Source organism: Rattus norvegicus, chromosome 9, assembly GCF_036323735.1.
Source record: "Rattus norvegicus strain BN/NHsdMcwi chromosome 9, GRCr8, whole genome shotgun sequence".
In the NCBI taxonomy this organism is placed as follows: domain Eukaryota; kingdom Metazoa; phylum Chordata; class Mammalia; order Rodentia; family Muridae; genus Rattus; species Rattus norvegicus.
The window spans coordinates 2156383-2225585 of record NC_086027.1 but is presented as its reverse complement, the minus strand read 5'-3'; the positions used below and the strand labels follow the sequence as shown (position 1 = coordinate 2225585).

Here is a 69203-nt window from a genome sequence, read left to right as displayed (position 1 = left end):
GGCTTGTTAGAGCTAGGGCTTAGAAGGATGAATAGAGTTTCAAAATCCAAGAGTCTCTTCCTCTCTTCCTTCCTTCTGTCTCTCCACTCCTTTCCCAATCCTTCCTTCCTTCCTTCCCTTCTGAGACATGGTCTCTCTAGTAAGCCTGGGCTCTCCTGAAACTTGCTATGTAAACCAAGCTGGCTCAGTAACTTCTGCCATCCTCCTGCCTCTACCTCCAGAATGCTGGGACTCCGGGCACACTCCACTCTTTCAGCATCAGAGTAAGGAAACAGGAGCTGGGATTTTAACACCTGAGTGGGAGCTGAGGCTCTCTGAGGGACTCACGTCGAATATCTGCGGCATCTGTGAGAAGTAGAAGTGAGCCTGGTCCCGGTTGAAGCGCTGCAGCTGGGCCGCGTATTCGTTCTTGCTCTCTTCTGCCATGTGGTTCCGAAGGTGGGCTTGCTGCTTGGCCTGAGCAGCGGGATAGCAGAGTGGAGATCATGGTCAGGTGGCCTCACCACACTCGGATGGCACAAGCCTGTCACGAACTGCACCCTATACACACCTTCTCCACATCCGCCTTGGTGGCATTAATGTCCTGGTCCAGCCGCTCTGCGGTGTGAGCCGCTTTCTCAGCCTCGCGACAGTCTCGTTCAAACTTTCGCTTACTCTACGCACGAGACGAAAAGTGGAGTGAAGGATCTGCCTTCCCCCAGTAGCAGAGTGAGCTGTGCATCAGCCACTGTGTGGGTTGCACACACCAGTTATCCCGACAACAGGAGGATTAGTACTTCAAAGCCAACTTGGACCACCATTTGAGACTTAGTCTCAAAAAAACAAAACAGAACGAAAGGACAGCTCAGCAGGTAAAGGTACTTGTCAAGAAAGACCAGCTGCCTGAGTTCAATCCCCAGAAACTCCTCAAAGGTGGAAAGAGAAAACTGTCTCCAAAATTGTCTTTCATGGTGTGTAAATGCCGCCCCTACACACACACACACACACACACAAGTTCAAGGCCAGGCCAGCCTGGGTTACTCCAGACCCCACCTCAAAATAAAAGGTGTAGGCACAGTAGGTGTGCTGAGTACCCCACAGGGAGAGGGGGCCCTGGTCACATAACATGAGTGGCTCTAGGATAAGCAGCCACCCATCCCCAGCTCTTCTGGGCCTGAGCTAACAGCTGCCACCATACACACTCACATTCTCCAGCTGTTTGAAGCCATTTTCCAGCTGCTGCTGGGCCCGACGGCCTTCTTGGAAGTGCTGTGCAAACAAACGGGAGACCTTAGTGAGGTTCCAACAGGATCCTCAGCAAGCATGGGTAGGAGGGGCGTCTCACCATCTTCCTCTCTTGCTTCATCTCCTGTGAATACTTAGCCAGCTCCAGACACACTCGGATGCCAAGGCTCTCGGCCACCAGCTCTCGTTGGCCTGCAAAATCATTGACCTCCTGGAGAAGCTGGACAAATGACTGTTGCTGGCTAAACCTGGCAGAAGGAGACAAGCAGAGTTGGACCTGTGAACCCGGCCTGGCACAGTGACACAGGCCTGTCATCCCAGGGCAGGGCAGAGGAGTCAAGAGTTTAAGGCCAGACCTGTCTACACAGTGAGTTTGAGGTCTGCCTTTGCTACTTGAGACCCTGGAAAGAAAGTGGGGGCTGGCGGGGGGGGGGGGGTAGAATGGAGGGAGGGAGAGAAAGACAGAGGAAGGAGAAAGAAAAAGGAAAAAGTGGAATGAAGTCTTGAGATACATTTATTCCCAAGTCTGTGTTCCTAACTTCCAGACCTTAATTCAGAAGCATTTTGTAAATCAAATTTTTGGCGGCTCAATGTTTATAATGTCTTTACTGTTGTTGTTTGAGGCAGGATCTCACTCTGTAGCTCTGGCCAGCCCTTAGCTGGCCTGTCTCTGCCTCCTGAGTGCTGGAATTAAAGTTGTGAGCCATCAATCTCAGCCTTTCCAACATCTTCTGTGGCTGGTGGCAGAGTATAGAATCAAATGTTTGTTTAGGTTTTGGAGCAGGGTCCAGCTACATAGCTCAGGCTAGCCCTTGCTCTTCCTGCCTCAGATTCCTGACTGCAGAGATCACAGACCTAAGCCACTATGACTACCTCCCTCATCAAATTTTACAGTCATGAAGACAGTAATCCCTCAGTAGCCATGGCAACCACTTCTAGGGTAGAGGGTAGCAAGATAAAGGATGCTCAAGCCCTTCTACACGACAGCAGGATTTGTGTTCCAGAAAAGAATGGCTTTGTTTTAAGTGGGTAGATCTATCCCAGCACCCTGGAGGCTGGGGCAGGGAGATCTGGCAGAGTGAGTCTGAGGCCAGCTTGGACTACCTGAGACCACACTCATCACACACACACTCACGTACACAAGCACACGCACGTTTTTCAATCCTCGGAAACCCTGGAGAGTCACTCACATCAAGTCACCAGTGGAGCCAGATATACAAACAAACTGCTATATTAACTTCTGGAGCTTTTTGGAATGAAACTTTTATATATGCATTTATTCAAAATACAGTCTCACTAAGTTGCCCAAGCTGTCCCAGAATTCACCTTTTAGGTTTTAAAGGGAAGGGTTTAGAATGAAGTTTAAAGTTTCTAGAAATAACTACAGATTGGCTACCAGTTTCTTTGTTTAGAATTTTGAGACAGGGTAGCATGTAGCCTAGGCTACCCTCAAACTAACTACATAGTTGAGGCTAGCCTTGAATCAGCCCAAGGGTGCTTGGATGACAGGCATGCACCAACATGCCAAGCTTTGGCCACTGCTTTTAGACACACAAACCCAGTTCTTTGAGTGAGTGAGAGAGAGAGAGAGAGAGAGAGAGAGAGAGAGAGAGAGAGAGAAGTTCTGCCATCAGATACATTTTACAGATGAGAACAAAAGCAATCAGTCACTGACATAGTCCAGCTCTTGGGCTAAGAGACCAGTCCTGGCTAGAGGGAGTAACAGGACACCCAACTTCATCATAAAGATAAAAACTAGGGTCAGCAACATGGTTTAACAGGTAAAGGTGCCTGTGGCTAAACATGATGACCAGAGTTTGATCCCTGGGCTCAACACAGTGACAGGCAAGAAATGACTCCTCCAAACTGTCCTCTGACTTCCACAAGTGCTCTGCGGCCTAAGTGGGTGCATCTCGCTCTCCAAAATAGATAAATAGTAAGTTAAAAGCCCCCAAATAACTCTGCTATGGTATGTGGGGGAAAATAGAAGCTGAGAATTTACAAACCAAAACCGGCTCTCCCGCTGGAACTGAGTAAATTCCACCGTAGGTCAGTCAGCCAGACGCCCAGGGGGAGGTAGGACTAGAGGTATGAGGTGAGGTGGCCTCTGGGAAAGTGGGAGAGACCCATGCCTCCCCGCCCCCACTCCCTGCCCCCACGGAGTCTTATCCCATTCTTACTTGATTTCGGGGTCATCTTTGGCAGGTCTCTTGGGAAGATACTTTTTCACCAGACTCCTAAGGACAGAGGCAGGATGGCTGAGAAAGTAGCCCTCGGGAGGGTTTCCTGCGGAGTCCCAGAGCAGAGAGCACCCACCCTCGCGCTCACCTGAGTTGCTTCGCATAAGACTGCTCCACCTCGACGCGTTCTTTCACGAACTTCACGTATTTGTCCAACAGATCCAGCCCCCACTGTGTGTGGCGTTCCAGCACCTCAAACTGATCCTGATTGTAGGAGTGCGATTGGGGAACGTTAGGGTCACCTGGGTAGGGGGCACCGAAGTCCCAGCGACCCGGAACACCAGAGGTGTGGTGGAGTGGACAATCACGGGGCTTAGCGGTTCCAGCAAGGGCTGGCTGGCTTCCCCCAGGCGCCGCCCAGGCGAAGCGCAGGGGGAGGCAGGAAGCTGGCGGGAACCCCCATCTCCTCCTCCTCCAGGGAAGGGCCAAGACAACAGGGCCAGGGCTCCAAAACGGACAGCGGGGTCTCTCCAAGTTGGGGTGGCCAGCAAGAGTATGAAGAAGCTAAACCACTCCAGCTCCTCCCATCCTCTAATCCCCTCCAAATTCCGAAAAATCAAGAGGGCTTGGCACAGAAGGGATGAGTTTGTGCAGCTCAAAGTACGTGGAAGCAGGATTGGGGGACCTCTACGGCCAAATCTTCCCATTCGCCAAGATCCCCCGGGATCCTTCGTTGACTGACTCAGTTTCCCCCACTTCTGTGATGCCTCCCTCCACTATAGAGGCTCACCCCTACAACATCCGAAGATTCCGCCTCCAGAAAGAGGAGGGGTCAATAGTCCGACAAGGATTCAGGGAAACTTCTAGGGCTTCCTGGGTGAGGTTAAGAGGCGGGTAAGGGATGGCTCCGCCCAGCGCCCGGGGCCGAGTCCTGCAGCCCCCTTCCCCTCCCCCTCAGCGTTCCAATTGTAAGCGGGGAAGGAACCTGGTAAGGCCCCACGTGGGACAGAAGGTGACCAAAGGGTCCCCTCCCCCTTCCAGCAGGACAGGAGGGCGACGGGCAGAGACCCAGGGGCCGTAAGATTAGCCTCCAAGCCAGGCCAGGGCGCTCAAAATAGGTGACCTCGCCCAGCTGTCCCCCTTCCCTGGCCTGGTCCAGGGACTTCTTCTGATGGTTTTACTCTCAACTCTGTGCCTCAGTTTCCCTCTGCCGGTCCTGGGCAAAGTATCCCTAGGACCCTCCTGAAAGTCCCAAAAGAACTTTTGAGAGAATGCAGAGGGCAGAGGGTAGGGACCCAAGGGATCAGCCGCAAGGAAAAGCGCGGAGTCCGGGCTAAGATACTTCGGGGACAAAGAGCGGAGAAGCCAGGACCCCAGCAAGGGAGAACCGTGGGAGCTGGGTAAAAAGGACTCACCCACAACTCGGTACCCCAATCCATGCTGCTCTTGCCGCCGAAGACGCCACCGCCTCCTGCCCCGGGTCTCCGCCGCCCTCCACCGGAGACTCAGCCCCAGGGCAGTGTGCCCAGCCTCGCCCCGCCCCGCCACCAGGCCACGCCCACCAGCCTAGACTACCATGCCCCTTCGAGCCTTACCACGCCTCCGCTCCGCGGAGACCCTAGCTGGGCGCGCCGGGGCAAAGCCCAAACGATGCTCCGCCCCCTATTAAAGGGCCAGGAGCCTCCTTAAAGGACATCTCGATTTATTTTCCAAGTTTGTACCCCATATTACTCTCCTCTGCCATCCCAAACTATTCATCCTTTCCTTCAACCTCGTATTTTTTATAGAGGGTCAAAATATCCAAGCAGTCTCTCCCGCTTGGCAGGGAAAGTCCCACCCCATGGCAGGGAAAAATCTGTGGTTGGTCATTAGGCTCTTGCGGGGACCTACTCGGCTCCAGAAATCTCCATTTCGTCCCACTAATAGTCTGTTTCCCTCCGGCCACAGAGATGGGATGACTTCGATCTAGCCCAGAACGCACCTTCAGCCAAGGCCAGGTCCATTAACATACCCCCCACCGCATCCTGACTTCTCTTCTCGCCAGAGCCTCTGAGAAACAGAGGACAGGTTGTCCTTCGGACACCGTTCTGGGATACGCGCGCGCGCGGACACACACACACACACACACACACACACACACAGAGAGAGAGAGAGAGAGAGAGAGAGAGAGAGAGAGAGAGAGAGAGAGAGAGAGAGAGAGATGCGTACGTGCACAGCACCTCGCACTAGCACTTTGCGTTTCCCAGCCTCACTCAGTAAGGCCCAATCAGTACTGCCCCCAGAGATACCCAGGTTTCTCCAGTTCCCACACCCCGCCCCTTGTCCCCTTTAGACTCTGGAACCCTTGGGCTTAGGAGTTTCGGTCCTCCCAATCATAAAAGTCCTTTCACACCTTGCAAATTCCCCTGAGGCTCCCGGATAAAAGGGAAGAGACCCCGGTGGCTCCCACCCCCACTCTTCCCGGCTGTAGGTGCTTTCTCCGCCGCAGCAGAAGTGTCAAAACGCCCTTGTGCTGCAGCTGGAAGAGCGGTCTAGACTTCTAAGGAAAGACGCCCTGGAGTCCCGCCCTGGAACTGAGACTCTGATAGGTCTTGGCCCCACCTGCTGGTGGTTTGTGGGCTAAGCTTGAGATGTAAAGTGGGGAAGAGGGATGGTGGAGGAGGTTGGAGAAGGCCTCAGCGACCCAGTGGCGAAAAAGGTTATCAGACTGGGGTGGGAAGCTTCGTACCAGGGCGGGCAATCTAATTAAGAGTCGAAAACTACAGCTGGGGTCCAGTAATTAGGACTTTTCCAAATCTGAGGGCTCAGTACGAATTGAGGAGCCAGTGTGTAAAATGGTGTCAGGGAGCCTAGATTCAGAACAGGAAGAAGTCAGTGTTTCAGGTTGAAGTAGAGATTCAGCTGCTGCAAGGAGGCTTAGCCTGGGACCGAGTATGCAGGTGGGACCTACAATGGCATTCAGCCTAGGATTAGAAGGCAGCCTAGGGTGAAGAATTTTAGGCTTCCCGGTGGCCCAGCGAAGTTGAAATAAGGAAAGTTCGCCGACACCTATGGTTGCTAAAACTTCTGGCCAGGAGCTAGGTACCGGGAAGTGAGGGGTGGGAGAGGAAATGCGTCCTTGGGAGTACTGGGAAGTGTAGTTTATGCATGCTTCGTTGCACGGATCTGCTCCCTCTACATTCTGGGTAATGTAGTCTTAGACCGTTAAGAGTTGCTGAAGGAATTCCGCTTTAAGGGACGGATATGGGTTCCTGGATCATTGGTTAGTCGTCCTGTTCATCAAACTACATCCGGCACAATCTGTTTAGCGATTGGAGAGCCATGAAAGTAGGGCTGAAAAAGATAAGCACGCCCATTTGAGAGGTCTTCTGACAATCAAAAGGATTTCAGTTGCTAATTGGGTAACTTGACTACATCGTACGACTATTGGCTGAAAAGTGGGCGGGCCTTATAAGGCGTCAGCGGCTGTGTTCGGGGGCAGTCGCAGCCCCAGAGATGGCAGTGAGCGAGAGGAGGGGGCTCAGCGGCGAGAGCCCAGCGCAGTGTCGATGGGAATACTTGTCGCTGCTGGTGCTGATGCTGAGCGGCTGCTCAGGCCGTATCCACCGGCTGACTCTCACAGTGAGCCCCGCAGGCTTGGCCTCGCTGTCTCCCCCCCCCTTAGCTCCGCCGGTGAATGGAGCAGCCGCACCTCCCACTGCAGGCTGCTAGTGGTCTCGTCCTGGGGTCCCCCCGCCGGGTTCTGGTAATGGGTTGGCCTGGTTTAGGGGGGGCGGGGCTTCATCTCCCAGGACCCCTGACTCCTGGCGAATTTAATTTCAGGGGGACCCTCGGTAACAACCATAGGACTTTCTGAGAGGAGGGGGTACCTGGTAGGATCTTCCTGGAATTCACTTTGTGGAGTGGTGGAAGACTACTTTGAAAATTTAGCCCAGATAGAATCGAAAACTTTTCCAGGAAGTCGAAGCTGTTCACACCAGCATGTGAAGCCCACTCTCAGGGCAGTGCACATCAATATGGGGTCTGCCATGGGTTTGCCAGGATTTCACCCCCTGGACACTCAAACTCACCCTGTAACTGCCTGGGACTGAAGTAGGAAAATGTTACCAGCACCAATACACAGTACCCAGGAATGCTTTCTCACGTGCTCCTGTCCTGAATACAAATGTATAGAAACACGCAGTGGGGCTGGACTTGGTGGAGAGAGTGCCCTTACTGCCACTGCCTCTTTGGTTTCCTGCAGGGGGAGAAGCGAGCTGACATCCAACTGAACAGCTTTGGATTCTACACCAATGGTTCCCTGGAAGTAGAGCTGAGCTTACTGCGACTCAGCCTCCAGGAGACAGAAGACAAGTTTCCAAAGGTGAGGGGGTTCATGGGAGAGCTCAGTGCACAAGTTCTGAAATTCCATCCTAGCTCTGTCCCTCACCAATGTGATCTGTGGCAAGTCCCAGAGCCTCCTTGAGCCTCAGTTTCCCCACCTGTCACTTAAGAATGAATACGGCTGTGAGGCCCAAATTGAACCTCTTCTGAGACCCCTTAAATGAGACTCACGGAGGTAGTGATGGATGCAAAAGCAAGAGGAACTTTATTGTTCTAACGTGCTGGGGTCGCCCCACTTTGGGAGCAGACTAACGGGATTATGTACTTTTCAAACCAGCAGGGCAGAATTCAAACAATTGGGGCAGAATTTGAACAATGGTAACTAGGCACGGAACTATGTACTACGGATGGAGAGAGGCAACCTTCAAACCGACTCAGTGTACCATTTTGGGACTTTCCAAGGAAGGGGGGGGCGTGGGGAGTCTCAGGTGGCTTTGTCTAACAGTTTGGCTTGCAGCAGTTCCAGAAACTAAACTAGCTTTTTTTTTTTTTTTACTTCCTGGAAGGGAGGGGTCCTGTGCTTGGAGGTTTGTGGTGGAATTTTCCTACTGCCTTAGATGGACCCCAACTCCGGCTCTTTCACAGTATCTCATGCAGTCTGGGTTTGGGGGTACAGATCTTAGTGTCCCGGCTGGCTGAGGCAGGAGGATCAGAAGTTAGCCAGCCAGTATGTATATGTATATATGTGTGTGTGTATGTGTGTGTGTGCGTGCATGCATGTGCGTGTGTGTGTGTGTGTGTGTGTGTATGTATATATATACATATTGCATTTTAATCATACTCGCTTCTCCCCCTAACTCCACCAAGATCCATTCCTACCTTCCCAAACTCCTCCCAGTTCATGTTATTCTTTTTAAAGACATGGCCTCACTATGTAGCCCCAGATAGCCAGGAACTCTGTGTAGACCAGGCTGGCTACAAACTCGGAGATCTGCCAGCCTTTTTCCCAAGTGCTGGGATCCAAGGCCTGTGCTCTTTGTTTTCATCTGGGGCCACAACCCTCCCTCCCTTCCTCCCTCCTTCAGCATCCATCAGCTGTCCTCAGCTCCTCAGCTAGGTGTTGGGTCTGAGCACCCCTCTTCGCCCCATGCTGCAGTATGGACTGACTCTATCCTGTGTGGGCAACTGCAGCTGCAGAGAGTTCATAAGCAGCAATCTGCTGTGTTCAGAAGACACTGTTTCCCACTGGCCCTCCTCAGCCTCCGACTTACAGTCTTTCCTCTTCCTCCTCCTCCTCCTTCTCCTGAGCCTTGGATGAAGAGCTGTGATATAAATGACCCATGGGTAGTGGCCTTGTTTTTTTAGTTTGTTTGTTTGTTGTTTGTTTTGGCCAGGAGGTAATGTTCAGGACAGGATCTTAGAACTCACTATGTAAACCAGAGGCCTTGAACACAGAGATCCACCAGCCAGGTGCTGGGATTAAAAGGCATGCACTCCTGGGCCTAGCAAGCAGCCTCATTCTGACAGTTTGATTTAAGACAGGATCTCATATAGTTATCCTCAATATCAAGCCCCTTCTGCCTCAAGCCCATAGTCTTTAAAGTTGCACGTGTGCTCTGTTCTGTCCAGCACCATCAACGTTTTCTATGAGTAAAACCCATCAAGAAGTGCATCCCGGGCTGGAGAGATGGCTCAGTGGTTAAGAGCTCCGACTGCTCTTCCAGAGGTCCTGAGTTCAATTCCCAGCAACCACATGGTGGCTCACAACCCTCTGTAATGGGATCCGATGCCCTCTTCTGGTGTCTGAAGACAGCTACAGTGTTCTTATATATAATAAATAAATAAATTAAAAAAAAAAAAAAAAGAAGTGCATCCCACATGAGCATTGTGGGCAAGGATGGGGCAGGTCACTGAGAAGTCACCACACAGTGGGTGCTCAGTTCCTGTGAATGGAGCCAGTAGCACTGCTACATGCTGAGGCAGTAAAAGACAGCTGCAAGTTTGTACACGCAGTCTCAGCCTGGGCAATATGGTGACTACCTTACCAACAGGGATCCCTGACTGGTCCCTGTCTCAAAGCAGAGCAGAGAACTAGGCTATGTTTCTTCTGGGGCACAGGATAGTTTGGGAGCCTTTTCTCTTTCTCTTTCCTGTCAGGTGGGATTCAGCTTGAGCCGAGTTCGGTCCGGCAGTGTTCGCTCCTACTCGGTGAGTGGAGAACATCAGAGGGGACGAGGGAGAACAGGTGTGGTGTTGGGGACCCTGTCTTCTCCATGTTAGGACTGCAGGGAAAGGCCATGGGGTGGACAGGGAAGCACACTGAACAAGGCTAAACCCATGGGCGGTTGTAACCCAGGCCCCCTCTGTCCACTCCCCAGAGCCGGAATTCCCATGAATGCCCTCTGGAGAGAAACAGCAGCAACTTCCTGGTCCTGTTCCTCATCAATATCAAGGACCTGCAGTGAGTTGGGGTGGGGCGGGGGACACCCAAAGCCCTAGGGAGGAAGCCAGTCACTTACTGCATGGTACATCCTGGGTTTGTCTCGTGTGTGTGGTGTGTGTGTGGGGGGGGTGTGTGTGTGTGGTGTGTGTGTGTGGGGTGTGTGTGTGGGGTGTGTGTGTGGGTGTGTGTGTGTGTGGTGTGTGGGGGGGGGTGTGTGTGGTGTGTGTGTGTATGTGTGGTGTGTGGGGGGGTGTGGGGGGGTGTGTGTATGTGTGTGTGTTGTATGTGCATGTGTGTGTGGTGTGTTTGTGTGTTGTGTGTGTATGTGTGGTGTGGGGGGGGTGTAGGGGGGTGTGTGTTGTGTGTGTATTGTGTGTGGTGTGTGTGTATGTGTGTGTGTTGTATGTGCATGTGTGTGTGGTGTGGGGGGGGTGTACATGCATGCTGCTGGAAATTGAACTCACTGCCTTACAAATTGTAGGCAAGTACTACACTCCAACCACATCACTGGGGGAAGGGGGGGAGCAGGGAACCCCCATCCCTGAGCCACACTCCCAGCTCCTCACTTGGGGATTCAGGGTAGAGGCTCCACCCCTGAGAAACCCCAGTCCTCTTTGTACTTTTAAGACAGGAACTCAGTACTTTTTACCAGTTTGGACCTTGATGCACTCTATAGCCCAGGCTGACATTGAACTTGGCAGTTTTCCTGCCTCAGTCTCCCAGGAATCCTGACTCACAGGCCTTCTCTCTATAGACCAGGCCATGTGGTCTTTTAATTTTGTGCTTAAATGGCCCATCCCAGTGAACTGATAGTTGCTATTACAGGTAGCCATGGGTGTGTCAGCTACTGTGACAGGCAATGGCCAGGTGCTGAGATTGGTGACCAGCGGCTCAGAGAGATGTACCAACCCCATAAGACATCCATACACGTTCTCTACCTGACCGTACACTTGACCCTCCCCCTTCCCGATTCCTCCCCTCACCCCAGGGTCCAAGTCCGAAAATATGGGGAACAGAAGTTGTTCATCTCCCCTGGCCTCCTCCCTGAAGCTCCCTCCCAGTCAGGGCCCCCGAAGCCAGACCCAACAGGCACCCCCAAGGACAACCATGGTAAGTCCAGGCGGCCCACAGAGCTGTGCCAAAGACCAGCTTTAACACTACTGGGTAAATTAAACCAAGGCAGGCAGCAAGGATTGGGGCATCAGTGATTAGGGTCAGTGCAGACGACTTCTGGCAGTTTAAGTCCTGCTGATAGCAGCAGGGAATTAAGAAACTTAGCTACTTGAGTTCTGTACTCTTTGGCTCACAGCCTCTTGCTGACCAGGACAGAGGCTCAAAGTTAGTTAACTCTCAAGAGTCAGAGAAAAGGGAAAAGAAGAAGGCAGGCACACAGACAAACACTGGATGAAGCAGGAAAGGACTACACCAGAACTTAATTCTTGCTTTCAGTTTGTTATAGCTTTTTAGCCATACATCTCTCTAAGTGGAAAGGATTACCTCAGATAGTGTTACACAAAAGGGCAGTGACAGAAGGATGCAGTGAGTTCAAAGCAGTGTTTTCATTCCATAAGCTCATTGTAAGTTCAAAGCAACAGTTTCCCATGGCCTCACTTTATCATGGTGCACACCTGTGGCCTCATCCTTGGACCTGGCCTAGAATGAATGTTTTCCTTGATCACAGATCTGCCCCAAGCCGATTTCTCTTTTTAGTGTAATCATGAAATCCTCGTTATGTAGCCTTCTCCTGGGGGAAGGGGCACATTCTACTCTTAATTCTTCTAACTTTATATCCCTTTCTAATAAAACGACTAAAGCTGTGTCTCCTTAAACTTTCTTCCTAAACTCATTTGAATCAAATCAGGAATTCTCTATAAAGTCTCTATTCATCTAGACAGCATTAATTCATGAAAGTTGATCTTCCTGTTGATCTACAGGAAATTTACCCAGTAGGGTGGGCTGTCACCCAGAAGTAATCACACCAGGCTACAGGCAGTGAGGGTGTCCCGGTGTCCACTCACACCAAGGCGCATGAGTGAGGAGGGTGGCAATGATAGGCCGAGAAGCACACCAGTAGCAGTCCTGGGATGAAGCGTCAGGCTGTGCCTCACCAGAGCCCACCCATCTCAGCCATGTCAGACAGGGGGCCGTCTCCAGGAAGCTCACCTGCCCACTGCAGCTCTTCCTGCCTGGCATCCACCAGAGCTGTCCTGGGCATCCCCCGAATTTTCTGCCCATTTGTCTTTTGACAGTCATTCACCCATCTCCAAAAAAGATGTCTGCAGTCAAGGAAGATCAGGCAAAGCTTACAGTGCCCCAGGTTTCCGGGGATAAAGCTCTCCCAGCGGGACACAGGCACTCATCTGATGGCCAGCCACAAAGCCAGCCACCCACACGGGGGCCCAGTGGGAAGGAGAAGGATCTGGTTTTGGGACTGGGCCACCTCAATGACTCCTACAACTTCAGTGTGAGTGTCTGTCCTCATGTCGCCACCTCCCCTGAGCCAGATCGTGGCTCAGGAACCCTCCAGACTGACGCCCCCTCTCCCCATGACCAGTTCCACATTGTGATCGGCTCCAGGGCTGAGGAAGGCCAGTACAGCCTCAACTTCCACAACTGTTACAACACAATACCAGGCCAGGAGCAGCCGTTCGACCTCACTGTGAGTGTGGGGACAAGTGTAGCACACGCAGCTGAGCAGCTTTGTTTTCATTCTGTGCTTTTGCTTTCTAGGCACACTTTCCTTATCTGGGGGGAAGGGAGGAGCCATCACAGCACATGTGGAGGTCAGAGGACAAGGCTCAGGAGTCAGTTGCCTCTTCCGAGGTGTGGGTCCCAGGGATCAAACTCAGGTGGTCATGTTTGGCAGCAAGCTTCTTTACCCATGGAGCCATCTTGCCAGCCCCTGGATGAACTTCTTTTTTTTTTTTTTTCCTGGAGCTGGGTACCGAACCCAGGGCCTTGCGCTTGCTAGGCAAGCGCTCTACCACTGAGCTAAATCCCCAACCCCCTGGATGAACTTCTTTTTTTTTTTTTTTTTTTTTTTTTGTTCTTTTTTTCGGAGCTGGGGACCGAACCCAGGGCCTTGCGCTTCCTAGGTAAGTGCTCTACCACTGAGCTAAATCCCCAACCCCCTGGATGAACTTCTTTTTTTTTTTTTTTTTTTTTTGTTCTTTTTTTCGGAGCTGGGGACCGAACCCAGGGCCTTGCGCTTCCTAGGTAAGCGCTCTACCACTGAGCTAAATCCCCAACCCCCTGGATGAACTTCTTCTTTTTTTTTTTTTTTTTTTTTTTTTTGTTCTTTTTTTCGGAGCTGGGGACCGAACCCAGGGCCTTGCGCTTCCTAGGTAAGTGCTCTACCACTGAGCTAAATCCCCAGCCCCTGGATGAACTTCTTAAAGTCCTTCATTGCCCTCCTCCGATTGGAAGTATTATGAACATATAGAAATTAGCTAACCAGGTGGTTTTCCTCAGGGTGGAAAACCTGTCCATCTTCATACTGGTTTTTGTTTGTTTTAGTTTGGTTTGGTTTGAGACAGGGCCTCACTTTGTAGCCCTGTCTGGCCCAGAGCTCTCTCTGTGGGCCAGGTTGACCTTGCACTCACAGAGCTCCACCTGCCTCTACCCCCCAGAGTGCTGGGATTAAAGGAGCCACACCCAGTTCACCTTGCTTTTTGCAACAGGGTCTCTGGCTGCCTTGAAGTTCACAGATTCTGCCAGGCTAGCTAGCAAGGGGAGGAATCCTCCTGTCTCTGCTTTCATGTTGAGATTTCAAGCAATGCCACCATGCCTGGCTTTTTTTACCTGGGTTCTGGGGATCTGAACTCTGCCCCCCATACTTAAAGGCAAGCACGTTAGCACCTGAGCTGCTGCCACAGCCACATGTGTTGTCAGATATCAGAGCAACCTAGACGCTTGCTTTACACTCACTTTGAATGTGTGTTTGTGCGGTGCGTGTACAGGTCAGAGGGCAGACATATGTCTCAAGGTGCCACCTGAGGCTGTCCTTGACCTACACAGACAGACCACACGATATGCCCTGAATGGTCCAGTCACAACATGGGTACATGGTATTGAATCACCGTGGGTCACTTTTCTCCTGGTGTCCCCTGGTGTCAGCATCATGAAACACCTCTGTATCCCTGGTGTGCACTGTTTAGATGTTATGAGCCTTCTGGAAATGCGGGAGACGCTATGCAAATACTTGCTTACTCTTTACAGAGACTGGGTCGTCCTTGGGTGTTGGTTCTTCTAGGGTCCCAGTGCCATTCCTCTGGCTTCCAGTGTAAGACTGTGTGCTCATTTGAGAGGTGGGACCAACTGAGGCTCTAGCTAGAAAGTAGGAGAGCTAGAGACTAGAATTTCTGAAACCCAAAGCTAGAGCTCAGGGGCAAGGCCGCCCATCTGCATTATCATCCCCCTTCTCTTACAGGTAATGATCCGAGAGAAGAATCCAGAAGGCTTCCTGTCAGCAGCTGAAATCCCCCTCTTCAAACTCTATCTAATCATGTCCGCCTGCTTCCTGGCTGCCGGCATCTTCTGGGTGTCCGTGCTCTGCAAGAACACGTAAAGCCCCTCTCCACCCTGCCCTCCCTTCTCCTTTCCTCTGAGAGCCTCACATGTTGTCCTCAGTGAATGCTCTCCACCCCATTCTCCCTCTGGCAGGTACAGTGTCTTTAAGATCCACTGGCTCATGGCAGCCCTGGCGTTCACGAAGAGTGTCTCCCTACTCTTCCACAGCGTGAGCACACAGGGCCCGGTGACGACACAAGGGTGGGATGGGACCTCTGTCTGCCTGTGAGCCTTGTCTGCCTCATCTCTCTTCCGCTCAGCCCAGCTCTCGCTGCCCAGCCAGCCTAATGTCTGACCATCCCCACCACCTAACTCGTCTCTTGGGTGGAGGGAACCCACGGTGACTTGACTGTCACCTTCATCTCGCCCTGCCCACAGTCACCTACTTGTTCCATAATTATTCCCTGTGTTCCTAACTGCCTCCCCCATCCTCCTCCCTGACTAACTCCCTCCCCCATCCTCCTCCCTGACTAACTCCCTCCCCCCATCCTCCCCTCCGACTGCTCATACGTCTGCTGGCCTCCAGATCAACTACTACTTCATCAACAGCCAGGGCCACCCCATCGAAGGCCTCGCCGTCATGCATTACATCACTCACCTGTGAGTCACCCTGCTCTGCACACAGGTGGGGAGGCAGGCAGAGAGGGCTGGGTGTCCACCACATCAACCTATCGTCAGACCACCCACCCCCGGTCTCCCAGGCTGAAGGGCGCCCTTCTCTTCATCACCATTGCCCTGATCGGCTCGGGCTGGGCCTTTGTGAAGTATATGCTGTCGGACAAGGAGAAGAAGATTTTTGGGATTGTGATTCCCCTGCAGGTATGGGGCGGGGCTTCCATTGGGGGTCTAGGAGGATACAGGAAGGGAGGCTCTGGAGACATGTAGGGAGAGATTGAGAGAGGAATGCTAGGAACTGCTATAGGCTGGCATGCTCAGGTGGGCTACAGGAAGGGAAGTCTGGTGTGGGGATGACACCACCTGGCACCCCACCATCCCCACAGGTCCTGGCTAATGTAGCATACATTGTCATCGAGTCCCGTGAGGAGGGCGCCAGCGACTATGGACTCTGGAAGGAGATCTTGTTCCTGGTGGATCTCATCTGCTGTGGTGCCATCCTCTTCCCAGTGGTCTGGTGAGGATGGGAACCCGCCCCTCAACCCACCTGAGGCCCTGCACCCTCACCTGGCTGGAGACCTGCCTGCCAGCCCCACCAAGACCCCTACCCTCCCCCAGAAGACTCCTGTACACTGGACGGGGTCAATACTAATTAGTTCCCATATTCCTCCACCCATTCCAGGTCCATCCGGCATCTACAGGACGCATCTGGCACTGACGGGAAGGGTGAGGACCCCTCCTGGTCTTTGTCCCAGCCCTGCTTTCTCTCTGACACTGGTGCCGGGCTCCACTGTTGACCTGGCTGAGCTCATCCCCTGTCCCTCAGTCGTCCAGTCACCCGCACACACACTGCTCTTGCAACTGCATCCTCTTGCTCTGGAACAACTCCCAGGTCCTGTCCCCTTCTCCACTGCCTCCCCCCACCTTATCCCACTCTGTGCCCACCCACAGTGGCAGTGAACCTGGCCAAGCTGAAGCTGTTCCGACATTACTACGTCATGGTAGGAGTCCTGCCTTCCCACCGCCTGAGTCCCTCCCTGCTGGCCTCTGTCCCTGAGCCCCAGCCTTGACCTGCCCTCTGTCCTTGTGCCCCATCCCTGTCCCTTTTCCCCCTGCCAACCCCATGCCCCCAGGTCATCTGCTATATCTACTTTACGCGCATCATCGCCATTCTGCTTCGAGTGGCAGTGCCCTTCCAGTGGCAGTGGCTGTACCAGGTAAGCGAGGTGGGGACCCCAGTAGGGGAGTCCCCAGGAGGGTGTGGGTGGTCAGGAGTGTGGTTGACCAGGAAGCCCCGCCTAAGCCCGTGCTCCGGCCCCCAGCTCTTGGTGGAGAGTTCCACCCTGGCCTTCTTCGTGCTCACCGGCTACAAGTTCCAGCCGGCGGGGGACAACCCATACCTGCAGCTGCCACAGCAGGAGGATGAGGAGGACGTACAGATGGAGCAAGTGTGAGAAAAGCTGCAGGGCGTGGCGGGGCCAAGCATCTTTGGAGCTGCCCCAGAGCACTCCACAGGGCCATAGGGCAGGATTGTGGGTGGCGGAGCCAAAAGGAACTAAAAAGGTAGGGAGGGTATGGGTGGCTCTAATGCTGCTCCAAGTGGTGCTTGGAGATGCCTAGGAGTGGGACAGGGCTGGCTCTGAGGTGGCTGCCGAGGATGAGGGTTAGGATCTAGGTGACCTCATCTAGGGATGTGGATTGGTGGGCAGCTCGGAGGCTGGCTCTGAGGTGGCTGCCGAGGATGAGGGATAGGATCTAGGTGACCTACAGGGATGTGGATTGGTGGGCAGCTCGGAGGGTGGGCAGGTTTGGAGTCACCGTAAGGACAGGATTAGAGTGTTGGTAGGGGAGGATGGGCTGTGGCATCCAAGTCTGTGGAGCCTCAGAGGCAAGCTGGGTCAGGACCAGACAGCTCTGGAGGACAAGACTATGTATTACCCACCTGCTAGGCCCAGGGGTGGGGAGGGGAAGGATGGAATGGGAGTGGGTGGGGCCAAAGCGGCTCCTGGACAGGGTCTGCTCACACTCAGGGGCTAGACCTTGCTTCTGCTGTGTACCCTCTCCCAGGATGACAGACTCTGGGTTCCGGGAAGGCCTGTCCAAAGTTAACAAGACAGCCAGCGGCCGGGAGCTGTTGTGACTTCCCCGTGTTCAGAGATCCGCCTTCAGACCTTCTGCACCTCGCTGCGCTACACTTGTCCCCAAGTGTGCAGGGAGTCCAAGAGGAAGCTGCTCACAGGGCACCAGGGCATGGATCCCAGGGAGCTTTTCAGAGAAGATGCCCTTCTCCCAGCAGCACCACCCTCTCCTCGCCGGGTACCCTTCAGCCTCTTGTACAATAAGGACCAGTCTCCTTTTCATTTCTTACGTCTCCTGACTTTGAGCGTTCTGAGTGTCTAAGGCAGTCTGCATTTATGATCTTGAACCCTGAATTCCAGTCCACATGGTGGCTCTGGAGAGCCTGGGCTTCATAAAACTTTGATTAGTAAACAAATAAAGAGAAGGCAGAATTCTCAGTGAGGGGAGGACCGCCTGCTGAGCTGAAGCTGTGCTGAGCCCTGTGCTGCTGGGGACAGCATGACCAAGTCCGCACTCCCACCCCAACCCTTACGGACCTTTCACGTCACCAGACCCGGCCATTGAAGTCTGGGAGGCCAAAGGAAAGGCGGTGATGGGCCCGTGCCTCCTGAAGAGGGTGCCACCGGGCTGCGGGAATGGTAAAGTGCTTCCCATGTTTGTACCAGGACTGGAGCGCAGTCCTAAAGCCTCCATTAAGATCTGTACATGATGGTAATCCTGGCGCTGGGGAGGTGGAGGAGACAGGTCCCTAGTGCTGGCCACCCAGCCAGCCTAGCCGACTTCATGCGGCCCTGGCTCTTGAGGTGACACCTGAGGAACAGCAGGCAAGGCTGACCTGTGACTCATATCTACAGACATACAATCAGGGTGGGTTAATGAACACCAAGTACTTGAGGCCACCCAGTAAAACTAATGGGTGCCCGGCACAATTCAAGCCCGTAACTCTTAACATTCAGAAAGCTGAGGCAGGAGAGTTAACTAGGTTTTGAGGCTAGCCTGGGCTAGCGAGTGAGATCCTGTCTATGTGGAAATGGACAGACATGGTCATGAGGACCCAGCAGCATCCTCGGCCTGATCCTCTTAGAGACCCCCTTTGAATGAGCTCTTCAAGATGGCTCTCCTTTCTGCCCTCCCCTGAGGATACCCAAGAATGTCTTTTATAGAGTAAGTGCAGAGACATAATGGTGGGGAGGAGTGGGGGAGAGAGGCCCAAGTGAAGGCTTCCACTGTAAGGAAAAGAACCCAGCTGCAGCCCAGATTCACAGATAGCCCAGCCAGCAGAAGCACCACAGGCTAGGGAGGCTACATGAAGAAGGTGGGAGGCAGAGCCAGGCCTGGCTGGGGCAGCAGCAGGCAAAGTCTCAAAATCAGACTCATGAGGCTGTTCCAGGGCCCTGTCAAGAGGAGACTCCAGCCCTCCCTGTGCAGTGTACACGCTGAAGTAGGTGGTGATAAGCCTCCCACTCCAAAGGCAGCAAAGGGGCCCCGAGGGTGAGGGTTAAGGGTTATGGGCCTAGTGTCCTCACAGGACTCACGAGTGGGAAGAGGTGAGCTGGAGTAGAGGGCAGGGGAATGACCTGCATAGCCTTCACACCTCGCCTCTCAGGCTCAGGGTCAGTGAGAGTTTTCTCAAAAAAAAGAAAAACCGGGAGAGCAAGAGGAGGGAAAAGGGGACAGAGAAGTGAGGTGTACGAGAGACACCTACCTGAGTGTTCTGTTTGTCTGGTGCATTTCACGTTCTCTGGGGATCAGGCTGAGGCTGGACTCTACCCTCGCCCTCCCCCTTCTCTGTCAACTAACTGGGTGCAGCAAGCATCCACACAGGGCTCAGGGAAGAAGCTGATGTCACGGGCATGTGGACTGTAGAGGGTCAAGGTCCCTGGGCGTTAATGAGTTACTGGGGAAGAGGGTACAAGATGGACAGGGGTTCCAGGAAAGCGGTGCAGTGCACAGACCTGTCCACGAAGTGGGGAAGCGGAAGATGGGAGCCTGAGCTATTAAGTATGGCGGGAATCCTGTGGAGGAAGTGCTGAGGGGTGCGCAGAGTAGAATCTGCCAATCAGAACTCAGTGCCCACCCCTTCCTCTCTCATCCTCTTCTGAAGCCAGGGCACCTCACTGATAGAAGGGTCTGGCTATGTAGATCAGGCTGGCCTGGAACTCACAGAAGTTTGCCTTCCACTGCCTCTCTGAATGGGTGCACCGTGACACCAGGCATTTCTCATGTTTTAAAGACTGGTTTGTTCAAAGAGCATTTTATTTTACCTTTTTTAATATGCTTAGGCCTTTTTGTACGTCAGGCTGCCCTTATACTCTCAGTACCCAAGGCTGACCTTGAATTCCTGATCCTCCCAGGCACTGCCATATCCAGCCTGCTCCAGCACACCTAGCTCATTTGGAATTGTGAGACAAGGTCTCACTATGAAGCCCAGGCTGGCCTGGAACTTGTAGCAATCCTCCTGCCTCAGTCTCTCAAGAAGAGTGCCAGGCGTGTACCACCTCCTTGCACTACTCTCCAGTGTGTGTGTGTGTGTGTGTGTGTGTGTGTGTGTGTGTGTGTGTGTGTGCGCGCACGCACATGCGTTCATCTGTCTGTGTGTGTGTGTGTGTGTGTGTGTACCCAAAGTTAACGTACAGTGACATACTCACTTTGTACTTCCCTTTGCTTACCAAGGCGACTCACACTGGCTCCCTCTAGTCCAGCAAGCCAGCTTGCCCAGGGCCCAGGGAATCCCTACCTCTGCTGGGGTTATCTATCAGTGGATGCTAAAATGCCCACATCACTAACTTTATACATGGGTGCTACATTTGAACCACTGACCGGGTCTTGATATGTACCCCAGGTTGGTCTCAAATGACAATCTTCCCTCTTCAGCTTGAGCGTTGGAATGACGGGCATGCACCACCCTGCCTGGGATGACTACCTTTTCCTTGTTTGTGTGTGCAGGGGTAATTTTTTCTAGCCAAATACCTTGAATAGATGTATGTAAAAGCACTATAACAGTCTTGAAACCAGAACACTGGACACAGGGCTCCCATTTGCTGGAAATCCCCTCACAATCTCCCTGCCTTGCTGGCTCAGCAGGCCCACTCTCCCCCCCCCACACACACACCCCAAGTTCTAGACACAAGTTCTTGTTCCCCTAGAGGAGAGTCGCTGGGCTCAGGAATTCCCCATCTCTCTTCTTTCTCTCTCTCCCTCCCTCCCAGCGGGCCCTGGACAACTCCTGGCTTCCTGGTTACCTCCCAGCACCTAGCTAGCCCTGCAGTCTGGTGACTTCCAGGACAAGGTCTAGACCCTTGCCACATTCCCAGCCAGCCCAGAAGCAAGGATGAATATTAACCCTCATGTTGAGAATTGATCTTTCTTCCTCCACCACAGAGTTGGCTCCTTTGTAATCAGCCAGCCCTGTCAGTCACAGACCTCCACCCACCAAGATAAACAAGTCTGTGAGAACAAAGAAAAATCCTGTAAGCAGGAAAGAAGCCAAGCGGTAAACCAAGAAGTAGTGAAGAGTGGGGCCGAAAGCTCAGTTGGAGTGGTGGGGTTTGCGGCCAAGCCTAGCAACTTAAATTCCATCTCAGGGACACAGTGGAAGGAGAGAGGGAACACCCACAAGTTGTCTGACCTCCACACATGCATGAGTATATATATAAAAAACAGAAATAAGATGCAATTTTTAAAGTGTGTTAAATACAAATAAATAAGATGCAGTTTTAAGGTATGTTAAATAGACCAAGAAACAGTGTCTGGAGTAGGGCAGAGGGAGAACCAAAACTGGCAAAGGGGAACACTTAGACACCCAGTTTCAGAAGCTGGGCCCCAGTTTTGGAGGCAAACCTGCACCTCCCTCCTCCCCCTTCCTCCTTTCCCCTCCCTTTCTGCCTTCCACAGAAAAGATGTCGAAATCACAACTAAAAGACAAGCCAGGTTTGTTCTAACTCCCAGCCACCCCTGTGCCCCAAGAGGCCAGGAAAAATGAGTGTTTTACAGGAAACCAGAGCAAACTGTCCCCTTAACCCCTTCATGGAAGGTTTCGTGAACACTTGTTCTTGGATTGGGTATCACCACGTTGGTTCAAAGTGTTCCCCCACAGCCATTCCTCTCCCAGTCACAGAGGACAGCGTGGTGACAGTAGGCATCAGGGACATGAGATTCCAGTTACCACCCAAGACTCAAAAGTTCCTAGTCAAGTGGGTGTGGCCACCAGTCAGATCATCACTCCAGAGCTGAAACAGCACAGGTCGGCAGGTTCAAGACCAGGCTGGGCTACAGAAAACAAAAACCTACTGGTGCTCAAGTGGGTATGACAAACCAGCACTCCGGAGCTGGGGCGGGAGGCACTTGCCTAGCATACATGGAGTCCTGGATTACATCCCTAGAACCCCATAAATCAGGTGTGGTTGTGACCACCTGCCATCGACTGCAGCGCTCAGGAGGTGAGGAAGGAGGACTTGGGGTTGATAGTCATCTTTCTTACATGGGGACTTTGAAGCCAGCCAAGGCTATGAAGAGTCAGTCTCATAAAACAGGAAAGCAGACAGACAGAATAGCTGGGCTTGGTGATCACCCCTCTAAACCCAGTCAGCACTTTGGAAGCAAAGGCCAGTGGATCTCTGAGTTCTTGACTGGCCAGGACTACATAGCCCCTATCTCCAAAGGTCAGGAATTCAGCTAGGACAGCCCAATAGCCATCCCAGAGGGGAATTGGCAATTCACTTCTTGGAATGTGCAACCTAGCCAGCAGGTGTATAAATCTGTAGAACCTTCAAAGGGAGAGAGCTGGCAAGATCTAACAAGATTGATTCAGCAACCCCAGGGGACGCCAGCCACCTGTGTTAACACTGTGCTTTGCAGGAAGAAACTCGGGCCCAGGGCTCACCCATGGCAGCTCAGAGAGGAAGCGAACACTGAGTTACTTAGTGACCCCGGAAGTCCATCTGTCATCAACATAAATTGGTTGCTTTCACACAAAGTACCCAGGGAGCAGTTAGCAGCAAGGAGGAGAAAGCTCTCTGAGCATTGATCTGGAACAATCGTTGAGGCAAATCTCTCAGGCAGAAAACAGGATGGCCCTCAGACAGCACTCAGGGAAGCTGGGAGAACAATGCAGAGAGGAGGTTAATGGTTACTGTAAAACCTGTGAGTTGGGCCTAGAGAGTGGCTCAGTGGTTGGGAGCTCTGACTGCTCTTCCACAGGTCCTGAGTTCAATTCCCAGCAACCACATGGTGCCTCACAACCATCTGTAATGGGATCTGATGCCCTCTTCTGGTGTGTCTGAGGACAGCTACAGTGAACTCATATAGATTAAATAAAAAAAAAAAATCTAAAAAAAAAAAAAAAAAAAAAAAAAAAAAAAAAAAACTTGTGAGTTGGCAATGATGGCCCAGAATCAGCCTTTCTAGAAACAGTCTGTGGGGCTGGAGAGATGACTCACTGTTTGCCCATCTAAAGGATTTCTGTTTGATTCCCAACACCTACATGAGGCTCACACAAACACCTGCAATTCTAGTTCCAGGGGATGCAACGTCTTCTTCTGGCCTCTGTAGGCATCAGCATGTACGGGCTGCATAGACATACATACAGGCAAGACACTCCGACACATACTTATAAAGTAAATATTTAAAAAAGAAAAGAAACAGGCTCATGTAGCCCAGGCTGGCCTCTAACTTGCTACATAGCTAAGGCTGACCTTGAACTCTTGATCCTCTTGCCTCCAGCATCTAGAATGAATCCTATGCTACTGATTATGGAAGGACTTCCTCACTGAGCTGTATTCCAAAGCCACTATTTGTACTTTATAAATAGCAAGCCTTGTGAATCATTAGTTGCCTACTACACCACTAGAACTGTACCTTGTAGGTTCAGGACAAGTCCAAGGCAGAACCAAGAGCACTCCATGACTCTCAAAGTCTGCCGTGGTCATTCAGCCACCCTGAGTGACAGGGTAGGTAAGGTTCGCTCATTCTTTTCCCTAGAAAGCAAGCACACCTCCTGGAGGGTGAACTATTAGGCCGCCTTCAAAACTAAAGCTTAACCACCCCACTCCCAAGAAACCCTCCCAGATCCTCTAAAGAACAGGATTCTTCCCCGCTTCAGAACCTGCTCCACATAGCTGGGACTGTGGTGAGGACCTGCCCCACCCCGTCCTCCTCACAGAAAAGGCTTGGACTATAAATGCATAGGCAGGCCTTGGTAATGCCCAGCAACTGGGAGGGCAGAGTCAGGAGGCCTGCTTGAGGGCAGGAGTTCAGAACGGTTCAGCACAGTGGTCTCCGCCTTCCTAAACCCGCCCCTTCCATGCAGTTCCTCGTGCCCTGCTTTTGCTGCTGCTTCACTGCTGTAACTTAGCTACTGTTATGAATGGTAAGGTGCACAGGATATACAGTGCGCAACCCCAAATGTGTCTCGACCCACTGGTTGAGAACCACTGATTTAGCAAGACCTGGGGGGTGGGGAGGACCAGACTGACAGAAGTGCTGGGTTACTGGGACCCAGCTAATTGTGGGAGGAGGTCACTCCAGACTTTAATGGTCTCTGGTGCAACCAAGTACAACAGGGACCAGCCCAGGTTCAGCATCTGGCCTTGACCTCGAGAGAAGCCTGAGCCAGGCAGGTATGCTGAGCCCCAGGAAAGTGGAAATGTGCCTGGGGTTACTCACCCCAAGACTTGTTGCCCCAGGTTTGTGAACAGCTTAGGAAACCACGTTGCGAAATCTGGGGCAGCCCCTGGGGCAGGAACTGGGAAGGGCCAGAGAGGAGAACCACATAAAAAGGCAGTGGCCACAGCCCTGGCTTACCACTGCCCACCCCTACCCCTTACCCCTCACTCCTTCCACCTTTGTCCTTTACCATGGGACCCACGTCAGGGTCCCAGCTACTAGTGCTACTGCTGCTGTTGGCCAGCTCCCTGCTAGCTCTGGGGAGCCCCATGTAAGTAGTTACCTTCTTGGGGTGCAGTTTCTTATAGAATTTAGGAAGCACCTGGGTGAGTGTGGCTTATGTGGGGGGGAGACAGGGATGTTAGGAATTTGTGCTGGGGGCTAAAAGATGGCTCAGTGGGTAAGAAGTACTGCTACGTGATCACAACAACCTTAGTTCAAACTCCTAGCGCCCATGGAAAAGCCAGGAGTGGCCTCAAGAGCCTGTGACCCCACACTGTGGGGCTGGAGACAGGATACTGGAGCTTGCTGGCTGGCAGCTCAGTGGAAGGTGCAGAAAGAGGAGATGTTGGCTCAAGGTGTGTGTGTGTGTGGGGGGGGTTATAGAACAGGGCACCTGACAGCCTCCTGTGGCCTCTACACTGTGTACACACACATGCACACATACAGAGGGGGGGGGGGAGAGAGAGAGAGAGAGAGAGAGAGAGAGAGAGAGAGAGAGAGAATATGTTTGCTTGCTGTTTATACAGTCTTATGTTCATAGAACCCAGGCATTGTAGCATTGGTGTGCCTACTTATGGAAAAGGAGGTCTATAGATTTTAGGGTCTCTGCGGTGTCTTGTGGTTTAGGCAGTGGTAAGTTTGGAGGACTGGAGGGTTGTTGGAGTCTGTAGTCCTTGTGTGGACTATCAAGAGCCAAGCTCAACATTGGGCCTGATTACATGGACCTGTTATTCTGGCTACTCTGGAAGCCCAGGCAGGAATTGTACATATTCCAGCCAAGCCTGGGCTACCTGAACAACTTACCGAGATGCTGTTTCCAAAAAGAAAAGTGAGAAGAGGCTGAGGTGTAGCTTAGTGGTAGAGAGAGCACTTTCTCAGCTCAAGCAAAGTCTTTATGGCTGGTACCCAGTGCTGAAGCCAGGGAAAGCCAGCTTCTGGTGGCTGAGGGAAAGTGGGCTGACGCTTGGTACCTCGGTGCTTCACGTGGGGAGGAACGTGCATCGGGTGTCTGCTCTGGCAGGTGTCCCAGTCAGCACTGAGAACTCTCTGGAACTAGGAAATGGGCTGAAGCCTCAAGCCCTGAGGTGACATCTGCTCCCACATCCCACGGCCAGGTACTCCATCATTACTCCCAATGTCCTGCGGCTGGAGAGTGAAGAGACTTTCATACTAGAGGCCCATGATGCTCAGGGTGATGTCCCAGTCACTGTCACTGTGCAAGACTTCCTAAAGAAGCAAGTGCTGACCAGTGAGAAGACAGTGTTGACAGGAGCCACTGGACATCTGAACAGGGTCTCCATCAAGGTGGGCAAGGAACTAGGGAACTATAGTCAGCCATAGCCCCTTCCAGTCCACCTGGGTCCTCTGTGCTGCCTCCCATATCCTCCTCTGAGCTCCTCCCTTCTGAGTCCCTCCCCTCTGACACCCCCTCCTTTGATCCCCTCTCCCCTGAGTTCCCTTCCCCCAGGCCCTCCCCTTTGAGCCCCTCCCCTCAGATTCCTTCTCCTCTGAGTCCCCCCTCTCTCAGTCCCTCCACTCTGAGTCCCCCCTCTCTGAGACTCTCCTGTCTGAGGAGAGAGAGGATCTCTCTGGGCACCGCTCCCTGCGGAAGACTCCTGACTTCCCCTTGGCTCTTGCATAGATTCCAGCCAGTAAGGAATTCAATGCAGATAAGGGGCACAAGTACGTGACAGTGGTGGCAAACTTCGGGGCAACAGTGGTGGAGAAAGCGGTGCTAGTAAGCTTTCAGAGTGGTTACCTCTTCATCCAGACAGACAAGACCATCTACACCCCAGGCTCCACTGGTAAGGGCTGTAGGAAGTTGCTCACCCCAGGGCTCGAAGGTCCTCCCCGAGCCTTAGGTCTAACAGGACTCTGCTTGTCTCCCCCACACCCTCCAGTTTTCTATCGGATCTTCACTGTGGACAACAACCTATTGCCTGTGGGCAAGACAGTCGTCATCGTCATTGAGGTACAGTTGCCGAGTTTCCCAGAGATGGATACCCTCCTCTCTGAGTCCCCTCCCCTCTGAGGCCCAGTCCACTGAGGTGGTCCATGGACACATGGCTACACAGAGTGATCAGTGCAGAGACCAGGGACCTAGGAAGACCCATAGGTCATACACTGAGGAATCCAACTCCAGGGAAATCCCTGCACTTCAGTCTCCCTATCTGAAGGTTGGGATGAATGAGTAGTAACTCTGTATAGTCCATCCATTCCTCCAGGAGAGGCCGGGCCCCTGTTAGAACCTGAGCGAAGATCTCTCCTTTCTTTCCCTACAACCCTCTATGGCTCCACTTCTTTAGAGTTAAAGTCTTCCTTGCAAGGCACAAGGTCCTGCTCATCCTGTGCAGTTTCCTCCCTGCCTTCCTCCTCCCTCTCTGTCTCTTGCTCCCTCTGCTCCAAACACACACACACCACCCTTCATCTTTTAAATACCCAGGCCTTTGCTGCATGAACTATGTCCTAAACATAAAAGGAAATTCACAGAGAGGTTGAGCTATTTACATGAGAACACAGAACTTATAAGTGGCCCAGTAGGGATTTGAACCTAGGCTGAGTTGCCCAGGTCTGTGTTCTTAACTGCCACCTCAGTGAACATAGATGGGTGGTCGTGCATCTGAAGAGTTGCTTTATCCCATATGCCTTTCTTACAGACCCCGGACGGCGTTCCCATCAAGAGAGACATTCTATCTTCCCACAACCAATATGGCATCTTGCCTTTGTCTTGGAACATTCCAGAACTGGTCAAGTATATCTGGGTCTCCCAAAACGGGACACCCCTGTCCCAGGAGAGGGATTGGGAAGAGGTGCTTGGAGGCCCTGCCACATTCCTCATATTCTTGCAGCATGGGGCAGTGGAAGATCCGAGCCTTCTATGAACATGCACCAAAGCAGACCTTCTCTGCAGAGTTTGAGGTGAAGGAATACGGTAAGTCTTGGGGCACCAACAGGTTGAGGGTGAGGCCGTTGCTCTTATGCTGTCCTGGCAGCCATACCAGGCACCATCATCTTCATACCCCATCCCAGTGCTGCCCAGTTTCGAAGTCCTGGTGGAGCCTACAGAGAAATTTTATTACATCGATGACCCAAAGGGCCTGGAAGTTTCCATCACAGCCAGGTGAGGATGGGGGTGACACATGGGGGGAGGTCTTCAGCCACAGCCAGAGAAGTCTCCAGGATCCCAAGTCTCCTTGTCTCTCAGATTCCTGTATGGGAAGAACGTGGACGGGACAGCTTTCGTGATCTTTGGGGTCCAGGATGAGGATAAGAAGATTTCTCTGGCCCAGTCCCTCACCCGCGTGCTGGTATTGCCCTGCCCCTTGAAGAGCTTGGAAGGCAGCCTCCTTCTGAGACCACCCCCCATAATCATCCCTGAGCCCATCCCATCTCTTAGCCCCTCCCAGCTCCTCACCTTGCTGAGCCAGGCCACCACCCATTCTGACTCCTCCCCTTCCCAGCCTCCCCTCTCTTGGGGATCTTTGCCCGTCCTCATGCTCTCCTATCTTCTGCAGATCGAGGATGGTTCAGGGGAGGCAGTGCTCAGCCGAAAAGTGCTGATGGACGGGGTACGGCCCTCCAGCCCAGAAGCCCTAGTGGGGAAGTCCCTGTACGTCTCTGTCACTGTTATCCTGCACTCAGGTGAGGCCTGCTTTGATGAAGGCGTGGCAAGGCTAGTCTGAGAAAGGAGGCTTGGCCCTGAAGGGCTGCTGGGAAGCCTGCTCTCACTGGAACCATCCGTCTCCTCAGGTAGCGACATGGTAGAGGCAGAGCGCAGTGGGATCCCAATTGTCACTTCCCCGTACCAGATCCACTTCACCAAGACACCCAAATTCTTCAAGCCAGCCATGCCTTTCGACCTCATGGTAAGATCTAGAGCCAGTCCTCACTTCCACCTTCAGCCACTCTGACCACACTGCCTGACCCTTCTCCACCTGACTCCGTCCACAGGTGTTTGTGACCAACCCTGATGGCTCTCCAGCCCGCAGAGTGCCAGTAGTCACTCAGGGATCCGACGCGCAGGCTCTCACCCAGGATGATGGTGTGGCCAAGCTGAGCGTCAACACACCCAACAACCGCCAACCCCTGACTATCACGGTGAGTACCTGGAGCTCCAGCCCTGGTCCTCACAGTCAGGGAAACACGGGGCTCTGCTGGTTTTCATGACACCTTTTGTGGTTCACCCAGAGGATCCCATGCTGTTGTAACAAAGCACCTGACAAAAGCCACTTAAAGCGGGCATGTCTATCATGCCTCACACTGAGGCTACAGGCTGGTAGGCGCAGAAGGAGGAGCACACAGCAGCTATTCGCATTCCATTAGCAGACATGAATGAATCCTGCTCACAGCTCATTTTCTCGTGTTTATCCTGTCCGGTCCACTAGCTCAGGGAGGATGGTACTACCCACACATTTAACCTAATCTAGAAAACTCCTGGCCAGCAGGTCCAGAGCTCCTCACCTGGCTGATTTGAGATGCCATCAAGCTGTCCATCAATATTAACCATCACAGAGCCTGTGTGAGCAGCTCTGGGAACCGCTGTGCCTCTCTCTGGATTCCTCCCCCAGGTCCGCACCAAGAAGGAGGGTATCCCGGACGCGCGGCAGGCCACCAGGACGATGCAGGCCCAGCCCTACAGCACTATGCACAATTCCAACAACTACCTGCACTTGTCAGTGTCTCGGGTGGAGCTCAAGCCTGGGGACAACCTCAATGTCAACTTCCACCTGCGCACGGACGCTGGCCAAGAGGCCAAGATCCGATACTACACCTATCTGGTCCGTGACCACCAGGGGCCTCCGGCACCCCAGGGATTCCTACCCAGCCCTGGGGTATCCTGGACTCATTCTGCCTTGCCCCGCCTGGTTCTTATGCCAGCCCATTATCCCTCCAGGTTATGAACAAGGGGAAGTTACTGAAGGCAGGCCGTCAGGTTCGGGAGCCTGGCCAGGACCTGGTGGTCTTGTCACTGCCCATCACTCCAGAATTTATACCTTCCTTCCGCCTGGTGGCTTACTACACCCTGATTGGAGCTAATGGCCAAAGGGAGGTGGTGGCCGACTCAGTGTGGGTGGATGTGAAGGACTCCTGTGTAGGCACGGTGAGTCCTCCCCCCTCCCCGTGTAGGCCCAGTGAGTCCTCCCCCTCTCCCCGTGTAGGCCCAATGAGTCCTCCCCCTCCCTGTGTAGGCACAGTGAGTCCTCCCCCCTCCCTGTGTAGGCCCAGTGAGTCCTCCCCCCTCCCCGTGTAGGCACAGTGAGTCCTCCCCCTCTCCCTGTGTAGGCCCAGTGAGTCCTCTCCCTCTCCCCGTGTAGGCACAGTGAGTCCTCCCCCTCTCCCTGTGTAGGCCCAGTGAGTCCTCCCCCTCCCTGTGTAGGCACAGTGAGTCCTCCCCCTCTCCCTGTGTAGGCCCAGTGAGTTCTCCCCCCTCCCCGTGTAGGCCCAATGAGTCCTCCCCCTCCCTGTGTAGGCACAGTGAGTCCTCCCCCTCTCCCCATGTAGGCCCAGTGAGTCCTCCCCCCCTCCCCGTGTAGGCCCAGTGAGTCCTCCCTCTCCCTGTGTAGGCCCAGTGAGTCCTCCCCCCTCCCCGTGTAGGTTCAGTGAGTCCTCCCCCTCCCTGTGTAGGCACAATGAGTCCTCCCCCTCTCCCTGTGTAGGCCCAGTGAGTCCTCCCCCTCTCCCCGTGTAGGCCCAATGAGTCCTCCCCCTCCCTGTGTAGGCACAGTGAGTCCTCCCCCTCTCCCTGTGTAGGCACAGTGAGTCCTCCCCCTCTCCCTGTGTAGGCCCAGTGAGTCCTCCCCCCTCCCCGTGTAGGCCCAATGAGTCCTCCCCCTCCCTGTGTAGGCACAGTGAGTCCTCCCCCTCTCCCCATGTAGGCCCAGTGAGTCCTCCCCCTCCCCGTGTAGGCACAGTGAGTCCTCCCCCTCCCCGTGTAGGCCCAGTGAGTCCTCCCCCTCCCTGTGTAGGCATATCGAGTCCTCCTCCCCACCCCCTTTTTCTTTTTTAAAGACAGTCTCGCCATGCAACTCTGACTGTCCTGAAATTCAATGTGTAGACCAGCCTAGGCCGGGCTCACAGACTCACAGAGTTCTACCTGCTTTTGTTTCCCCTGATTCCCACCATTTGCAACCCCTCGTTTTCTCTCCTCTTCCATGTTCTCTCTCTTCACCTCAGTCCTTTGCTTGTCTCTTCTCCCCCACTGTCCCTTTGCCCTCCCCTTTTCTCTTCCCTTATGTTCTCTGTTCTCTCTGCCTCCTTTCTCTTCCTTTCCTTCTGCTCTCCCTCTGTAGGTTTTCCGAAATTAACTCTTCCCTGTCTTGCGTCCTCATTCTCTCTCTAGCTGGTGGTGAAAGGTGACCCAAGAGATAACCGACAGCCCGCGCCTGGGCATCAAACGACACTAAGGATCGAGGGGAACCAGGGGGCCCGAGTGGGGCTAGTGGCTGTGGACAAGGGGGTGTTTGTGCTGAACAAGAAGAACAAACTCACACAGAGCAAGGTAAGAGCCTGCGTCCCTCAGCTTCACCTGGAGTCTGTCAAGGGCTGGACGGCAGGGTGAGGAGGGGCAGGGATGGCGTGCTTGAGTCTCACAGTGCATTGGTGGCCTCTATTCACCCCTCCATCCACCCCATACTGCCCCACTTGCAGATCTGGGATGTAGTAGAGAAGGCAGACATTGGCTGCACCCCAGGCAGTGGGAAGAACTATGCGGGTGTCTTCATGGATGCTGGCCTGACCTTCAAGACAAACCAAGGCCTGCAGACTGATCAGAGAGAAGGTAAGAAAAGAGACCAGGGGTAGACACATTGTGTGTGTGTGTGTGTGTGTGTGTGTGTGTGTGTGTGTGTGTGTGTGCACTGTGGCATCCATATGGAGGTCAAAAGACAACTCATACCACTCTGTTGTGAGAACTTCCAACTTGTGAGCCCCAAAGATCAAACTCAGAACATCTGGATGAGCAGCAAGCCCCCTTTCCCCATGAACCATCTCACTAGCTTTTACTGCTGCTTCTTGAGCCTCAGTCTCTTCTACTAGCAAAAGGGTGCGACCGTCATACCGCAGCCTTACCCTGCCCCTCCTGCCTCTTTCTCCCTTAGATCCTGAGTGCGCCAAGCCAGCTGCCCGCCGCCGTCGCTCAGTGCAGTTGATGGAAAGGAGGATGGACAAAGGTTAGGAATCCTCTACTGACCCCTATCTCCACGCATCACCCACACCCATCCTGTTAAAATCTCACAGGAGAAGGAAAGGGTTGCCTTCCTGGTCCTGCCCCAAGGGAAGTTCTACCTGAAGTCTAGTCCAATGCTCTCCTGACGGCTAAGGCTGACACCAGGTCTGGGCCTCCCACAGCTGGTCAGTACACCGACAAGGGTCTGCGGAAGTGTTGTGAGGATGGCATGCGTGATATCCCTATGAAGTACAGCTGCCAGCGCCGGGCTCGCCTCATCACCCAGGGCGAGAGCTGCCTGAAGGCCTTCATGGACTGCTGCAACTATATCACCAAGCTTCGTGAGCAGCACAGAAGAGACCATGTGCTGGGCCTGGCCAGGAGTGAGTGGTGACCTGTAGGGTGGGGTGGGTGGAGGGGGGACACACCTGCCCAGTGATGGGCGGCTGCACCTCTCTGCTGGAAGGGAGGCCCAAAGATGGTGCGACCAGCCCTGTCCCCTGGTAGGGTAAAGGACGGGGATGAGCTTTATACTAAAGGAAAGACTTAGTCTTAGACTAAAGAAAGGGAGCCAAGGGCTTTTCTCATGTTGGGCATCAGCTTTTCCACACCTATACCCCCATCCCACAAAGCAATACATCTTCAGCAAAATGAAGATAAATTCTCCTACATTGAAGCTAGGTGTGATAGCACATGTATGTCATTTTAGCACTCAGGAGGCTGAGACAGGAGGATCGCTGCAGGTCCCAGGCCTGCATGGACTACCTATTGAGTTCCCAACCAGTTTGGATGATGCTCACCTTGATAGGAACACATCTGTAGAACATGGTTTTTAGTTTTTAGTTCCTTGATGGAGAGAGGAATCCCCACAGACCAGTGTGCCTGGGGCTGGTGGGAAACTGTCACACAGTGATGAATGCATTCATACAGCTCAGAAATGTTTGCAAGGGAGACTTGCAAAGTAGGTCTTTTTCCAAATCAAATCTACCTACCCTCAGGTGATGTGGATGAAGACATAATCCCAGAAGAAGATATTATCTCTAGAAGCCACTTCCCAGAGAGCTGGTTGTGGACCATAGAAGAGTTGAAAGAACCAGAGAAAAATGGGTAAGGCTCTGGTCAGTGAACAAAGATGTTGGCCACCAAGACTCACCACTTGACCCACACGGTGGAAGGAGAGAACAAAATCCCACAGACTCTGACTTCCACAGGAAGGTCATGGCAGAAGGATGCCACACACACTTAAACATACACAGTAAATATACTTCTTAAAGGGGAGGAGAGATGAGGCTGGAACCCTTCCATTCCACATTCTTACCTGTGGGCGGAAGGCGTCATCCCAGGCTACCTCATTTGTATATGATTTGCATGTACCTGCCAACTTCCTGTCTCCTTTGGATTCACCATGGAGGTCAATGGGCTGAACTAGCAAAGCCATGGGTACTACCCAGAGGTCCCATCTAACCTGTCCCCCAGGTCCCTCCACCTCAGCATCCTCTCCATTTTGATAGATCTTATCATTTAATGTTTAAACTTCTGTCCCGCCCAGAATCTCTACGAAGGTCATGAACATCTTTCTCAAAGATTCCATCACCACCTGGGAGATTCTGGCAGTGAGCTTGTCCGACAAGAAAGGTACGGGGGGCGGGGGGCTAGGAAGACAGCTCAGTGGTGAAGAACTCGTCCCAAGTTCCCTCTGCAGAACCGACATAGGAAGTAGGGAGTCACAGTGCCTGCTCGCAATCCTAGTGCCGGGCAGTCGGAATCAGGAGGCTCCCTAAGCTTCTAGCCAGCCAGTCTAGCCAAGCAATGAGCTCCAGGATCAGTAAGAAAGCTCAGTGGTTAAGAATGTTCGCTGATCTTGCAGCGGACCAGAGTTTGTTCACCAGCACCTATATGAGGCTGGTCACAACTCCCTGCAGCTCCAGGAGATCTGATGCCCTCTTCTGGCTTCTGTAGATACTGCACTGAGATGCACACAAACACAGAGATGCCCACACCTACATAAAATTAAGGAAGGTGGAGAAACAATTGAAGACAGCACTCAATTTCGACCTCTGGCCTCCACATGCATGTACACCCATGCACACATGTGCACATGTAAACACACGAGGTTGGACACAGCTGGTTATGGTACCACTACATCTGTGATTTGCCAATCACATGTGCGTGTTTTAGTCTTCACCTTTCTGCAGATGGGATCAGCCATGGGCAACTAGGACACTTGAACCAGATGCCTGCCTTTGCCTTCCTGCACAGCCCTCCTACACAGGACCCTTCACACTCCTCTTTCTGCCAACAGGGATCTGTGTGGCAGACCCCTATGAGATCACAGTGATGCAGGACTTCTTCATTGACCTGCGACTGCCCTACTCTGTGGTGCGCAATGAACAGGTGGAGATCAGAGCTGTGCTCTTCAATTACCGTGAACAGGAGAAACTTAAGGTAGGAGCAAGTCAAAGTTGAAAGGGCCACCAGGACCCATGAACCCACCCTCACCTGCCCTGTCCCCTCCTTCACTTGCCCCAGACCCTCCCTCACACACCTGCCTTGGTCTCTCCCTCACACACCTGCCCCAGACCCTCCCTCACACACCTGCCCCGGACCCTCCCTCACACACCTGCCCCAGACCCTCCCTCACACACCTGCCCTGGTCTCTCCCTCACACACCTGCCCTGGTCTCTCCCTCACACACCTGCCCCAGACCCTCCCTCACACACCTGCCCTGGCCTCTCCCTCACACACCTGCCCCGGACCCTCCCTCACACACCTGCCCCAGACCCTCCCTCACACACCTGCCCTGGCCTCTCCCTCACACACCTGCCCCAGACCCTCCCTCACACACCTGCCCTGGCCTCTCCCTCACACACCTGCCCCAGACCCTCCCTCACACACCTGCCCCGGACCCTCCCTCACACACCTGCCCTGGCCTCTCCCTCACACACCTGCCCCAGACCCTCCCTCACACACCTGCCCTGGCCTCTCCCTCACACACCTGCCCTGGCCTCTCCCTCACACACCTGCCCCAGACCCTCCCTCACACACCTGCCCTGGCCTCTCCCTCACACACCTGCCCTGGCCTCTCCCTCACACACCTGCCCCGGACCCTCCCTCACACACCTGCCCTGGCCTCTCCCTCACACACCTGCCCCGGACCCTCCCTCACACACCTGCCCTGGCCTCTCCCTCACACACCTGCCCTGGCCTCTCCCTCACACACCTGCCCTGGCCTCTCCCTCACACACCTGCCCTGGCCTCTCCCTCACACACCTGCCCTGGCCTCTCCCTCACACACCTGCCCTGGCCTCTCCCTCACACACCTGCCCTGGTCTCTCCCTCACACACCTGCCCCGGACCCTCCCTCACACACCTGCCCTGGCCTCTCCCTCACACACCTGCCCCGGACCCTCCCTCACACACCTGCCCCAGACCCTCCCTCACACACCTGCCCCAGACCCTCCCTCACACACCTGCCCTGGCCTCTCCCTCACACACCTGCCCTGGCCTCTCCCTCACACACCTGCCCCGGACCCTCCCTCACACACCTGCCCTGGCCTCTCCCTCACACACCTGCCCCGGACCCTCCCTCACACACCTGCCCTGGCCTCTCCCTCACACACCTGCCCTGGCCTCTCCCTCACACACCTGCCCTGGCCTCTCCCTCACACACCTGCCCTGGCCTCTCCCTCACACACCTGCCCCGGACCCTCCCTCACACACCTGCCCCGGCCTCTCCCTCACACACCTGCCCTGGCCTCTCCCTCACACACCTGCCCTGGCCTCTCCCTCACACACCTGCCCTGGCCTCTCCCTCACACACCTGCCCTGGCCTCTCCCTCACACACCTGCCCTGGCCTCTCCCTCACACACCTGCCCTGGCCTCTCCCTCACACACCTGCCCTGGCCTCTCCCTCACACACCTGCCCTGGCCTCTCCCTCACACACCTGCCCTGGCCTCTCCCTCACACACCTGGCCTGTCCCTCACACACCTGCCCTGGCCTCTCCCTCACACACCTGCCCTGGCCTGTCCCTCACACACCTGCCCTGGCCTCTCCCTCACACACCTGCCCTGGCCTCTCCCTCACACACCTGCCCTGGCCTCTCCCTCACACACCTGCCTTGGCCTCTCCCTCACACACCTGCCCTGGCCTCTCCCTCACACACCTGCCCTGGCCTCTCCCTCACACACCTGCCCTGGCCCTCCCTCACACACCTGCCCTGGCCTCTCCCTCACACACCTGCCCCGGACCCTCCCTCACACACCTGCCCTGGCCTCTCCCTCACACACCTGCCCTGGCCTCTCCCTCACACACCTGCCCTGGCCTCTCCCTCACACACCTGCCCTGGCCCTCCCTCCCTTTCAGGTAAGGGTGGAACTGTTGCATAACCCAGCCTTCTGCAGCATGGCCACTGCCAAGAAGCGGTACTACCAGACCATCGAAATCCCTCCCAAGTCCTCTGTGGCTGTGCCTTATGTCATTGTCCCCTTGAAGATCGGCCTCCAGGAGGTGGAGGTCAAGGCCGCCGTCTTCAACCACTTCATCAGTGATGGTGTCAAGAAGATACTGAAGGTCGTGGTGAGTCTTTGGAGACGTGGCTAGATCTGCCGCATCTAGCGTTCACACCTCCCTGCTGTTCACACCAAGGATCGTCTTAGGGCCCAGATGTTACAGATGTTAGAACTGGCTAGGCTTCAAAGTGTAGAGTGCTCATTAGTTCATGCAAAGTTCTGTGCTCCATCTCCAGCACCCTGTAAACCAGGTAGGGTGTGCCCTGTGATCCTAGCACTTGGGAAGTGTGGGGCAGGGACATCATGGATTGAGAACAGTAGGGGTAGTAATGAGAGTTTTTTAAAAGTAGAAAGGGCCCAAGGAGATGGCTTAGCTGGCAACATGCCTACTGTACAAGCATGTGGACCCCAGTTCAGAGCCCCAGCACCCAAATAGAAGCCAGAGGAAGTGGCCAGTCAGCCTAGCTGAATTGGGTGCTCCAGATTCATTCAGAGACTGTCTCAAAGGAAAACATGAAGAGGGATAGAAGAAGACATATGGCACTGACATTTTCACATGCTTGCATTCACACTCACATTTGCACATACTCTCACACACATGCACACTCATACACATGTGCACACATGTATATACAATCACATATGCACATACTTTCACACATACATACACAAACATGCACATATACACCTCATACTCACATAATGCACACTCATGCCCTCACATTCATACACACATACACACTGACACATACATACTTGCACATACACACAGGCATGCATACTTACACACACATATGCACACATACATGGACACTCACATGCACACATACTCATACATACACAAATATGCACACCACACACTCATGCACATGCATACTCATGCACTCACACTCACACACATGCATACTTGCATGCACATACTCATACACATGCAAACATGCATACACACTTATAAATACATACACGTACACATATACATGGATATAAGGTAGGCATTTGAATCACCTCCTCCTTAGAAGAAGTTGAGACATAGAGAGGTTAAGTAACCAGTGTCCAGTCGCACAGGCAGAGAGGCTCCAGTCACACAGGCAGAGAGGCAGAGGGAGGACCGTCTCTGAATAGTGCCCTGCTGACCATCTGTGTATCTGTTGTCATTTTATCCACCGTCATCCACAGCCAGAAGGAATGAGAGTCAACAAAACTGTGGCTGTCCGTACACTGGATCCAGAACACCTCGGTCAAGGTGAGGAGGCAGGCAAAGAGGGCAAGGTGGGGTGGGTACCAGGGAAGGGCTGCAGGCAGCTGGTGCCATCCAAGTCTTCACTCTCTCACCCTTCAGGGGGAGTGCAGAGGGAGGATGTACCTGCAGCAGACCTCAGTGACCAAGTGCCAGACACAGATTCTGAGACCAGAATTCTCCTGCAAGGTAAGAGGGCCTTTTCCCTGTCGTGCGGGGAGGGTAGCTGGGACCAGAAGTGAACGGAGCTCCTTCTCCTGGGGTACGGTGAAGAGAGAAGATAATAAGGAGATGGAGGAGGGGAAGGCCCTGGACCATCCAATTCCAAGTTGATTGACCTGGGAGCCATTTCTTAACATACTGCCACCTCATGCCTCAGTTTCCCCCTGTGAGAAATAAGGGCAATGATACAATACTGTTTTAGTCACAGTTCTATTGTGAAGAGACACCATGACCAAGGCAACTCTTATTAAAGGAAATGTTTAATTGGGGCTGTCCTTATGGTTTTAGAGGCTTCGCCCATGATTATCATGGCAGGAAGCAGACAGACGTTGTGGTGGAGCAGTAGCTGAGAGCTTTACCTCTTGATCCACAGAGAGCAGGCAGAGAAAGAAAGAGACTGTGTCTGGAGTGGGCTTTTGAACCCTCAAAGCGCATCCCAGTGACACGCCTCCTCCAACACGGCCATGGCTTTTCTGTTCCTTCTCAATACAGTTTGACTAACTGGGGATCAAGCACTGAAACATAAACCTAGGGGACCATTCTCACTCCGACACCACAGGCCCTCTCTGACCTCAGATCCCCACTTCAGCTGAAACAGTATGCTGTGGGCCGGCAGCAGGAGCTTCCCGCAGGAATTAGTTTTGCAAACAGCACTTGCTGGTAAAGACATTTAAACAAGAAGCCACACACATCAAGAGCAGAGGCTCTGCTACTCTTGGCCAGATCCAGGAAGATTGAGGGGGACACTGCACCTCTCAGACAAGCACTCATAGAGAGCTAGTGACAGCGCCTGACTACAAAGGTGGTTTGGGGATTGTTTGAGATTCTGTGTGTTGTTCTCCAATGGATGTGAATGTCACTGTAATGAATGAACTGTAAACCAGAGCTGTCTGTGACTATGGCCATTATTTTATCTAGAGGTGAAATTAAATGTCCAAGGTGGGGTACAGCCTTCCCCCAAACCCACAGAGGATCTCCACACATACCCTCCTGCAGTCACCAAGCCCTAGGCTCTGTGGTCAGAGACTGTCATGAGCAGGCCTTTTCCTCCACCCTCGGCTGCAGGGACCCCGGTGGCTCAGATGGCCGAGGACGCTGTGGACGGGGAGCGGCTGAAACACCTGATCGTGACCCCCTCTGGCTGTGGGGAGCAGAACATGATTGGCATGACACCCACGGTCATTGCAGTACACTATCTGGATCAGACCGAACAGTGGGAGAAATTCGGCCTAGAGAAGAGGCAAGAAGCTCTGGAGCTCATCAAGAAAGGTGGGGCCTGGGCTAGAGCTCCCCAAACTCTCCTTCCCTCCATTCCTAACCATCAAGGCCGCACCCCTCCTCCTGAGACCCTACTCCTCCTTAATCTTCTCCCAAGACCATGTCTGTTCTCCAAGCCCCTTCCTTCTCTCTCCTTTCTTCAGAGATGGCTCATCTGTCTGATATCTGGACCCACTCTGAGTCCTCTCTCTATAATCCATGCCCTACTTGGCCCTTCTTCTCTCTCTACACTCTTGTTCCGCCCCATGCAGCACCCTTGTCCTTGCTCTCCTCAGTGAGGCCCTCCCACACACTCTGCCCTTCCTCTCTCAGCTTTTCCCTTCAAGCCTTCTCTAAAACTCCCTCCTTCTCAGGATCCTGGTCCTATCCTCTTTGAACCCTTGTCCCACCTCACATAGGTAACATCCCGCCCTTGGCTTCCCACTACCTATCCTGGCCAGTCCAGCCACCAGCCCACTCCTTCTTTTGGTGACCCTGTCTATTCCCTACAGGGTACACCCAGCAGCTGGCTTTCAAACAGCCCAGCTCTGCCTATGCTGCCTTCAACAACCGGCCTCCCAGCACCTGGTAAGCAGGAGGTCGGCTTCTGCCTCAACATCTTCCTGAGCGATGCCTGAATCCCCACCAATGGCCGTCTGGCCTCTCTGTCCACATTCAAGGCTACAGGGACTGAATGAGCCAGTGTTATGCAGCTTTGAAATGAAAAATCCAAACTGAGTGGCTCTGGCACCAACCCTCTCTCCTCGTTGGTGGGTAAAGATGTCAATCTATATATTAAAACCAATTGATTCTCAACTGGTATCCCTATAACTCCTGCCCACAGGCTGACAGCCTATGTGGTCAAGGTCTTCTCTCTGGCTGCCAACCTCATCGCCATCGACTCTCAGGTCCTGTGTGGGGCTGTCAAATGGCTGATTCTGGAGAAACAGAAGCCAGATGGTGTCTTTCAGGAGGACGGACCAGTGATTCACCAAGAAATGATTGTAAGAGACAGGCAGATGCCAGAAAGAGAAGGGTAGAGGGTCCCAGGAGGAACGGGAGAGAGCGCTGCCCCATCTACTTGTTCATTTGGCAATGGTGGGTAGGGGAGGAGATGAATACAGTTTAAAACACCAGAAGCATTCCAAGAATCCAGAGGCTGACAGACCCAACCGAGAGAGGAACCTCCAGGGTACTGTATGCACAGTGGAGATCAGAGGTCAGCTTTGGGTGTTGGTCCTCAAGGGCCACCACCTTTTTTTGTTGTTGTTGAGGAAGAGTCTCATTGTCATGAAGCTCACCAAGAAAGCTAGGTTGGCCAACCCCTGCGTCCCAGCATCTGCCTGTCTCTGCCTACCCAATGCTGGAGTTACATGCTCGTGCCATCATACAGATAGTTTTCTTTTTAATGTGAGCTCTGGAACATTAGACTCGGGTCTCCAGGCTTGAGCCATTTCCGTAGCCCCTGCTAACTGTTTTGACTCATGATATTTACCACTTACCCTGGCCTCTCAGGAGGCAGCCCCACCATAGGTCCAGCAGCACTTCTCTATCTATGGAGCAGTGAATGGCTTATCCTTCCCCCTGTTAGACAAGAAGCCCTGAGAGCCAGAACCCACATTTGCTTTTCTTCAGCCATTATAGTGGGGGCAGCAGTACAAGGGGATCCTAGAGACAGCGAATGAACAACCAAGTCAATTGGGTCCCACTAAAGTTTGACCCTCCTGGGTGGGGAACTGAGTCCAGACTTCAGGATCTTCAGGATGCTTGGCAGCTGGGTAGGGAAAAATAAAGACCCCATTATTCTTCTCTTCACAGGGTGGCTTCCGGAACACCAAGGAGGCAGATGTGTCGCTTACAGCCTTTGTCCTCATCGCACTGCAGGAAGCCAGAGATATCTGTGAGGGGCAGGTCAACGTGAGTGTCCTCCCAGCATTCTGTCGCCCTCCCCAGCTGTAATCAAACACTCTGACCAAAAGCAGCTTAAGGGAGGAAAGGTTTCTTTCAGCTTATAGCTCAGATCACAAACCACCCCAAGGAGAGTCAAGGCAGGGACTCAAAAGCAGGTGTGTTTGCTGTTCCGTAGAGCATTACCTCAGACCAAGAACTCACCTCACTCAGCCGGAGAAACTGTGCTATTTGCTGGCTTATCGCCAGGTTTCTACCCTGGCTAGTTTTCTTAGGCAGTTCAGAAGCACCTGCCTAGAGATGGTGCCACCCCACAGTGACCCCCCCCACATCAATTAACAATCAAGACAGTCCCTCACAGACATGACCACTAGCCGATCTAATCTAAGCAATTCATCAACTGAATTGACACACTGGTCCATGTCAGGTTGACAGTTAAAGCTGACCAGGGAAGGAGTTGTTCCCTTGCCTAGGAGATTTGGCCCTCTCTATTTACTATTGTTCTTGAGAACAAATCATGACACCTGTGGGGTGTTACTGCTATGGCCTCAGAGGTCTGGTATGTGGCTTTTCCTGGGGAGATCTGAGCAAACATCTGTCACCCTAGAACAACTGAAGAAATGGTTCTGCCCAAGTTCAGCTTGGTGAACACTATGTCAAGTTTGTTGGGGTCACTTAGGGAAGCACAGGTGATTCAAAGGCAGCCAAACTGACAAAAGGCCCACCCCACCATAGGTGATAAGTCACAAAAGCTGTACATCTGGGGTCCCCTGCCAACATTTGGGCCGGTTCCCCAGCAACTGCTTGCTACCTGAGCAAGCCACACGGCAGGGCTCTGTGCATCCCATACCGGTCCTGAGAGCCCTGAGCACTTGAATGTTTGGAGCCTTCTGAGCCTTGGTCTAAGTCTCTCATTGTCTTCCTGAGCTTTATGTGTCTTGGAGGGACTATTTCAACTTAAAGCAAAGAACTGCACATCCAGATTCAGTAAATGAATAAATGACAAAGCCATAATAAAGGTGGGCAGTGACAGCAATGAAGGAGGAGAGCACAGGCTTAGCCTGACATGCCGAATTTGGTTTCTAGCTTATGCCCATTTGGGACATTTTATGCCTTCAATTTGTTTGGTGACATCCTCTGGGGGCAGTATTTACATAACCATCACTCACCTTTGTTTTAAAGCAGCACTCAACAGCTCAAGAACCCACAGTCACACTCTGCTGCACAGACCTAATGTTCAGACTGCTCTAGGCACATAAAAGTATTCAACAAAGAGGTCCCCAACAACTAGGGAACTCTTAAAGCCAGATACATCAAAGACAAGGGAGCCCCGAACAACAGATACTATCCTGGTGGCCCAGAAGTCATGTGAGACCCCAACCATCTGTCTCTCACAGAGCCTTCCCGGGAGCATCAACAAGGCAGGGGAGTATCTTGAAGCCAGTTACCTGAACCTGCAGAGACCATACACAGTAGCCATTGCTGGGTATGCCCTGGCCCTGATGAACAAACTGGAGGAACCTTACCTCACCAAGTTTCTGAACACAGCCAAAGGTGAGAGATCACCTCAAGGGGAAGGGGTGTGGGGGTGAAGGGTCACCTTGAGGGGAAGGGTGTGTGTGTGTGGGAGATGTTGAAGGGTCATCTAAAGGGCAAGGAGTATGTGGGTGGATGTTAAGGGGCGACTTCAGAGGGGTGCAAGGCCGGGGCACGAGGGTGGGTTCTGAACACATACACTGAGCCAGGATGCATAGCCCACACTGAGCTGCACTGGAAGCCTCTAAAGTGTTGACACTTCAATGTAAACCACACAAGAGGCCTGCTGTGTCTTTCATCAGCCATACACTGGGCATATGAATCCAAGGAAGGAGAAAAGGTGACTGAAGCTGGTGGGCTAGAAAAGGTCTTGATTTCTTTTCCAGTTTCTGTTATAAAAATGCCCAGGTAGAAGCAACTCAAGGGAAGAAGGGGTCTGCCAGCACAGTCAGGGGGCAATCCATTGTACCACGGAAATCAAGGCGGTGGGACCTAACAGGAGGCAGAGAGACAGCCACAAGCTCGCTAGTGCTCTGCCTATGCTCTCCGTCTTACGCAGTCTGGTCTTCCCATCCCGGGGAATACTCCTGCTCACAGTGATGATAGATTTTCTCACCTCCATTAACACAGGCAGGATTATTTCCCACTCCCACGGCCAGCAGACTGATTGCCTTCCATATAACGCAGATTGACAGTCAGCACTGAGCACCAGGACACTGAACACAAGCGTAGCCACCCGGCCCTGGGGAAAGCTAGGTCCTGACTCACGCCCAGCCTACACAGGCAGTGCATGACTGTAGGCAGCCAGTGCCTACACAGGGCTGGGGTGTCTTCTCTGCAGATCGGAACCGCTGGGAGGAGCCTGGCCAGCAGCTCTACAATGTGGAGGCCACCTCCTACGCCCTCCTGGCCCTGCTGCTGCTGAAAGACTTTGACTCTGTGCCTCCTGTGGTGCGCTGGCTCAACGAGCAAAGATACTACGGAGGTGGCTATGGCTCCACGCAGGCAAGTGGCCTCGAGCTCCCATGTTTAATTCCTATGTCTCCCAAGGAGACACCAAGGCCCAGGCATGCAGCTCCTGTGCTTGAGGAGTTTGGGGACTGCACACGCCTTGTCCCAGTAGATTACGTTCTTCATTCTTCTAGGTCCTCCTCCATGTTCTCATCAAAATGCTCTAGGTTGTGTTCTCTGTTTCTAGGCCCCCAATGTCACCCTAACTGGAGATCTGTAGGTCACATTTCTAATTCCACCATGCTCTTAATGCCTCCCCCACTAGAAGATTCTAGAACATGATCTCATCTGACTAGACTACCCGTGTCCCCATCTCTCATGTGTGGGTTCTAGCATGTTCTTTATTCCACCGGGTTCTTAAATGTTACCCTCCTTCCCGGGGTGAGTTCTAGACCAAGTTCCCAGGTCCACCCAGGTTCTCACTATCACCTTGGTCATACGTGTGTTCCGGGGCATGTGGTGTGCTGGGGAGATGATAGTGTGTAGGCCCTACACGAGGGCGCCACCCGGAGCCTCTTTGTCTAGGTGATGGTCTTGGCAAGTTAAGGCAAAAAGAGCTTGGGCTTCAGCCTGGTCTTTCTCATGGGCTGTCAATCACTTCTCAGCCCTTACGCCATCCTCAGAGTTGGACGTCTCCACACTCCAGCTGTATTCTTTCTCATGAGATGGTCCTAGACTAATTTCTGGTCTCCTAAGTCCTAGTCTAAGACTCCTTCCTCTTGATGGGTCTGGAGGTTCTAGATCTTCAGTCTTACACTTGAATTTTCTAGTGGAGTCTGATTGTTTTCACCATTAATAACTTCTGAACAAAAGCTCACTCCCTTGGAGGGGTCTTCAGTATTCAGTGACCTCCGCTGCTCCCTTCACACTCTGGTGGGTCCTAGACCACAGACTGACTGCTGGCCAGCCCTGACCTGAGCTTCTCTCACATGGAGCTCTGGGATATCCACCCCTTTCACCTCTGTCTGTGCATTCTCCAGCATGTTCTGTGTGTGCTGCTGATGCCATAATTCTGACCTACACATCATCCTCTCCCCAGCACACCCTAACCGCCAGGTAGAATGAAAACCTAACCATCCTATTCCACGGGTTCTAGGCTACCTTCATGGTATTCCAAGCCTTGGCTCAATACCAAACAGATGTCCCTGACCACAAGGACTTGAACATGGATGTGTCCCTCCACCTCCCCAGCCGCAGCTCCCCAACTGTGTTTCGCCTGCTATGGGAAAGTGGCAGTCTCCTGAGATCAGAAGAGGTATAGCCTTACTCCCCATCCTTGTTTTCAACCCTCTGAACCAGCCAGGGCTGCAGGAGGGAGGTCAGATTCCTGTCAGGAGATACCTGTCAAGGCCCTCAAAGCCAGAGGAATCTGGTCTCTGGGTGTGTGTGCTTGTGTGTATATAGGTGTGCTCACCTGTGTGTGTGTGTGTGTGTGTGTGTGTGTGTGTGTGTGTGTGTGTGTAGAGCAGAGGACAACCTTTAATGTCATTCCTCACCTTATTTGTCAAGACTGAGTTTCTCACTGGGCTTAAATTCATCAAATAAAATAGACTAGCTGGCCAGCAGGCCCCAAGGATCCTCCCCAATGCTGGGATCTCAGGCCTATGCCCAGTTTGCTTTACATGGATTCACAGGATGAGACCTGGGCTCTCATAAGTCAAGCCCCTTGTCTACTGTGCCATTCCCCTGGTCCTGAAGCTGGCTTTTAACACCTTCTCTTCTCTATCACAACTCTGCAGACCAAGCAGAATGAGGGCTTTTCTCTGACAGCCAAAGGAAAAGGCCAAGGCACACTGTCGGTAAGAAAGGGGAACCCACATCCACCACGTCCACCACCTTCTCCTGTCCACCTCCACACCTGTCCCTGTCCATCCCTTTCTCTCAGGAGACTTTCTCTCCTCTCACCAGGTGGTGACAGTGTATCACGCCAAAGTCAAAGGCAAAGCCACCTGCAAGAAGTTTGACCTCAGGGTCACCATAAAACCAGCCCCTGAGACAGGTAAGAGGAATAAAGACCCCTCCATTACCTTCCAGTCCCACTCCTGTCCTATTGCCTGCACTCCTCCTGAATCAGGACCCGAAGGCACTTTCTCTTTCTATGTCTGTAGCCAAGAAGCCCCAGGATGCCAAGAGTTCTATGATCCTTGACATCTGCACCAGGTAAGAATCCTTGGCACTCATCCTGGTTACTTGCCGGTCTGTGTACACTGGTGGAGCATCTGCTGGGAGCCAAGGCCAGGGCTACAGAGCAGGAAGTGGCTATGGTAGGTTCAGGCAAAAGCTTCGGGAGAAGTCTTTCTTCCCAAGAGCATTACAGCTCTTACATGACAGACGCTCCCAGGCGATCTTTGTTGAAACGATTCTTGCACCTTTACTCCTTGTGGACGTGGTCTTCTGTATGTTACAGAGTAGGTTGGGATCTAAGGGCAGACGCTTTCTTTTGGCTTGGAGTGAGATGGTGGGGATGCCTCACTACATGAGGAGGGGCTTCCGGGCACTGCCCCATGTGACTAACTGTCATGGTCTTCCCCATGGGGTGCTGGGGTTCCAAACAGGGACCTGGATTGGAGTAGGTGAATGTGAACCCACTCAACCTTACCAAGTTTTCTGTCATGGTCTCTTACCCCACAGTTATTCTCTCCTCCTTTAGAAAGACTTTTCCATCATGGGGAGTGTTGGGCCCGAGCCCCTGCTTTGTGCACACAGCAAGTGCCATAGCCATGAGCTGCATCCTCAGCCCATCCCCGCCTCCTTCATTAACAACTCCTCTTCATTCACACTGGCAAGCTTGCAGCCCTCTGGCCACACAGCACATCTCTCCCATCCCTCCATTTTCCTTCCTTCCAAAGCATCATTGATGTTATGCTCAAAAAATTGCAAGAGAAATTTTCATATTTCTTACATGTTTCTTCTTTCCACAATCATGTGTGTGTGTGTGTGTGTGTGTGTGCTCACGCGTGCGCATGCGTGCCTTGCTTCATGCCACAGCATACATGTGGAGGTCAGAAGATTACTGTAGGAGTTGCTTCTCTTTTTACCCATGTGTGTTCTAGCAATTGAACTCAGGTTGTCAAGCACAGTTGTTAGGGCACCTTTCCTCACTGAACCACCACCTCCACCTTGTTCGTTTACAACTTGTCCTGGAATTTGCCAAGTACCCTAGGCTAGGTGGGCAATGAGCCCAGAGTTCCTCCTGGTTCCACCTCGCCAGGACTGGAACTATGAGCATGTACCAGAGAAATACCTCAGTGGTTAATAGTGTTAGCCACCATGGTTGATCTTTTGTTCTTTTTATCATGATGGTCAAACTCGGGTCCTTATGCTTACACAGCAAACACTTTACAGATTAAGCTGTCAAGCCAGCCTGCCATGCCAGCCCCCCACACTCCAAGTGCCAGCCCCCCACACTCGACAGTGCTATGGTTTAGCTTAGATTAGTTTTAGGTTTCGGTTAGGTTTTATTTTGTTTAAGATGCTGTTTTTGCTTTGTAACCTAGGCTAGCCTGGGTCAACTCACTAAGTAGCTCAGGCTAGACTCAGCTCACAGTCTTTCCCTCCCAGGTGCTGAGACAGCAGCACGAACCGGCCATGCTTGGCTGACAGTATGAACCGCTGTGCGTGCCACATCTACTTATATTGCTTTCACACGAGTGTTTTCCAAACCAAACCCTTCTTCAGTGCTGGGTAGAAAGCGGAGCCTGGGTCCATCCTGAAAGTTGACAATGTCTTTCTGCCATGTGCAGGTACTTGGGAGACGTGGATGCTACTATGTCCATCCTGGACATCTCCATGATGACTGGCTTTATTCCAGACACAAACGACCTGGAACTGGTGAGGAAGCTTGGGCCTAGGAAAGGAGCCTGAGGATTGGAAGAGGCTTCAGGAGAGGGGGGATTTTTACCAGCTCTGTTCTTCCTCAGCTGAGCTCTGGAGTAGACAGATACATTTCCAAGTATGAGATGGACAAAGCCTTCTCCAACAAGAACACCCTCATCATCTACCTAGAAAAGGTAATGCCTATCCCAGGGAGGCTTCTGCGCCTCCTTTCCCCTTCCTGTATAGGTTTCTCCTCCATCTTGAAATCTAGCTCAGGCTAGCCCCAGGCTTGGGAACATAGGATCCGTGCTATGAGGGATAGGAGAAAGTTTGTAATATAAGGTGACCAATTCAAGGTTGTCCCCTTTCCCCTCTAGTCTAGTTGTGCTCCATGATCAGGACCCAAACTCCTTCCACCTTGTGGCTCTGCAATCTCCAGGATCTTAGAGTTTTCAGAATAACACAAGAAAAGTGCATGGGTTTGTCTGATTGTGAATGGCGGGGTCTCTCAATGGAGCCTGAACTGGCCCCAAACTAGCAGTCTTCCTGCTTCATTCTCCTGAGTGTTGGAGAGATACACCTGGATACATGTGACCACTGCCACAGTGCCCTCCATTTTGTTCTAACAAAATACCCAAGGCAGCATGGCTTATAAATTGAGTAATTTAGCTCAAACTTTTGGAAAATAACAGCTCAAGACTGGTTGATCCCACTGTCTGGCCTCTAACAAAAGCCTCCAGGCATGATGGCAGGAGAGAGTACAAGAGCAAGGCCACACACTACAGGCAGGGCCAAGAGAGGTCCAGGAAACCGGACTCATTTTTATGATGACCCACCATCACAGTAACAAATCCACTCTGCTGAGACCTGGGCCCCCCCTCCCAAACGGTCATTAATCCCCTCCAAAGGTGGGCCCTATGATCTTAAAGGCTCTGTCTACTTAACATTCCAGGCTGTGGCCTAGATGAAGAAAAATCACATCCAAACAACAGCAGGTAGATAGTGATCTGCTGGCAAGAGCTTGGTTGCTAAATCAGAGTGACACTGCAAACAGTCTGGCTCCAAGCACAGTAGAGAAGGAAGATGGATTTAACGATCGCTCGTTCATTTTCCCACACCTTCTGAAACCTACCTGGGTCCTCAGTTTCTCTACCATGATTCCAAATGCCAGGAGTGTGTCCTGGGCTCCCTCTGTGACATCCATTGACCAGCCCCATCCTTCCCTCAGATCTCACACTCCGAAGAAGACTGCCTGTCCTTCAAAGTCCACCAGTTCTTTAACGTGGGACTTATCCAGCCGGGGTCGGTCAAGGTCTACTCCTACTACAATCTAGGTGAGCAGCCAGGGTAGGGCTTGGTGGCTGAGTCATCCCAGCACCCAAGGATCCCAGGGATCCATGTGTGGAGGACTTGGAGAGTTGGAAAATTCTGAGACTTGGAGAGATCTGGAGGTTGGGAGGACCTTAGAATCTCAGAGTCCTATAATTTGACATCCGAGGGCTCCAGGGCTCGAGATGGAGGTTTTGAGAGACCATGGTCTGAAAGGACAAAACATCAAAAAGTTGGTCTGGGTGTCACAGGATCTGAGGTTGGGGACCTTGCATCTCAGGGCTGAGGGAACTCATTGTGTATTTCCTAGCAGGAATAGTGTCTCAGGTGGAGCCCCTGGCCCTCTGACCTCCTCCTCCATCTTCTCCCCACAGAGGAGTCATGCACCCGGTTCTATCATCCGGAGAAGGACGATGGAATGCTGAGCAAGCTGTGCCACAATGAAATGTGCCGCTGTGCAGAGGGTGGGCACTAGGAGGGCAAGGGGGCGGGCCTGGGCAGGGCACACCCACAGAGATGCTCCACTCCCATGGGAAGGGAGGACCTGGGGGTGGGCACTAGGAGGGTAAGGGGGCGGGCACAGTCAGGACACACCCACAGAAACACTCCACCCCTGTGAGGAGGGAGGGCCTTGAAGCTTCACCCAGGGGACATGCAGTAGGATAGGTGTTCCTTCTGGAACCAGCCCCAACACAGGCAGTGAGTTGGGGGGAGGTACTCAAGAGCCTGTGTGCACCCCACCCTGCAGAGAACTGCTTCATGCATCAGTCACAGGATCAGGTCAGCCTGAATGAACGACTAGACAAGGCTTGTGAGCCTGGAGTGGACTACGGTGAGTATGGCTGCTGGTAGCTATCAGACCATGTGGAGTGTGACAGTATGTGACCAGTAGGGAGCAGCAGTGCTGGTGCTTGTGTCCCTGTCAGGCTGTGGCTGCAGGTGATTGTTTTGTAGGGGACTATGTAGATGTCTAGTGAAGGAATGGTCAGTGTTGTGTGATGTTTTTTGGGGAGACACTGTAGTTAGGGCACTGACCACCTAGGTCCAGCTTGCTGAACCAGGGAGTTACTGAGGTCCCCTATGAGAGTGAAGTGAGGAGTTCCTTGCAGGAGCACAGACTGTGGATGGGATGGTGAGCCAGAGACAGGAGGTTCTCAGGTCAGCAAGCCTAGACACACCTGTCTCAAAACACGAGAGGGAGAGCCGGCTCCGTGTATTAGAGCACTCCACCTCAGGCTCATAACAGCCCGTAACTTCAGCTCCAAGAGATCCAACACCCTCTTCTGGCTTCTGTGGATTCACAGACACACACACATCAAACAAAAAAGGACACAGTTGCCCTCTAGTCTCCACACACAGGAATGTGTACATGTGAGACCCACTGGCTTCTCTGTTGCTGTGATAAGCAACAGTTTGCCATTAACTGTGAGCTGTGGGAACTGCAGGCAGAGAGAGACCATACAGGATGACTGCCTTCCTTACACAGCCCAGGCTTACCTGCCTGGGGATGGCACTGCCCACAGTGGACCAGCCCCTTCTTGTCAGTTAGCAACTGAAATGCCCCACAGACATGGCCACAGGCCAATCTGATGGACGACTTCTCAGTTGGGGTTCCCTCTTCCCAGATTTGTCAGGTTGACAACGACACTCTGACACGTGAACATGTTCACACATGTATACACAGTAGCTATAGCTATGTATGTGCCTGTAGCTTTGGGTGTAATTGCACACAACCGAGTGACTTAGACCTGTGTTGCGACTGTGCACGCATGGCTGTGTGTGAAACAGTGGCCAAGTGTGACTTTGGATAGCAATCGTGGCCACCGTGAAAATGACTGTCCTTGCACGTGGCTCTGTCAGGGGCAGTTTTGCAGTTTGCCATTGTTGCATGAAACTGTCATTGTAGCTTCGTGGGTGATTGTGTGGTGAGCAGCTTCCTCTGCGTATATGACTACTTACCTGTAACTAACCCTGGCTACGGATGTGTACATGGGTCTGTGGCCTGGAGTTGCCCATAGCCTTAGCTATATGAGACTTTACCATGGATGGCTGTGCCTGTAGCCATCTTTAACTACACACAGAAACCTATGACTGAGTCCATGAGTGTGAGCATGACTGTGGGATGCCTGGTTATGTGTGTTCCTGGGAGGGGACAGACTGACAGTGGCTCCCACCTCAGCAATGTCTCTGCTTGGGGGGGGGCGGGGGGTCACATGGTCAGTGCATCTGCTGGTGAGGGTTGCATGACCAACCCTGCTCAAAACCCTCACTGTCCCTCCCCCGACAGTGTACAAGACCAAGCTAACGACGATAGAGCTGTCGGATGATTTTGATGAGTACATCATGACCATCGAGCAGGTCATCAAGTCAGGTACCCAGCCCTCTGTCTTCCTGCCTCACCAACCCGACTCCCTTTGCTGGAGCTCAGCCTCCTCTTCCCTGTTCCGCAGGCTCAGATGAGGTGCAGGCAGGTCAGGAACGAAGGTTCATCAGCCACGTCAAGTGCAGAAACGCCCTAAAGCTGCAGAAAGGGAAGCAGTACCTCATGTGGGGCCTCTCCTCCGACCTCTGGGGAGAAAAGCCCAAGTAAGTGCCCACCCTGCATGTGGGCGTGGCTACCCCTCTAGCCCCACCCACTACCCCCAGGAGCTGAACCTAAATTGCTCTCTCTACCTTCCTTAGTACCAGCTACATCATTGGGAAGGACACGTGGGTGGAGCACTGGCCCGAGGCAGAGGAATGTCAGGATCAGAAGAACCAGAAACAGTGCGAAGACCTCGGGGCATTCACAGAAACAATGGTGGTTTTCGGCTGCCCCAACTGACCACAACCTCCAATAAAGCTTCAGTTGTATTTTACCCATCTTTCAGTGTCTGCAGTCCTCAGTGTGTGTGTGTGTGTGTGTGTGTGTAGGTACATATGAACACCAAAATTTTTTTATTAAACATGGAAAATTATTATTATTATTATTATTATTATTATTATTATTATTATTATTTTACCTACTCAAGATTTTACTCCCCTCCCGGCCACCCTCCTACTGTTCTGCATTCCATACTCACTCCACCCACCCCTCCAGACCTCTAAACTCCCTGGGGCTTCCGGTCTCTTGAGGGTTAGACGCATCTCCCTGATTGAACCCAGACCTGAGAGTCTTCTGCTGTATATGTCTGCTGACTGGTTAGTGATTCAGTGTCTGAGAGATCTCAGAGGTCCAAGTTAATTGAGACTGTTGGTCCTCTTACAGGGTGGCCCTCCTCCTCAGCTTCCTCCTGCTTTCCCCTAATTCAACAACAGGGGTCAGCACCTTTTGTTCGTTGGTTGGGTGTTAATATCTGCATCTGACTCAGCTGCTTGTTGAGTCCTTCGGAGGGCAGTCATGATAGGTACCCCCCTTTTTTTTAATTCTTTTTTTTAAGATTTTTTTATTTATTCATCTTATATATGATGAGTACATTGTCACTGTCTTACACACCAGAAGAGGGCATCGGCTCTCGTTACAGATGGTTGTGAGCCACCATGTGGTTGCTGGGATTTGAACTCATGGATAGGTCCCTTTTTGTGAGCACTCCATAGCCTCGGTGTCAGGCCTTGGGGCCCCTCCTTGATCTGGATCCCCTTTTGGGCCTGTTACTGGACCTTCTTTTCCTCAGGTTCTTCTCCATTTCCATCCCTGTAGTTCTTTCAGACAGGAACATTTATGGGTCAGAGTTTTAACTGTAGGATAGCAACCCCATCCCTCTCTTGATGCCCTGTCTTTCTGCTGGAGGTGGGCTCTAAAAGTTCCCTCTCCCTACTGTAGGGCATTTCATCTAGGGTTGCCCCCTTTGAGTTCTGAGGGTCTCTCACTTCCCAGGTCTCTGGTGCATTCTGGAGGTTCTCCCAACCTCCTAACTCTCAAGGTCGACTGTTTTCATTCTTTCTGCTGGCCCTCAGGGCTTCAGTCCTTTTCCCTAACTCAATACCAGATGAGTTTCCCTCTCACTCCCCTCCTGACCCTCACCCCATCCATCCCCTTTTTCTCCCTAGTCCCTCCCCCACTCCACCCCCTTTTGTGGTTGCTTTCTTCTCCCTCCCAAGTGGGACTGAGGTGTCCTCATTTGGACCCTTCAAGCTTGTTGACCTCTTTGAGTTCTGTGGACTGTATCCTGGGTATTCTGTACTTTTCTTTTCTTTCTTTCTTTTTTGTTTTTTTGTTTTTTGTTTTTTGTTTTTGTTTTTGTTTTTTGTTTTTTTGGCTAATATACACTCAGTGAGAACATATCATGCATGTCATTTTGGATCTGAGTTACCTCACTCAGGATGATATTTTCTAGTTCTATCCATTTGCCTGCAAAACTCAGGATGTCCTCATTTTTAATGGCTGAGTATTATTCCATTGTGTCAATAAACCACAATTTATGTATCCATTTCTGTATCTATTCTTCTGTTGTGGGACATCTGGGTTGTTTCCAGCTTCTGGCTATCACAAACAAGGCCACTATGTAGCATGGTGGGGCATCTTTTGGTTATATTCCCAAGAGTAGTATTGCTGGGTCTTTAGGTAGATTTATTTCCAATTTTCTGAGGAACCTCCAAATTGATTTCCAGAGTTGTACCAGTTTGCAATCCCACCAGCAATGGAGGAGTGTTCCTCTTTCTCCACATTCTTGCCAACATGTGTTGTCAACTGAGGTTTTGATCTTAGCCATTCTGATTGGTGTGAGGTGGAATCTCAGGGTCGTTTTGATTTGTATTCCTCTGATCACTAAGGACTTTGAACATTTCTTTAGGTGCTTCTCAGCCACTCAGGATTCCTCTGCTGTGAATTCTCTGTTTAGTTCTACAACCTATCGTTTTTATTGGGCTGTTTGGTTTCTTGTTTGTTAGTTTCTTGAGTTCTTTATATATTTTGGATATTAGCCTTCTATCGGATGTGGAATTAGTGAAGTTTTTTTCAGTCTGTAGGTTGCCGATTTGTCTTATTGACATGTCCTTTGCCTTACAGAAGCTTTCCAGTTTCATGAGTCCCATTTATCAATTCTTCATCTTCGAGCATGAGCCATTGGAGGAAATTCCTCCTGTGTCAATGAGTTCAAGGTTCTTTCCCACTTCTCTTCTATTAGACTCAGTGCATCTGGTTTTATGTTGAGGTCCTTGATCCACTTGGACCTGAGCTTTGTGCAAGGTGACAAATATGGGTCTATTTTCATTTTTCTACATAGAGACAGCCAGTCAAACCAGCACCATTTATTCAAGATGCTTTCTTTTTTCCATTGTATATTTTTGGCTTCTTTGTCAAAGATCAAGTGTATGGTTTTATTTCTGAGTCTTCAATTCTATTCCATTGATCAGCCTGTCTGTCTCTGTACCAGTTTTTATCACTATTGCTCTGCAGTAGAGCTTGAGATCAGGGATGGTGATCCCCCCAACCATTCTTTTATTGTTGAGAATATTCTACACTACTCTTGGTTTTTTGCCTTTCCAGATGAATTTGAGAATTGCTTTTTCCATGTCTTTAAAAAATTATGTTGGGATTTTGATGGGGATTGCACTGAATCTGTAGGTCACCTTTGGTAGGATGGCCATTTTTACTATGTTAATTCTGCCAATCCACGAACATGGGAGATCTTTCCATTTTCTGAGATCTTCTTTGATTTCTTTCTTGAGAGACTTGAAGTTCTTGTCATACAGATTTTTCACTTTTGGTTATAGTTACCCCAAGATATTTTATATTATTGTGGCTATTGTGAAGGGAGTTGTTTCCCTAATTTCTTTCTCAGCCTGTCTATCATTTGTATAAAGGAAGGCTACTGATGTGAGTTAACTTTATATCTGGCCACTTTGCTGAAGTTGTCTATCAGCAGGAGAAGGTCTCTGGCAGAATTTTTAGGGTCGCTTATGTATACTATCATATCATCTGCAAACAGTGATACCTTGACTTCTTCTCTGCAAGTTTGTATCCCCTTGACCTCTTTTTGTTGTCTTATTGTTCTAGTTGTCACTTTGAGTACTATATTGAATAAATATGGGGAGAATGGGCATCCTTGTCTTGTTCCAGATCTTAATGGGATTGCTTCAAGCATCTCCCATTTAATTTGATATTGGCTGTTGGTTTGCAGTAAATTGATTTTATTATGTTTAGGTATGGGCCTTGAATTCCTGATCTCTTCAAAACTTTTAACATGAAGGGATATTATATTTTTGTCAAATGCTTTCTCTGCATTTAAGGACAGTATTGGTATTAGGTCTTCTTTGAAGGTCTGGCAGAATTCTGCACTAAATCTATCTAATCCTGGACCTTTTTTAGTTGGAAGACTTTTAATGACTGCTTATATTTTTTTAGGGGTTATGGGACTGTTTAGATGGTTTATCTGATCCTGATTTAACTTTGGTACCTGGTATCTGTCTAGAAAATTTTCCATTTCAGCCACGTTTTCCAGTCTTTTTGAATACAGGCTTTTGTAGTCAGATCTGATGATTTTTTGAATTTCCTCAGTTTCCATTGTTATGTCTCCCCTTTCATTTCTGATTTTATTAATTTGGATACTGTCCCTGTGCCCTCTCATTAATCTGGCTAAGGGTTTATCTATTATATTGAGTTTTCCAAAGAACCGGCTCCTGGTTTTGTTGATTCTTCATGTAGTTCTTTTTAGCTTCTACTCCTCTTGGGTACATTTGCTTCTTTTTCTAGAGCTTTCAGGTATATGAGCTGCAAAATTATAGATGTTGGGAACTTTGCAAATCCTGGGGCCTTTGCAAGAACTTTATGTACTCTTAACCATGTATCTTTCTGTAGGTTTATGAGTTGATACTAAAATCTGGTTTCCTAATTGCTTCTTGATTTGGTCGATAAAGAAGGCAGAAGCCAATTGCTAGGGAAGAGTAAAGGTGGAATTTCCAGTTACCAGGAGGAAAGGGGAGAATGCAAGAAAAGAGAAAGAAGCTTTTGCAGCCATGCATTGGAACAAGAAAAAAAGCAGCAGTCATGTAAGATCTTGGGGAAATTAGAACCAGAGGCCTCCACCGCTGGTGGTGATTGGCTGATATAGACTAGCTAATGATACAGGTTAGCTGATAAGTTTAAGGCAGGAGATTTCGTGCCCAGCAATTGTGCTATCTGACAAATTCTCAAATAATAAAGCTGCCTAGTGTTTTCTTTTCACAGAGCTAAGACAGGTGGAGAAAGAGAGAAGCCAAGAGGGACTGGTGGATTGCAGACAGCAGCTCCCAGCTTTCCCAAGCTAGGGATTGGTTGAGATAGATCCTGAGCTAAACCAGGATCCCGCAGACACACTTAAAGCTCAGCCCTGTCCTATCTGATTCCCCAACAGCTTCTGTTGCATGGGCTGCTGTGATTCACACGGTTTGTGCTGCTGTTTCTTTCTCTTTTTTTCTCTTTTTTTTTCTCTTTTTTTCGGAGCTGGGGACTGAACCCAGGGCCTTGCGCTTGCTAGGCAAGTGCTCTACCACTGAGCTAAATCCCCAACCCCTGTGCTGCTGTTTCTTTCAGGTGTATATAGTCCTTTGTGGAGGGAAGTTCATCACACTGGCAGGGTTCAGGAAAGTTATAAATTCCAAGGTTCCTGCCCTGTTTGTATTCCTGTCCTGACTTCCTTTGATGATGAACTATGATGTGGAAATGTAAGCTAAATAAACCCTTTCCTCCCCAGATAGCTTGGTCATGATGTTTCATCATAGCAATAGGAACCCTAACTTTGACACACTTTTGGGGGGTGCAGCAAACTTTATTGATGGTATTCAAGAGGAAGGGAGGGCTCCTTAGGCCTCTCCTGTCATGATGGGGGCCTGGGAAGGAAATTGTGGGGGAGATGCTCAGCATTAGGAGCTGAATATTGGGACAGGGACTCCTCAGCAACTGAGGGCCTCTCTCTTTCTCTCAGTGTCCTTGCTGGGGTGGGTGGTCCAGGCTTTCATAAGAAGTCCTTGGAGGCCATGTAGGCCATGAGGTCCACCACCCTGTGGCTGTAGCCATAGTCATTGTCATACCAGGAAATGAGCTTTACAAAATTGTCATTGAGAGCAATACCAGCCCCCGAATCAAATGTGGCTAAGAGTGGGAGTTGCTGTTGAAGTCGCAGGAGACAACCTGGTCCTCAGTGTAGCACAGGACGCCCTTTAGTGGGCCCTCGGATGCCTGTTTCACCACCTTCTTGACGTCATTCACACTTGGTGGGTTTCTCCAGGCGGCATGTCAGATTCACAGTGAGCTTCCCGTTCATCTCTGGGATGACCTTGCCCACAGCCTTGGCAGCACCAGTGGATGCAGGGATGATGTTCTGGGCTGCCCCACGGCCATCACACCACAGCTTTCCAGAGGGGCCATCCACAGTCTTCTGAGTGGCAGTGATGGCTTGGACTGTGGTCATGAGCCCTTCCACGATGCCAAAGTTGTCATGGATGACCTTGGCCAGGGGGGCTAAGCAGTTGGTGGTGCAGGATACGTTGCTGACAATCTTGAGTGAGTTGTCATATTTCTTGTGGGTCACACCCATCACAAACAGGGGGGCATCGACTGAAGGGGTGGAGATGATGACCCTTTGGCCCCAGCCTTCTCCATGGTGGTGAAGATGCCAGTAGACTCCATGACATACTCAGCACCAGCGTCACCCCATTTGATGTTAGCGGGATCTCGTTCCTGGAAGATGGTGATGGGCTTCCTGTTGATGGCAAGCTTCCCATTCTCAGCCTTGACTGTGCCGTTGAACTTGCCATGGGTAGAGTCATACCGGAACACGTAGACCATGTAGTTGAGGTCAATGAAGGGGCTGTTGATAGCCACAATGTCCACTTTGCCAGATGCAGAGCAGAAGGCAGCCCTGGTAACCAGGCACCCAATATGGCCAAATCCACTCACACCACCTCCACCATCTTGTCTATGAAATGAGGCTGGCACTGCACGAGAAGATGCAGCCGTCTCTGGAACAGGGAGGAGCACAGTAGACACACTCTTTCCTTACAGTCAGGTGTTTTCACCATCTGGCTCTTACACACTTTCCACTCCCTCTTCTGTAATGATCCCTGAACCTAGGGAAGAGTGGGTGCAGGGTGAATGTTTCATTTAGAGGTGAAAATCTTCAGTCTCTTAGTCTCTGCTGCTTGGTCAGTTGTGGTCTCTGTGTTAATCACCAACTAATGCAAATAGAACATTCTCAGATGATGGTTTAGAGCTGCACTGATCTTTGGGTGTAATGGTGAGTCATTATGAGTAGTAGGTTCTCCCCTAGATCCTGTGACCTATCTAGCCATGGGCTCTTAGCCCAGTAATGGTGCCAGGTAGAAGATTCATCTTGTGAGAGGAACTTAAATCCAATCAGAAGATGTTTGGTAACACCTACGGTGTTGGGTTCACTATCAGTCAGTGGGCATCCCTTGCCAGGCCACTTGTTATTGAAGCTTGCAGGGGTCGCAGCTGTGTGAGACTTGTGGTCACTTTTCTACTCCAGTGGTATACATAGACCCTTCCAGCACTGTGAAGGACAGCCAGAGGGAACAAAGCTTCCAGGACATATCACCTCAACCTGCATGTTCTGTGACTCAAGTATGTGTTATCTTTGGAAATGGGGTCTTACTGTCAAGTCCTGGGGTTAACCAAGGGCATTGGCACTAGTCTGTAAATTTTGAGAGAGTCTATGGAACTTCATTAGCCAACAACCCCAAAAGAAGTAAACTATTTCTGGTATTGAACTTTGTTAGCTAGTGGTGTCTAAGAGGAGCAATGTCATCACATTCATTATAGGGTAACACACACACACACACACACACACACACACACACACACGAAGTATTTACAATGGTACATAGGGTTTGCATCTGTCTGTTTCGAATACCTTTAGTGTATGTATCTGTCCCATAGTTCCTCCACTACCATGATCTCACATCCACCTCAACTAACCCTCCCCATCCCACTAAGCTCCTAAAAGCCTTGGTACCATAGCTTCTATCTTCCCATCACTTGGTCTCTGGACTGTGTCCCTAAACTGTCTGTGGCCCCTCACTAGTGTCCCGACATACATGTATCTGAAGATTCAAAACAAATAATCATCTACAAAGGCAGAAAAGGTGCCTCCTTTCTGTACTATACCAAACCAACAAACAGTTATTAAAATATATATAAAAATGAATAAGTAGATGAGTATAGAAACTGATGAATCAGTAGTTGTAGCCTAGTGTACTGGTAAATTTGGTGAGGAAATGTATTAATTAGCATTCTCAACCAAGAACAAGCATCGAGGAGAATCTGTCTGAAAAAGAAGAGGAGGATGGAGAGCTGTAATGAGGAGGGTAGAGAGCTGTAAGGAGAGAGGTAAGGAGGATGGAGGGAAGTGAGGGGGAGGATGGAGAGGTGTAAGAGGTTGGACAGATGTAATGAGGTTGATGGACAGATGTAAGGAATGTGGAGAGATTTAAGGAGGATGATGGAGTGGTGTCAGGAGTTTGGAGCGATGTAAGGGGAGACTGGAGATAGCTGTGTCAGTAGAAGTTTAAGTGCTGTCACAGATGTTCCAAGTTTGTTACTCAGTGGTCATGAAAGGAAGTTCACAGGCAGCTCCAGGTGCATCTCTGGTAGAAGTGGTGCCCCTTTCTGGCTGAAGGCAGTGTTCATTCATGCATACACGCACAAGGCGATAGTAATTGTTAAAAATACACAAATCGGCAACCTACAGACTGAAAACGAAGGGCAACAGGGAGGGAGGGAGGGTTCTGGATGGGAAAGGGGACTAGGAGAAGAAGAGGGGAACATGGCCATGTATTGGGTGGGGGCCAGCACAAAGAATGGAAACAGGCAACCTCAGGAGGTAGGAGGCGGGGTATCCTCCAGAATGCACCAGAGCCTGGGGAGGTGAGAGACTCTCAGGATTGAAAGGGGGAACATTAGATGAAATGCCCTACAGTGTGGAGAAGGAACTTGTAGAGCCCACCTCCAGCAAAAAGACAGCTGACCCATAAATGGTCCTGTCTGAAAGAACTGCAGGGAAAAAATGGAGAAGAGTCTGAGAAAAAGAAGGTCCAGCGAGGCCCAAAGTGGGATCCAGCTCAAGGGGAGGCCCCAAGCCTGACTCCATTACTAAGGCTATGTTGTGCTCACAAAAAGGGACCTATCATGACTGCCCTCCAAAAGACCCAACAAGCAGCTGAGTCAGATGCAGATACGTGCACCCAAGCAATGGACAGAAGCTGCTGACCCCTGTGATTGTATTAGGGAAAAGCTGGAAGAAGCTGAGGAGGAGGGCGACCCTGTGGGAGGACCAGCAGTCTCAGACATGGACCACCAACCAGGCAGTATACACCAGCTGATATGAGGCCCCCATACAGCAGAGGACTGCTGGGTCTGGGTTCAGTCAGAGAAGATGCACCTAACCCTCAAGAGACTGGAGGCCCCAGGGACTGGGGAGGTCTGGTGGGGTGGGGTGCGGGGGTGGTTGGGGACATCCTCATAGAGATAGGTTGGGGGAGGAAGTATGAGATGTGGACCAAGAGGGGGACAAAATCTGGAGTGTTAAAAAATGATTAAATAAATGTTTAAAAATAAGAGAAAGAAGAAAAATATAATGTGGTAAGCCATTGAAGAAGATACTCAATGTGGACCTCTGCCTTTAAATATATTAACATCGGCACACTCACGCTCACACAGACATGCTGCACAGCTCTCTCTCTCTCTCTCTCTCTCTCTCTCCCTCCCTCCCTCCCTCCCTCCCTCATACACACTCTAATACACTAACACACAGACATACACCTTCTTACACACTCGGTCACACACACTCACATAGATACACTGTCACACACACTAATACTTACACCAATACACAGATGCACACACTTTCTCATACGCTCACACTCCCACACACACTAACACACTAATACACAGACATATATACATTCTCACATAATCTCGCTCTCTCTCTCTCTCTCTCACACACACACACACACACTCACTCACAGACATACCACACATACATTCACACATGTACACTAACACACTGACATACATACACTGTCACACACACTTACATACACATTCTTTCACTCATACACACACACACACTCACTCGCAGACATACCACATTCACCCTCGTACACACTCTATAGATACACCCACACACTCCCACTCATACACACACTCACACAGTTAAATATACACTAACATAAAGACATATATATACTCCGTCACACATACTCCTACAGACACTCACACACACACAGTGAGTTACTGGGGAAATTACACTCTTCGATGGAGCTGCCTACAAGTTGAATGGGGAAGTCCAACCGTGCCTGCCTGTATCAGTCATTGCGCATGCTCAGCCTGGACTTTCATGACACAAGTGTCTTTAAGTCACTCGGTTTCCTGTAAGGAACCCTCACCCATGCTTCTGTAAGTCATCCAGATAAACTCCCTGGTTCACCACGCTGTAATCAGTGGCCCTTCCTTCCCCCATTATCTGCAGGAAAGTATAAAAATAGTCTCCCAAGGAAAGGCCACCCAAGAGCCCACAAGCTTTTAGGTCCAGCCCTGAGCGGCTTGTCCGATCTCCTCCCCGCACCTGCCCTTAGCTGCCAGGCACCCTTGTCCCACCCCCATTTCTCAGTCTCAGTTCTCAGTTCCCATCTATTTCTTTAGCAAGTTTGCTGCCCCTTCACTGAGCCTCATGTCCTGGCTTCCCTGTGGACTCCCTGAACTTCCCCAGTCTCCTCTGACCCCTGCCTGGCACACTCACATCTGCACTTCTGTGGTTAATCTAGAATGATCAACTTTATGGGGGCACAGAGCCATCATAGAAACAACTCTAATCATTTCCATCACTGATGACCTAGACTGCAGTAACTGAGAGAGAATACCTACCCCGAGCGTAGGTGCAGCCATCTCAGGGCCAGGCTCCAGGGCTGAAAGAAAAGGAGAAAGTGAAACAGAACACCAGTGTCCATTGGTCTCTTCTACCTCACTGTAGATTTGACATGACCAGCTGCCTCATGCTACCTCCCCTCTCCCCGCCTTGACTTCTCCACAGCGATAGACACTTCTCACTGTGAGCCAAGGTCTTCCTTCCTCCAAGTCTTAGTGTTTCTACTGCTGTGATAAAACACCCTGACCAAAAGCAACTTGGGAAGAAGAGGGTTTATTTCACTTACATTTCTAGGTTACATTTCATCATTGAATAAAGTCAGGGCGGGAACTCAAATCAAGCAGGAACCTGGAGGCAGGAGCTGATGCAGAGGCCATGAGGGTGCTGCTGACTGGCTTGCTCTCATGGCTTGCTCAGCCTGCTTCTTAGAGAACCCAGGACGGTGCCACACAGTAGGCTGGGCTCTCGCCCATCAATTACTAATTAAGAAAATTCCTTACAGGCTTGAGTGCAGCCTAATCTTTTTCTTTTTCTAGTTTTTTTATTAGATGTTTTATGTATTTACGTTTGAAATGGTATTCCCTCTCCCCACTCTCCCATACCCCTCCCCCCTCCTGCTGCTTCCATGAAGACGATCCCACTCCCACTTCAACGCCCTGTATTCCCCTACACTGGGGAAATGAGTCTTCACAGGACCAAGGGCCTCTCCTCCTACTGATGCTGGACAATGCCAACCTCTGCTACATATATATGCTGCTGGAATCATGAGTACTCAGTGGTTGGTGGTTTAGTCCCTGGGGTATCTGGTTGGTTGGTATTGTTGTTCTTCCTATGGGGTTGTAAATCCCTTCAGCTCCTTCAATCCTTTCTCTAACTCCTTCATTGGGATCCCCATGTTCAGTCTGATGGTTGGCTGCAAGCATCCACATCTGAGTCAGTAAGGCTCTGGCAGAGCCTCTCAGGAGACATCCATATCTGACTCCTGTCAGCAAGCACTTGTCAGCAATAGTGACTGGGTTTGGTTGGGAGTGCAGCCTGATCTTATGGAGACATTTTCTCAACTGAGGCTCCCTCCTCTCAGATGACTTCCACTTCTGTCAAGCTGACATAAAACCATCCAGAGCCATTTTACCCTTGTTGGCTTGACACACAAACACAACACTGGTGGGCCGCAACCTTTCTTGTCATCTCCAAGATCAAACATTAATATCAACATCCCAATATACAAACATTTTGTGGACTAGAGAGATGGCGTAGAGGTTAAGAGCACTGGTTGTTCTTCCAGAGGATGAGCAGTTCCCAGCACCCACATGGCAGCTCATACCTGTCTTTAATTCATTTTCCAGGGGATCCAAATCCCTCGCACATGCAAGCAAAACACTAAGATACCTAAAATAAAAATACATAACATTTTTAAACATTTTGCAAACTTAAAAAGCCTCACAGCCTTACAAAGTCAAACACTTTAAAATTTAGTGTCTTAAAACCCCAAAGTTCAAAGTTAAAATCCTTTAAAATCTAAAATATTTAAAAAGTTAATCTCTCAACTGTGGGCTTCTTTAGCATCGAAAACAAGTTAAGTACTTCCTTATTTTAAGAGAGAAAAGCCAGGGCACAACCTGAACAAGCAGAAACAAACTCCAACTGTGTAAATAATTCCAATATCTAAGATTCACACGGGAGCTCCTGGGCTCCTCCAAAGGTCCCGAATTGCTTCTCTGGTGCTGCCCATGCAGCCCCCATAGCCTGTCTTCTAGGCTGGGGCTGCTTCCACCCCAAGGCTGCTGTTGGTGGTGGTGATCATCCCAAGGCACTGGCATCTCCAAAATAGTGGGGTCTTCGACTGCTTCTGAGGCTGCCCTTTCACCAACAGCCTCTCCTGGCCTCTCAGTGTCAAGCTGCTCTCCATGACTTCCTGGTGCTTTCAAAACCAGCACCACCCGAGTATAACCCTATTCACCTCAACAGCACAACTTCTGTGTACTGACTCTCAGAAGACACTTCCCAGATCTCACCTCAGTGATGCCGGTCTCTTCTTAATCACAGCCAGTTCTGCAGAACTAGTAAGCAGAAGTAAGAGTCTTACTTCAAATATCAAACATCCCCGATGCTCTTCTCGTTGTTACTTTGGTGTTGTTGTTGTTGTTGTTGTTGTTGCTGCTGCTGCTGCTGTTGTTGTTGTTTTCTAAGATTCAATCTCTTCCTAAGTCTTGCTCTCTTGGAACTCACTATGTAGTTGGCTGGTCTTCATCTTACAGAGATGTGCCTGACTCCCAAGTGTCATGACTAAAGGCGTGTGTTACCATACCCAGGAAACCCTGGTGGTCTTTGAGGGACTCTCAGGATTCTCTCTGTAATTTCACAAGCCTACCCTCCACCATCTGCATTGTACTCAGCATTTTGAACTTCCAAGCTCCCACAGAACAGCCACTGAGCTCTGTGAGTGGAACAGTTTTTCCAGCCCAAAGTTCAGATGCCACTACAATCTTCCCAAAATCAGTCAGGTCTGCCGTATCCCTACCCCACTCTTGATACCAATTTGTGTCTTGGTTAGGATTTCTATTGCTATCGTAAAACACCATGAACAAAAGCGATTTGGAGAGGAAAGGGTTCACCTCAGCTTATACTTTCAGGTCACACCCCATCCACTGAGGGAAGTCAGGACAGGAACCTGGAGACAGGAGCTGATGCAGAGGCTACGGACGAGCACTGCTTACTGGCTTGCGTCCTGTGGCTTGTTTAGCCTACTTTCTTATAGAACCCAGGAACGCCAGTGCAGGGAAAGCACAGTCTACAGTGAGCAGGGGCCTCCTACAAGCCAATCTGTTGGGGGCATCTGTTGAAGTTGCCTCTTCCAAGATGAATGTAACTTGTGTCAAATTGACACAGGCCAGCACAGACCATGAGAGACTAGAGGATGCTTCCAGGCAGATCCTATATGGCAGGATACTCCCGGCTGCTGAGTAATTTGCACAGTCTCAGGAATGGACCTGAGTTAGGCAACAGCAAGGAGATGAAGAAAAGACAAACACATGGTCATGTGGTCTGGGCCCTCTGCACCCGAGTAGCTCAGCACGTTATTAGACAGAATTGAGTGGAGAAGCAAGGTTATCACATATTACCAAAGGAGGCAGCTTATTACATACAGTTAAGCAAGGAGGCAGGGGTTTTATACACAATGGGATGGGGAAGGCAGGTTTAGTTAATCTCCATAAGAACTGTCTCTGTAAGGTAGCTATGTTCATGTGTCAGCACTCAGGGGGAGAATGGTAGACACATTCTACACAGTCAACATCCACATCCACGAGTGGACCAGAAGAGAAGGCTATGTTTCCCTCTGGGTCTGAGGCTCCGGAATTCTTGACAAGCTCGTGTCAAAAGCACATATTCCCTCAGCAAGCACTTCACACACCTGGGCTTCCTCTGGGTCTGTGCCTGAGGCAGGTGGATGAGCGGGTCCTGCAGGAATAGGAGGTTCAGCAGTACTTCCCCTGGAATCCTGGTTAGGGAAGCCATGAGTCAGCAGTGCGGCAGAACACTGGGGTTCTGTGGTCAGAGCACTGCCAGCCCTGCGTGAGGACACACACTACGGCATGGGGGCTATTAACATTGAGAAGAGGGGACTGGTGAGTCTTCTAACTGAACCCTTGAATCCTCAGTATCAGAGTCCTCAGGGTGTGTGATGGGATGAGGTCCAGGCTGAAGACTTGGGCACAAAGTGATATCTGAAAATCTGCCCCAGCACCGTCTCCAATGGACACACATGTGAACACTGAGAACATGAACCTGAGGTTCATATGTGCTAATAGATGATACACACTGTAGCATGTATGTCCATATATGGGACTTCACACACATCAAGAACTGCCTGTGTGCTTGTTGCGGCACACACAGGCCAATATCAGAACATCTACATCTGCGTGCACACATTCATGAACCTTGCATCTGCACACACACAGGCCCATATCAGAACATCTACATCTGTGCGCACACATTCATGAACCTTGCATCTGCACAAGCACCTGCACCCATATGCATGGATTAAAGCAAACACAGAGGCCTGTGCTTGTCAGTGTGTGCATATATATGGACTTGTGGTGTAAGAAGCTTGCATGGAACCCACAGAAGCTCCTCTGAGGGGAACAAAGCTACCAAGCACATCGAGCAGGGGCTTCCCCATCCATCTCACCTGAGTCGCATTTTCTGGAAAGTGTGAGCTATGGCAGCATAAGTGAGAGCGATATGGGGGCTGGGCCTTCTGGGGGTACAGGAAGAAGAGGAGGGTGCATGAGGGAAGGGGCGGTACCAAACTTCAGCTTTAAAATGAGTCCCAGGGGCCACAGGAACCTTTTGCAGTTTGCAAAGCCCAAGCATTGGGCAATTGTGGTTTCCTCCGGAGAGAAGGAACTCAGGCTCGCCAACCCTGACCCTGGGCTTCTGAGCCTCAGCTGCTCTGGCATGGAGAGTGTGGTACAGCCTTCAGTGTTTGTGGTGGATGGACAGACAGACATCCCATTCAGGCGGCTGGGACAGAACCACAGGAGACGGCACTGCGGCACTGTCCAGGTCAGCCTGGCCCTGCTGCTGCTGCTGGGTGCTGGGCTGGCCACTGAGGGCTGGTTTCTCCTGAGACTGCATCAGCGTCTTGGGGACATAGTAGCTCATCTGCCAGTAAGTGGGGCTTGGGGGACCAGCGGGGACTCTCTAGTGTCTGTCTCTTTATGGCTATGGTATTGGGTGCCAGGCAGAGAGCCCAACTGAACCCAGGGCTTCTCCTGTCAGCTTGTCTCTCTGACCCTCAGTCTTCTCATCTGTACACAGGGATCTGACGCATGTACAGTGTCTGTGGCAGCTTTCCTGGGTTCACCTACATGATTGTTGTTTCCAGCCCAAACCCTTGTCCACCAGAGGCTTAATGGCTATCCTGGTTCACTCTCAGCTCTCTCATTTTCTCACTCGCTGTTCCTTTCAGACAAGCCATGGGTGTGTCTGCCTGTGTGCCACACCTGGTCTCTTGTATATGCTCCTAAGGCTTGGCCTACATTTTCTTTTCAAGTTTTTAAAATTACATTTACTTATTTTGTGTGTGCACGTGCTGCAGCGTGCATGTGGAGCACCTTTGTGGAATTACTTCTCTGTGTCTCCCTTTGTGTGGGTCCTAGGGGTTGAAATCATGTAGCCAGGCTTGGCAGCAAGCACTGTTACCCCTGAGCCCTCTCGCTGACTTTCAACTATCAAAAAATCTTGAAAACAGTTCTCCAGCATTTCAGACACTCACACTGATTAATTCATCATTTCACACTTGGACAGGGGAGGCTCAAGGAGTTTAAGGTCATCTTAGGCTACTTAGCAAGTCTGAGGCCAGCCTGGGCTACATGACAGCCTATCTTGGAAATACAACAGATCTAATTAGGTGTGCCCCTCCCCCCACACGTGTGTGTACGTGTGTGATGTGTTCATATATGGCTCTGCATACCTGTCTGTGGGTGATGTTTGTGGCCATGGCCAGACAGTCTCATTGCCATATGCCAGTGAGACTCTGGGGTGTGGCATGCCCTTACAAAGCATCCCTGTCTACATTTCAGGATGGAGGCAAAGGCTCCTGGGAGAAGCTGATACAAGGTGAGTTTGGGCCCCCCGTCCCTACTAAGCAGGTGGAATGGTTCCTGCTCTGCACCTCCCCATACCACACTCTGAATCATCACCCAGTGTGATTTTGTAGACTCCATAGGTTCCCCTCCCCCAGAGCCAGAGAAGCAGAAATCTGGGACATTCCAGAAGGGGCAGAGGTAGTCTCAGTCAATGTGTGAGAACCTACAGGTACCCTCAGTCAGTGTGTGAGAAAACACACACACACACACACACACACACACACACACACACACACACACACACTCCTTTGTCTCTAACCTCTGACTCTCTTCCTCAGATCAACGATCTCACCAGCCCAACCCAGCAGCACATCTCACAGGTGAGGGGGACCCCAGATCTTCACTTGGAGTGGGGGTTTAGGGTCTTGAGAGACCCTGGTCTTCACAAGCCAGAGCATTCATTTATGCATTCATTTAGTGCGTCTTGAAGTATTTACATTGGCTTCTTTCTTCGTTTATTATTGCCCATGGACGGACATGCCACAGTGTGGAGGTCAGAAAACTCTCAGGGCAACCATTCTTTCCTTCCACCCCGTGGCCTCCAGGTACTGATCTCAAGTCATCAGGCTGGGCTCCGAGTACCTTTACTCTCTGCGCCATCTTGCTGGTCTCCTTTTTCAGTGTTTACAACAGCCCAGAGAAGAGCCACAGGGAGCCATGCAAAGTTATCTCTTCACCCTGCTAGTCATGGAGACACATCCCAAGGTCCTTGGAAGCCTCAGATGTTGGGACACAATCGTCCACACCCCACACTTATTTGTTTGTTTTCGTTTTTGGAGACAGGGTCTCCCCATGTAGCCTGCTTCAGTCTCCCAAGTCCTGGAACTAAAGACGTGGGCCACCATACCCAGCTGTACATACTGGTTTTTCCTTTCTTTTGGCATAGACAGTCAATTTATAATTCAACAAGTAAGAAATTAACCAGAATACACATAAAATATGCTATAATCAAAAACTGTTTTTAAAACATGATGTGGGGGGCTGGAGAGATGGCTCAGCAGTTAAGAGCACTGACTGCTTTTACAGAGGTCCTGAGTTCAATTCCCAGAAACTGTATGGTAGTTCACAACCATCTGTAATGAGATCTGATGTCCTCTTCTGGTGTGTCTGAAGACAGTGACAGTGGACTCACGTACATAAAATAAATAAATCTTTAAAAAAAAACATGATGTGGGAGATAGGGAGATGGCCCAATGTGCAAGATGATAGCCACTTTTGACTTATCATCTGAGTCAAAAGCCAAGCATACACTCCTGTGATAGTCATGGAGGCAGACACAGGCAGACACACACTCCTGTGATGGTCGTGGAGGCAGACACATAAGCCTGTGACCTGCTGGCCAACAGCCTGACAAACGGGGGACTTCCAGGGTCAGTGAGAGATTCTGCCTCAAAAATAAGGTGGACAGAAGCTGAAACTGAGGAATTTGCTTGGTGTTGACTTCTGGGCATGCATGTACACGCGCATAAACACACACACACACACACATACACAAACACACACACACTCATGCACACAAACACACAATCACACTTTTTGAGACAGGGTCTCATGCAGCCTACACTGGTCTTGAACTCTTGATCCTCCTACCTCCACCTCCCAAGAGCTGCATGCCAGGCGTGCACCCCACACCTGGTTGTTTTGGTGCTGGGGATGGAATATACAGCCTTGGCATTGGCTGGACAAGTGTTCCACCTCCTAAGTCCTAACCCTGTTTTAAAAAATTTAACACTGCACTAGGAAGCTTACGTTCCTTGTGCCTCAGTTTCCTCTTTGGTATTTGAGTGGCTTTGCTCCTCTGGGCCTTAGTTTCTACCCTTGCAGAAGCTAAGGCTCATAACCACCAAATTACCTTGCTTGCTTTCCTGTGCCTCTGTTTCTTAACCCAGCAAGATGGGAATGGGCTGAGTCCACCCAGACAAGCAGCCTAATATGGCAGTGAAACCAGAGGGACCCAGCATAAGGTCAGACAGAAAGGCTGGGCTCAATGTTAACCGTGCTAACCAGACGTCTTTCTCCTTTCCTTCCAGGAGCTAACGCCAGCTTGATAGGCATTGGTGGACCTCTGTTATGGGAGACACAACTTGGCCTGGCCTTCCTGAGGGGCCTGACGTATCATGATGGGGCCCTGGTGACCACCGAGGCTGGCTACTACTACGTGTACTCCAAAGTGCAGTTGAGTGGTGTGGGCTGCCCCCAGGGGCTGGCCAATGGCCTCCCCATCACCCACGGGCTGTACAAGCGCACATCCCGATACCCCAAGGAGTTAGAACTGCTGGTCAGCCGGCGGTCACCTTGTGGCCGGGCCAACAGCTCCCGAGTCTGGTGGGACAGTAGTTTCCTCGGCGGAGTGGTACATCTGGAGGCCGGAGAAGAGGTGGTGGTCCGCGTGCCTGGAAA

General features: G+C 51.3%; 4 protein-coding genes and 1 pseudogene across 16 annotated transcripts in view; 3 read left to right on the top strand and 2 right to left on the bottom strand.

Annotated features, from left to right (window-relative positions):
* Trip10 (thyroid hormone receptor interactor 10) overlaps positions 1–5891 on the bottom strand; it is a 15077-nt gene extending 9186 nt beyond the window's left edge. The window contains exons 1-7 of one of the 5 annotated variants that reach the window (XM_039082908.2): positions 4820–5891; positions 3553–3668; positions 3405–3461; positions 1325–1472; positions 1186–1248; positions 551–655; positions 328–456 (exon numbers count right to left, since the gene is read on the bottom strand). In XM_039082908.2, coding sequence (XP_038938836.1) covers positions 328–456; positions 551–655; positions 1186–1248; positions 1325–1472; positions 3405–3461; positions 3553–3668; positions 4820–4843 — 642 coding nt within the window. In that variant the 5' untranslated portion in view covers positions 4844–5891. Of the gene's footprint in view, positions 1–327; positions 457–550; positions 656–1185; positions 1249–1324; positions 1473–3404; positions 3462–3552; positions 3669–4194; positions 4235–4819 lie in introns of those variants that run through there. The other 4 variants (XM_039082910.2, NM_053920.2, XM_039082909.2 and 1 more) reach the window with 4 other exon arrangements.
* Positions 5892–6847: 956 nt separating this feature from the next.
* Positions 6848–17870, top strand: Gpr108 (G protein-coupled receptor 108). 8 transcript variants are annotated; one of them, XM_006244285.5, is made up of 17 exons: positions 6848–7025; positions 7648–7767; positions 9885–9935; positions 10106–10188; positions 11159–11280; positions 12420–12634; positions 12725–12829; positions 14600–14733; positions 14800–14908; positions 15266–15339; positions 15441–15558; positions 15741–15871; positions 16037–16080; positions 16306–16355; positions 16488–16571; positions 16677–16804; positions 17422–17870. In XM_006244285.5, exons 1-17 carry the CDS (start codon positions 6900–6902, stop codon positions 17492–17494), a joined length of 1767 nt encoding a protein of 588 aa, XP_006244347.1. In that variant the 5' UTR covers positions 6848–6899; the 3' UTR covers positions 17495–17870.
* A 6376-nt stretch (positions 17871–24246) lies between these two features.
* C3 (complement C3) lies at positions 24247–51174 on the top strand. The gene is made up of 41 exons (NM_016994.2): positions 24247–24367; positions 25434–25623; positions 25961–26123; positions 26220–26290; positions 26976–27070; positions 27168–27250; positions 27349–27439; positions 27524–27626; positions 27834–27960; positions 28069–28184; positions 28270–28416; positions 28887–29096; positions 29213–29419; positions 30659–30817; positions 30967–31096; positions 31416–31487; positions 31666–31866; positions 32482–32590; positions 33033–33118; positions 33786–33928; positions 35849–36061; positions 37171–37237; positions 37334–37420; positions 38519–38722; positions 39223–39298; positions 39555–39714; positions 40529–40627; positions 42016–42172; positions 42996–43159; positions 44262–44420; positions 44905–44964; positions 45074–45164; positions 45274–45325; positions 46909–46996; positions 47086–47175; positions 48210–48315; positions 48685–48774; positions 49059–49142; positions 50598–50681; positions 50761–50896; positions 50993–51174. Exons 1-41 carry the CDS (start codon positions 24288–24290, stop codon positions 51132–51134), a joined length of 4992 nt encoding a protein of 1663 aa, NP_058690.2. The 5' UTR covers positions 24247–24287; the 3' UTR covers positions 51135–51174.
* A 4842-nt stretch (positions 51175–56016) lies between these two features.
* Positions 56017–60677, bottom strand: LOC134480441 (glyceraldehyde-3-phosphate dehydrogenase-like; annotated as a pseudogene).
* A 4808-nt stretch (positions 60678–65485) lies between these two features.
* Positions 65486–69203, top strand: part of Tnfsf14 (TNF superfamily member 14) — a 4831-nt gene continuing 1113 nt past the window's right edge. The window contains exons 1-4 of one of the 2 annotated variants that reach the window (NM_001191803.2): positions 65500–65823; positions 66738–66774; positions 67082–67123; positions 68834–69203. The exon at positions 68834–69203 is cut by the window's right edge and continues 1113 nt beyond it. In NM_001191803.2, the coding sequence (NP_001178732.1) occupies positions 65611–65823; positions 66738–66774; positions 67082–67123; positions 68834–69203 (662 nt within the window). In that variant the 5' untranslated portion in view covers positions 65500–65610. Of the gene's footprint in view, positions 65824–66737; positions 66775–67081; positions 67124–68833 lie in introns of both variants that reach the window. The other variant, XM_039083146.2, reaches the window with a different exon arrangement.

Bases quoted from the DNA above. Each gene is read 5' to 3' on its own strand.
- Gpr108 (XM_006244285.5), top strand. From the start codon at position 6,900: ATGGCAGTGAGCGAGAGGAGGGGGCTCAGCGGCGAGAGCCCAGCGCAG. The intron at 15,340-15,440 runs GTGAGTCACCCT...CCGGTCTCCCAG, and splicing joins ATGCATTACATCACTCACCT to GCTGAAGGGCGCCCTTCTCT. The intron at 16,572-16,676 runs GTAAGCGAGGTG...TCCGGCCCCCAG, and splicing joins AGTGGCAGTGGCTGTACCAG to CTCTTGGTGGAGAGTTCCAC.
- C3 (NM_016994.2), top strand. From the start codon at position 24,288: ATGGGACCCACGTCAGGGTCCCAGCTACTAGTGCTACTGCTGCTGTTG. The intron at 27,071-27,167 runs GTATATCTGGGT...ATATTCTTGCAG, and splicing joins AACATTCCAGAACTGGTCAA to CATGGGGCAGTGGAAGATCC. The intron at 39,715-40,528 runs GTAAGAGACAGG...TTCTCTTCACAG, and splicing joins TGATTCACCAAGAAATGATT to GGTGGCTTCCGGAACACCAA.